Below are 72,089 nucleotides of genomic sequence, written 5' to 3'. Positions count from 1 at the left end.
TAATATATCAATGGCCTTAATAAGCCTCTTAATTGTCAGCAGGTGCGCTGTCGACTCTCATGTGAGACCGCCGAACCGAAATACAGCGCGAGTGCGTGATGACGTCAGGACGCTCACCTGATATCATCGCACGTGAGTTTATGCCCGATCGCATCGGAGCACACCCGCCCGCGAAATGTAAAATTCTGCCCTTAGAGTTTTTTGAGGATGTAACTAGTAGGGTGTATGAAGAGGAGCTAGTACACATAGTATGCCTAAACTTCCAAAAGGCATTTGATAAGGTGCCACAGGAAAATTTAATAGGCAAGTTAAGAGCTCAGGGAGTTGGGGGTAATATATTAGCAAGACAGAGGATTGGTTAATAGATAGAAACCAGAAAGTGGGCATAAATGGGGCTTTTTCAAGTTGGCAGGTAGTGAATATTAGAGTGTCACAAGGATCAGGGCTGGGCCTCAGCTATTTACAATCTATATTAATGAATTAGATGAAGAGAGAGTGTGATGTATCAAAGTTTGCTAATGAATCCAAGCTAGGTGGAAGTGGGCTATGGGGTTGACAGGAAGCGGTTGCAAAGAGATATAGACAGGTTACGGGAATGGGCAATAAGATGGCAGATGGAGTATGATGTAGGCAAGCGTGAAGTAATTCACTTTGGTCATAAGCATAGAAAAGCAGAATATTTCTTAAAAGGTGTGAAACTTGCTTTTGATAAAGTCCTTCATAAGAGGTTAGTGTGCAAACTTAAAGCACATGGGATTGGGGTAATATATTGGCATGGATTGAGAAATGGTTAGCAGACAGGAAACAGAGAGTAGGAATAAATGGGTCTTTTTCGGAGTGGCAGGCGGTGACTGGTGTAGTACTGCAGAAATCCATGCTTGGGCCCCAGCGATTCACAATATATATTAATGATTGAGATGAGGGAACCAAATGTAATATTTCCAAGTTTGCCGACAACACGAAACTTGGTAGGAATGTTAGTGGTGAGGAGGATGTTAAGAGGCTTCAAGACAATTTAGACAAGTATAGTGAGTGAGCAAATACATGGCAAATACAGCATAACGTGGATAAGTATGAAGTTATCTACTTCAGTAGCAAAAAACAGAATGGCAGAATATTATTTCAATGGTGATAGATTGGGAAATGTTGATGTACAAAGGGACCTGGGCACCTTGTACACCAATCACTGAAAGCAAACATACAGGCGCAGCAAGCAATTAAGAAGGCAAATGGTATGTTGGCCTTCATTGCGAAAGGACTTGAGTACAGGTGCAAGGATGTCTTACTGCAGCTGTACAGGGCCTTGATGAGACCTCACCTGGAGTATTGTGTGCAGTTTTGGTCTCCTCACCTAAGAAAGGATATACTTGCCATAGAGGGAGTGCAGCGAAGGTTTACCAGACTGATTCCTGAGCTGGCAGGTTTGTCGTATGATGAGAGACTGGGTTGACTAAGTCTGCATTCACTGGAGTTTAGAAGAATGAGAGGGAATCTCATTGAAATAAATCAAATTCTGACAGGGCTGGACAGGCTGGATGCAGGGATGATTCCTCTGGCCGGGGGGTCGAGAACAAGGGGTCACAGTGTCAGACCATTTAGAATTGAGATGAGGAGGAACTTCTTCACTCAGAGGGTAGTGAACCTGTGGAATTCTCTACCACAGAGGGCTGTCACTGAATGTATTTAAGAAGGAGGTAGGTTTCTAGACTCTAAAGGCATCAAAGGCAGAGAGCAGGAGTATGGCAGGAGATAGAGGATCAACCATGATCACATTAAATGGCGGAGCAGGCTTGAAGGGCTGAATGACCTACTCCTGCTCCTATTTTCTATGTTTTTATGTAAGTGTTGACGTTCAGAGAGGTTTGGGTGTGCTGGTACAAGGAATGCAGAAATTTAGCATGCAAATGCAGCAAGCAATTAGAAATGCGAATGGCACATCAGCCTTTAGTGCAAGAAGATTGGAGTACAAGAATAAATAAGCTTGGCTACAGTTGTACAGGGTTTTGGTGAGACCACATCTGGTATACTGTGTGCACTTTTAGTCCCCGTTTTAAGGAGATTATAGTTGCTTTGGAGGAGGTAAAGCAAAGGTTCACTGGATCGGCCCCTGGGATGAGGGGGTTATCTTATGTTATGGACAGAGAGAGAAAGGCAAACTGAACTTCTTTATCCTCTCACCAACTGTCCGTAAGCAGAAGGTGTTTTGAATTATTTTTAAAGTAGGCTGTTGTGTGTTTTCCCAAACCCTCAGTTTATGTGATCCAATTTACTAAGAACTTGCATGAGGAGAAATTTCTTCACTCAGAGGGTTATGAACTTTGGGAATTCTCTACCCCAGAGGATTGTGCATGCTCCATCGTTGAAAACATTTAAGGTTGGGATAGACAGATTTTTGGTTTCTTAGGGAATTGAAGGATATGGGGAGCAGGCAGAAAAGTGGAGCTAAGCCCCAAGATCAACCATGATCAAATTGAATGGTGGAGCAGGCTCAATGGGCCATATGGTCTACTCTTACTCTTATTTCTTGTGCTCTTGTGTTTTCAAGTGTGATGCAATACTCTCCACTTGCCTGGATGAGTACATCTCCAACAACCCTCAAGAAGCTCGACACCATCCAGGAAAAAGAAGCGTGCATGATTGGTGCCCCATCCACCACCTCAACATTCACTCCCTCCACCACTGACGCACAATAGCAGTGGTGTGTACATCTACAAGGTGCACTGCAGCAACTCACCAAGGCTCCTTCCAAACCTGCAACCTCTACCACCTAGAAGGACAAGGGCAGAAGATGCATGGGAACATCACCACCTGCAAGTACTCCCCCAAGCCACACACCACCATTGGAAATATATCGTCGTTCTCATTATCGCTGGGTCAAAATCCTGAAACTCCCTTCCTACCAGTGCTGCAAGTGTACCTACACCACATGGACTGCAGCGGTTCAAGAAGGCAGTTCAGCACCACCTTCTCAAGGGCAATTAGAGATGGGCAATAAATGCTGGCCTAGCTAACAACTCCCACATCCCATAAAAGAATTTAAAAAAAGATTGATAGATTTTTGGACTCTAAGGGAATCAGGGGATATGGGGTCCAGGCAGGAAAGAGGAGCTGAATTCAAAGGTCAACCATGAGTCAGAGAGAGGCTCCATTTTGAAGCCCTCTCTCCCTCATTTATCTTCCTTTGCATCCTGCTGTTGCTTGATTGGATAGCGAACCCCCCTTCTTGACTGTTACGGGGGAATATCACATTCAGTGACTGTTTCCCACAAAGTGCGGTCTTCTGAACCATATTTGAGCCTGACAGCAGGATTCAGAAGCCCACAAGGAAAATATTGCCTGAAAACTCAACATAACTGCGTGGGCATGTCGTTGGTGATGCCGGAATATCATATAGGCACAACCACATGTCCTCACAGCCAGTAACACAGCAGCTATGCACAATACAGCATTAACAAAAATAGTAACAGCTCTTTCAGCAGCAGAATACGTACACTTCTAATTTGAAAATATAAATTAAAAAAGCAGAATTTAAAGATTTAGTGGCTTATCCTTAATACCAAATATACTGCCTCTTCACTTAGCTGCTACATTTTAAAAAAATCAAAAACTAGCATTGTTATAAATATAATTTATTGAAGACATATTAGCTGAGGGAATTGTTTCTTAATGCTCTTCTGCAACATCTTCTAACACTAGGATTCATTTTTTAAGCAGCTTTATAAACTGCTTTTTAAAAAATAAAAATAAAGAGTATAAAATATTCTCACAGCCTAACAATGGTATACATTTGTCATTGGGAAAATGTTAAAGCCTATTATAAAGGCTGTAATAGCAGAGCAGTTAGAAATACATAATCTAATGAAGCAGAATCAGCATGGCTTCATGAAGGCGAAATTTATTAGAATTCTTTGAGGAGGTAACAAGCAGGATAGATAAGGGGGGACCAGTAGATGTAATATATTTGGATTTCCAAAAGGCGTTCAATAAAGTACCGCACATAAAGCTACTTAATATGATAAGAGCCCATGGCGTTGGTGGTAGTATATTAGCATGGATAGGGGATTGGCTAACTAATAGAAAACAGAGTTGGGATAAGGGGGGCATTTTCAGGATGGCATCTTGTAACTAGTGGAGTGCCACAGGGATCAGTGCTAGGGCCTCAATTATTGACAATATATATTAATGACTTAGATCAGGGAAATGAATGTACTATCACCAAGTTTGCGGGCTGTAGAGGTTGGGTCATTAAGTATATTCAAGGCTGAGATAGACAAATTTTTAATCAGTAAGGGAATCAAGGGTTATGGGGAAAAGGCAGGAAAGTGGAGTTGAGGATTATCAGATCAACAATGATCTCATTGAATGGCGGAGCAAACTTGATGGGCCGAATGACCTACTTCTGCTCATGTGTCCTACGGTCTTATATGGGAAACTGGCTGACTAGGTTCCAAACGCCTGCAGTAGAGGGATCCGGTACTGGAGCTTAGGTCAGCAGTGTAGAGGTAGGTAGCAACATGTAAGGATATGTCATGCAGTCTTCTCCATAGCTGCACCCGCTACTGTAAATACGTACATAGTTCAGTAATGTTAATAAAGACTTCTTGGTTACGTCTACAAGACTTCTTCATGATGTCTAAGCAGTACACACCAGAGTTAATGACAACCCAGCAAAGCAGCGGGCAGAATTTTCTCTGCCGGCTGGCGTCAGGCAAGCTTGGCGGTGTGAGTGGACAATACAGTGAGAAGACCAAAAATCAGTTTCACTGTGTCGTGAAACCAGTTTGCGATCATCTGCTTAGCCCATCGATGGCGGATCACATTTCCCACCATCGGACATCAGGAACCTCATTGTAATACATCTGCATATCATTACAAGGCTAGCCTGCCAGATTCATCCCCCACGCTGGATCGTCTGTCCATAGCAACATGACTGCACACCAACGTGTTTCACAACTGCACATAAGTGATGAACATCTGGCGAGCTGCACTTTGCTCAGGACTTCGAGGTTTGTTTGCCTATCTTGCTTCAGGCAGCACTCATGGTCATCATTGCCAGGCTTCACAGGCAGCACCACATCACTTTTGGGGGGCTCACAGGCAGGTCTCTATCTACCAGACCAGCCGTAAGGCGGGGGTGGCTTTTCAATGGCTGCAGGGCTAGGGCTTGCTTGGGGAAGGGGAAGAAATGGCCTCAACAAGAGAAGATGCTGCAGGGTGAGGGCTGTACTGGGGAAAGGGGGTATCCCAGAGTTTGTGTGGGGGCACATGTTGATCTGTGCAAGTGGCCTCAAGATGGTGAGGGCTGAGGAGACAGTCTCCAGAGGAGATGAGGTCAGATGGAGAAGTGAAGTTGTGTGAAAGAGTGCGTGGTGATCTCCCTTGAATTGGCAGTGAATGTTTGATGGGCTTGAGTGTGTGAGTTTAGAGTGATGAGACGGTTGCCTTACCCTGGCAGCACGGATGAGATCATTCATCCTCTATCTGCATTGGATGGTCAACCTCTTCTGTGCAGCATTGACACTGATCATCACTGTCATCGCCTACCAAGCCGGAGTGGTAATGTTGCTGCCCCTCCTGCGGCCAGGGCGGGGGTAGAAGACATCATAGGGGGGCCTCCACAACGTCCAAAAGGCGCTCGAAGGACATGTCACTGAACCTGGAGGCTGCAGTCTTCTTGTCTTTCGGGGCCATATCTTATTTGCAGCAGTCCTGGGCTGGAAACACTGAGAGATGCATGTGCAGCTTTACTTTAAATGTGGCGCCCGGTGTGATGCAGCGGTGAGGTGATGGCGTGACAGGCGAATCCAAGCCCACCCACCATCGAAACAGCGTGTTTCCCGGGAATGCATAATAAATGCAGCGGGTTTGGGATGATGCGGTGGAGAAGCCGCCTTGTGGTCAGCGGGTAAAATACTGTGATTCTATCCTTGAGGAAAGGACTTTCCAGGCTGACAACAGCCCCGAATATTTTGGTAAAGTTCATAGGAGCCGTCCTGCATTTCCTGGCCTCACAAAAATAATTGAAAACTTAATTTTGCTGGCCAGTTTGTGGCTTCATCAGGTGTTAGCCTTGATTCTGTTGGGACCATACTCATCTGTTCAAGTCCTACATCAGAAACCTGAGCATAAAATCTAGGCTGACACTCCAGAGCAGTACTGAGGAAATGCTGCCTTTCAGATTAACTCGAGGCCCCACCTGCCCTCTCACTCAGTTGGATGTAAAAAATTCCACAGCACTATTTTGAAGAGGAGCAGGAGATTTTTCCTGGTGTTCTGGCCATCATTTATCACTCAAACAAAGTCTAAAACAGATTATCTGGTTGCTATCTCGTTGTTGTCTCCGGGAGCTTTGTGTGTTTAAACTGGCAGCTCTGTCTCCTCTAGTATAACGATGAATACATTTCAAAACTACTTCATTGCCTTTAAAGCATCCCGAGGTTTTGAAAGGCACTATATAAAAATGTAAAAGCATTTCCTTCATCTATAAACTAACCAGAGTGCACCGTTTCCTTCTTAAAATCACAATTGGAGTCTTATACAAAGTGTAGGAGCCTGATTTCCATATTACAAGAAGCCTATCACTGAAATTAGGCAAGTTCTTTGGCCTCCTCACGATCGGGTCCTGTGAAAGTGCCTGTGGGGCAAATCATGATCCATTTTGGCAGCATCGCCCACTTGTTATTCCCAATTTCAGGAAGTGAAAATTGACCCCATCATGTCTCTGCCAATTCTTCCCTTGAGCCGTCCAAAATTCATCTCACTGCCCTGCTGCCTTCCTGCGTTTTGCTCTTCATCAAATATTTATCCGCTTTCCCTTAAAAGATGCACTGGTAATTGCCTCAAATATTTGTTGTTGCAAAGCATTCAACTGCTCTGACATTTCTCTGCACAAAGTGCTTTTTTTTTCCCTAACCTTTCTCTTCATCCTTTTAGTGAATCATATTTAAATTGATGACCCTTCATCACTGACTCCTCAACTGCAGGAAATGGTTTTCACTTGTCTATTATTTTGATGAAAGAATTCATCAAATTTAAAAACACTTTTCTTGGAACTAAACCAATGGCAGAAGAGTGAAAATCAAGATGGACAATGATGTTATGTCAAATGTCAAAAATTTCACTGTTTCATCAGCACTGCCAGGTAGGGCTTAAAAGGTGCTCAATGTGGGAAGAGAATACAATCAACAGACCAAGGCCAGGATTTTACATTTGGCGTGTGGGGGCAGGCCCAATACGCAGCAACGTAAAATGACACGCGATGATGTCGGGTGTGCGCCTCAATGTCATCACGCTGTCTCTCATGATATTTCCTTCGATGGGTGCGTGTCGGAGTCGGCTGCATGCCCGCCGATAATTGAAAGGCCTATAAATGAAGTAACTAATTTCAAGTTTATGCTGCCTGTCCAACCTTACGGTTGGTGGGCAGACGAAAAGGCCAAGAGGCCTTTATACTTTTAGGAAACCTCATCCACGAGTGGGACGAGGTTTCCTAAAGCTTTAACTAATTAAATAAAATCTTTTTAATGAAAAATAAAAACATGTCTCATCTCATGTGACACAGTCATTGCATTTATTTATTTTTTTCAAAAGCACTTCAGTCTCCCTGAGGGAGCTCTGTGCCGCAGGGAGATTGAAGCGCTCTTTCGTGAGCATGTGCGAAAGAGCACTGGACCCGACTCTCCCCCCTCCCCCTGCCCGCACAGGTAGCGCTACCGCTCGCGTATTACGCTGGGCGGGCCTTAATTGGCCCACCCGCATAAAATGGCGGTGCAGGGCTGAGGGCAGGTGGCAAGTGGCTCCACAACCGCCCCCACCCACTCCCACCGAGCCCGCCCAATGCAGGAAAAATTCAGGCCCAAGTAATATTTCTATCATTGCAATGACAAGGCAACGCAAAAGAAATTGCAGCATCGTTCATCTTACTTTGCTATTCTAGTTATTCCAGAATGATGGAAACATCTGGGATAACATTCCTATGCCCATTCAGTACCAGTGTAACATTCACAAAGGATGGCATTTCAGTCACTGCATCAGTTCCACTTTATGTCAACATGAGAGGATGCTCTCTGAAGGGCAGTCCCATGACATTTTCTTGATTTAAGGGTGCGTCTCTTCAAATTGTTCAAAATCACAATTCTTTACAGAGCCGACTATATGTGAGAAATACAGAATGTTTCTTAAACCCTTGGACATTCTTAATGGTGTCAAGAATAAATGTTCCTTTAACACTTTTTTGAATTCCTGATTTTGGGATCTAGAAAACAACAGACTGTCCTTAAAGCTCTGAATTCTAGAACACTCATGGTCCAGTTTCTTGCTAACATAAAAATGTCATCTGTATTTAGTTCTTAGCTAACTGAGTGTCAGCAAAGCATAAGAAATCATATGCAGATTTCTGCTCTTTGCCAATGTGCAATGTTGAACAAATGGAAGAACATAGCCTTCAGGATCACATATCTCAAATTCAGAAGCAAAGGAAACCAGAACAATTTTGCCATAGGACGGCACCTTATCCAGCATTGCTCCCAATTTAAATGTGTGAGGGGCAGCCAGATAATCTATTGCAGGAGGTGAGAAGCACCCAAACAGTTGCTAGTGTGGGTAGGAAGAGGCAATGTTGGGACAGGAGAGGCCTGAGGATTTATTTGTGTTCCTAATTCTGCCTTACAAGGATTCCAACTAAAAATTAAAGATGTCTTAATTAATTTGCTCTCTTCAGCAAACTCTGCTATACCTGCCAAGTTCCCATGATGGATGGGTTTGATACTGGATGGCTCTCCTCTTGAACCATCATAAAAATCACATTGTGGCACCAATTAAGTCATTAGGGCCACGACTTTTACATTTAAATTAGATTATCGCCTGCAGCAAGAGCCTTGGCGAACTTTGAAGTCGCTGAAGAGAAGATATTGGCAGCCAGGAACTGAATGGCCTAAGGCTGCCAATTAGTCTCGGCCAGATTTTAACTGCTCTCACACTACTCCCACTGGGTGAAGGGGGGTTAAAATTGACTCAATTTTTTCACATTTTGTTACAGACTCAAGATCACATTGAAATTTTTGTATTATGTGTAAACACGTGGAAAAGAAGGATAGATGGGATTAAATATTTGAGTGTGGGAATGGGGGAGGAGAATTAAATTAAAAATGTTTAATGAATGAAGCAAACTGGTAAAGTCAGCTAAGAGCATATCTGTACGGTACAGTCGGTAGCATCAAATTGGAAGCACAATCTATATTAGGTTTTGCTAGAACCTGGATGGTGATACATTTCTCTACATTTATCGTAGAAAGCTTTATTTCATTCTGAGAAATAACTGCTAGAGTTTCTCCAACTGAATCATTTCCAAAATTAAAAGCAGAGCCACCTGCCCCTCACCCAAAAAAATGTTGCATTCATAGAAATTTGAGTGCACTCTGAAGTATACTGTCCATCGCCTGTGAAAATTATATTTTAATTCAATCCAGATGCCATCAAAGCAATTGGTTAGCATTCTGATCCTCCCAGATTGATCTACAAATTCTTGTATCCGGACCTGCAGTTCTTCATTCTCAATTACTTTCAATTGCTGCAAGAGGGAATGGCCAAAAGCTTGCTGGTTTATTATTTTTATCATTGTATTTGTCAGCAACTTGCTGCAACCCAAACTAAATTATTCTACACTTAAAACCAACTCCATGCTGACTAAGCGATCTTAATAGAATGACTGAATGGTAAGTGTAATTGGTTAATATAATTTCAGGCAACTGACCATTTTTTTGAAAATTGTCTTCTATGATGAAGAATTAGGCAAAACAAGCAGAAAATGTGTCATGCCCTATAAAATTGGAAATGAATTAATAAAATACAATAAAACAAATTGTAAACATTGCTGTATTTTATGGAAATGCGTCTGCCAGTAATTTTCCCTGAGGAGAAATTTGGAAAAAAAAACAGCTTGTTAGTTAATGAAAGTATAATAGTCTGATTGGCAGAATACTCTGCACCTGAACAGTACTAGAGAAGGGAGTGCAAACACAGCACATTTCCCAGATTCCTAGAAATTTTCCAATATATTTGAGTATTTTTTTTTAAATTATACAATCATTAGTCCCTTAGCTATCACACCCTAGCTAACATCTAATCAGGAGTATAGTGTGAGAAAATAACTGCCTAGGAATTTGAATGTACCAGACACGGTCATGAAGGGGGTCACTTTGACGAACTGGTAAGCTGTGGGCATCTGAAGAGCATCCACAGGCAGCTAGCCAGAGAAGAGGACTCAAAAATTGTCCGCCTTGGCCCTCAGTTAGATTGTTAAAGGAGAACACGCCAGCTGTGATGGGCTGAGTGGTGGGCAGTGATCAGGAGAAGGTCAGTTTGAAAGAGGGGTCAGCATAAAACAGGTTGCAGGGCAACTCTCTCTATCTCTCATTTTGCATTATTACACCAAATCAAGATCTATCCCAGGCAGTTTTCAAAAGTGGAAATCCAATGGCAGTGAGAAAAACAAAGCCTGACTAATTTGTATGATGATGTTGCTATGAAATTAGATTTGGTTCACAAGGAGTTTACTTCCAGAGTCACACATCTCAGATGTTGTGGACAAATTAGTTGGAATATCAGATGAATTGGACATCTAAACAGTGTGTATTTTCACCTATCACATCAGTTTTGAGACCAAGTGTTTGCATCTTTAATGTTAAAGGGGCTCACTGCTGTCTCAGTGCCCCAACATAAATTTCCCTTCCTCAGTCCTCATCAGGGCTACTCCTGGGCACCCCTTCCCCACCCCACCACGTGCAAATGGTGGCGGAGAAGTTGGATCCCTTGTCCCTGGTAGATTTTCTCTACAGCTTACCATTTTTCTAATCAGCTCTGGGAAGCAGTGGTAAAAGACCAATTTTCCTGATGGAGGAACAGAACCTTATCACAGAATTTACTGCCTCCATTATGCCTCAGAGGCTTACTGCTAAAGGCCTTGGCGTCAGCTGAGGCCTTCAGCTGGTGTTTTCCTTTTCATTTTGGTGCTTCTTCCTTTTTGGTCTGCCACCATTTCTACTGTGAAGAAACTCACAAATCTAATGGGGAACCTAAGATGTTAAAGTGTTAATCCTAAATGAGAAGTATAAAATGGCAAGTTGGCACTACAAAATGGCAGAATTGACATAACAGCTACCTTAACATGAAAATGGCTGCTGACTTGAATTAGCGCCAATATGTAGAGAGTAAACAATGTTGTTCTGACTGTGAGAAATTGAGACACAGCTGGAATAATCAGGTGCATGTCTAGAATCTACAATTCATGAATGAGGCTTTAATGAACCAAGGTTACTCTCAGATAAGATAATATAATACTTTTCACCAACACGAATACAATGAACAATTGCAGATGCTGAAAATACAGCTGAACACATTTCTTAAAAACAGCTCGACATTTAGTTAGAAGCAGTCAGTCAACAATTTTTTATCTCAGCTGAACTGACATTAAAAATACACAATATTAGCTGAGAAAGGTCAGTCAGCATTCAGCCATCTTGGGACACAAAGGGGTCGAGTTCCTTTATCAAATTCCCCTTCCCTGGGTTTTGAGACAGAGGCCTGAATTTTCTGGTCGGCATGCGGGGGTGGGCCCCACTCACCGACACGTAAAATGACGCGCGGTGACGCCAGGCATGCGTCCCAACGTCACCGTGCGTCATTCCGATCTTCAGTTCAGCGGGCGCGCATCAGAGTCGGCTGCGCGCCCGTCGATCTGTCAAAGGCCTATTATGGCCATTTAAAAACTAATTAAAAGGATTAACAGAGCTGTCCGTCCAACCTTAAGGTTGGCGGCTAGGCGAAGAGCCCAGGCGGCCTTCACATTTATCATGAAATCTCATCCACGGGCGGGATGAGGTTTCACGAAGGATTTATAAATCAAATAGATTTTTTAATTAAAATTAATTGACATGTCCCAGCTCATGTGACACTGTCACGTGAGGGAACATGTCTGAATTTTGTTTTTTCCTTTATTTAAATTTTTCATAATGCAATTAGACCCCCGAGGCAGCGCCGCACCTCAGGGAGATTTCTACGCTCTTTCGCGCACATGTACGAAAGAACGCAGGCCCCGACTCAGCCTCCTTGCCCCGCCCACACGGGAGGGCTCGGCACTTCCGGGTGCGCGTCACGCTGGGCGAGCCTTAATTGGCCCACCCACGTAAAACGGCGCGCGCAGCAATCGCGGGTAGCGATCGACAGCGCACCCGCCCGCGCCCGTCCGTGCCCGCTCCCATTCAGCCCCCCCCCCAGACGGGGAGAAAATTCTCCCCAGATATACTTCGAAAACTGATATTTGATTTTGTCAGTATAATTTACTTGCAATTTTTTTTGAAGATCCAAACTTTGCTGATAAGGTGGAATCAAAATTGTATGTATCTTTACTACGTTATTGGCATGTTATGAGTATTTTTAGTTGCTACCTTTCACCTCATTTATAAACTGCAATCTACGATTGGCTTCAATAAAAGGCATGCATTTTTGAAGCATGTAAGAGGTGTAGTCAAAGGTATCATCTCGAGAATCCACACATAAACACATTACTTTAGAAGTCTTGGTTAGATTCCTAAGAGCTGCTATTGGTAAGCTTTCAAAGAAGCTGATTTACTAAGACATGCCCGAATGTATGTCCAATCCTAAGATAACTTTGCTGGCTTTCAGACTTCTGGAAAAGAGGGCTTTTCCTTGAAGGCCCAGTCTGTTCCTTTGATGCTTAGAAATCTCTTCTAGTTGAAACTCTAAGCAAGCAACGAGTTCGAGGGAATTGACTTTCCTTGCCAGGGGGGGATACAGATAGTAGAACCATTAACACTACAGGCACTGTTACAGCGTCTTTAATACAGCGCCATCAGGATTCTTCACTGGGATCTTGCCAAATGGTCATGTGCATATCTCCAATCCAGGAACATAGGTCAGGGATAATGTGGATATGGAGGGCAGGTAAAAGCCCCAACCTGCTGGAACATTGTTTCAAAGAGGGTAAATCGTCGCAGAATATACCTTCCACACCAAAGAGAGGAAATGTTCTTGTGCGTTGCTGCAGCTTTGATCCTCCTCTCAGTGAGAAAACTCACAATACACAGGACTAAAAGAGGGATGAGGGTTCCTAGATCAACCTTGTGAGTCCACCTGGCTCTGGATAAGCCAGTCTGAGTCACTTAGATTGTGGAATGATCAAAGTGAGATAGGAAAATCTTGCTTGCTAAGGTTAGTGCCAGTCATTTCGGGGGCTGCTGACTTAAAGTGATGCGCTGCAGCAACTCAACTAGACTCATTCAACAGACCCTTCCAAACGCACAACCTCTGCCACCTAGGAGGACAAGGGCACCAGACACATGGGAACACCACCACCTGGCTTCCCCTGCAAGCCACACACCATCATTACTTGGAACTATATTGCCATCCGTTCAGTGTCACTGGATTAAAAACCTGGGCCTCCCTTTGTTACAGGACTGTGGGTGTACCTACACCACATGGGCTCCATCAGTTCAAGAGCACCACCTTCTCAAAGGCAATTAGGAATGGGCAACAAATGCTGGCATTGCTGGCGATGCTCACATACCATGAAAGAATAAAAAAAATGCTGCAAAGTTTCTTACATTACATGAGTAACTATGCTTCAGAAGTGCTTCACTGACTTCAAGACTCTTTGGTGTGTTCTAAGGGCACAAATATAAATTTAAGCCTTTCTTTTCCTTAAAGAAAATTATGCTCATTTCACTGATATATTTCATGTACAATTAAGCAATGTGTTGCCTTACAGTTGTGCTTTGTCTTACTAGGGCATGCAGAGATGTCCAGAGATGCTGAATTCAAAAGAATATGTAGTGCAGATGCCAATTTCCAACTCGCTCCAAGTTCCTATTGGTGCAAAATATATTAGCTAACTCATCATAGATCAGGAATCAGCTGGCACTATCTTGATCTGCACAGCTCAGTACCATTCCTGACTTCATTTATGCTTGGGAAGGAGTGCATTAGCAGCAGCCAAGACAGTACAGTCATTTCTCAAGAGTTAAAATTGGTCGCTTCCTATAATTGGTGATCTTTGTTGTTTCTCATTCATGGCTGTGATGTTTCCTGTAGCTGTGCCAAGCCGTGCCAGAGCAAAACCATTCATTCAAACTGTAGCTCTGGATTCTAGCAGTCCTAGCACAGTATATCTCTGACTGCACCCACATGAACACTGAATCTGCTTCTGCTGAGGCAAACAATTCAAGGCTTTTCACGCCTTTTCTTCAATAGTTGTTGAATTGATACCCTAACAATGTACATCTGGAACTTCTTATGCAAAGACTGTAAGGCACGCAACAGTTTTCCTTCAATCTCACAATACCTAATGAGATGTGTTCAGAAAAATGAACTGGCTTGAAATTAGATGTTTGGACTTAACCATCCTTGAAGATTTTTTAAACTCATTACATTTCACTGTACATTACTTATTTCATCTGATGGTAGATTTTGTCTTCAGTTATGTACTGTTTTAACAGCGCAATAAATCATAGTATGTTGTGAGATCAGCATTGGACATTTATTTAAAAAAAGATATTCTACCTTGTACTGAGAAAATGAAATATAATGGACCGAAGTAATTGACTGCATCTTCTGTAATGGTTTATGAGAAAGAAAGAGTGAGAAGTTATATTAAGCTTAATGATTGTTGGTACCTGTAATCAATTAGGATTAGATTTGCACTATTATTTGAATAAATAAAAAGTTAGATTGGCAATTAAGTCTTCCAAGGCAGCAATTAAATTGACCTTTGTCAGGCTGCGATGCATTTATAACATGCATGATACGTATTTGGTAATGCAGAAAACAGTCTCAAAAAGTTGACAATTCAAAAATGTGATTTTTAACATGACATGTAGTTATGCTGAAGAATGGAATGAGGCATCATACATTAAAGGCTGAATTTTACGTCCTGTGGGCGAGTGCGTGCTTGCCCCGATCGGGAATAAAATCGCACGAGAATACGTCTGGCAAGCATCCCAAAGTCATCACGCGCTTGCGCGTTATTTCGCTCGGCAGGCACGCGCAAAAGTCAGAAGGGCGCCCGCCGACAGTTAGGAGGGCAATTAAGCCAACAGCGAGAATGTCTCTGACTGTTCGTGGCCCATCCAACATTACAGTCGGCGGACGGGCGAATCAGCCAGGCGGCCTTTACATTTTTCATCAGACCTCATCCAAGGGCGGGATGAAACTTCCGTCAGGAAATTATAATAAAAATAAATATCCGTGGACGGCAGTTTTATCAGCTATATTTTCAGGTGCATGAAATCGTGGTCGGGGGCCAATCGCAGTTGGGGGCCCATTTCTCGACCGCTCCCGGGCCCGCTGATCATGCTCACCTGCCAAAGGTAAAATTCAGGCCTAAGTTGCAGGAATTCCTAACATTCCATTGCTTGTATAGTGGATGGATGGCAGAAATTGTGGACTCATTGTATTCTTGTTCTCCATTGAATAATCCAATTGTTTTTATAAACGTTTCTGGTGCTCTTACAGTGACAGAAATGTCACTCTTCCCTTCCTCCATTTTGGCTTGTGCTGCTATTTTTTCCTCCCCAGTTCAGACAGAATCTCCCCTAAGTTTACACCAGCCTTTTCCTCTGCCCAATCAATCATGCTGATTCCCTAACCCCTTCAATTAAAGCCGGCACTTTGCCTCTTCCCCCCAGCCCCGCACCCCCGCCTCCCCTACCAAATCGATGTTGGCACTCTCTTCCACAGATGGCAGTGGAGGCTGGGTCATTGAACATATTCAGGGTTGAGTTGGACAGGTTTTTGTCAAGAGTTGTGAGGGGAAGGGGTCAGGCAGGGAAGTGGAGTTAAAGCCACAATCAGATCAGCCATGGTCTTAATGAATGGCGGATTGGCTCAATGGGTTGAATGATCTACTCTCCCCGCTATTGCTTACGATCTTATGATCTTTCCCCCTTACTAGTTGGTGATTGTTCTCTCTGCCACCATTCCCCAATTCACAATCATGACATGGGTGATAACAATGTGGATTGACTTGATTGATCATAGTCTTCTCTCTCAATTCATGCACCCATCGTTTGGGAAACGTCTCACTGATGTTTAGTGGTTTCTGCAGGTTGTTATTCGGAACTCACCTTCCATGATATTATTGCTGCCCTGCCTCTACCTGACACTGATACTGCATTCCCAAGAATGGAGTTAGACTACAAGTAAGAATGGCTCAGCTTGCAAAATTATTTCAAGGACTGCCACCCCGCAGAACGGCCAGGGGGTGGGGAACAATGCTAAAGTGTGGAGTCAGGAGTGGCACAGAGGGATGGAGCTGGGAGTGACACTGATTTCCATCCACAAATATGGGCGAACTGGCATTGATCTCAAAACGCTGAGTCTGCGTGTGAAGTAGATGATGAACAGACATGATTATGAAAAAATATGCAAAGCATAAATAATCCACGCTGAGCTATTTTGTCGCTTTATACTATCCAACAGTGATTAATAATTTATAGATTAATGGGTAACTGTGAATGATGACAAGACACTTGTCAATAAAGGTAACTTAATCTGTGAAAGCAAGGCCTAAATAATAAATAAATGACATTTGGACCCTCAGATAAGATTACAGCCAACTACTGTTGAATTTGTGGAGAATTTTAGTGTTTAACGGGTTCTGAACCAATAATATTTGGCACTTCTGGGCTGACAGTTGATTAATTAGACATTGTAACATTTTATCATAATATTTATTGCGACAGGGAAATACCTAGCAAAATAATTTTTGATCCAGCTAATACAGGCAGGAAGTCCTCTTCTAATATGTCTCTATCCGCTCATGTACATTTTGGCAGCCATGCCAAGCCCCAGCTATTTGTCTTTCCCCACAACCCCACCCCCTTCTCTTAGCTTCTTCAGGCCTTGCTCTTCAGTCTTTTGTCCTTTCAAGTGATATCTCCCCTCTCTAGGATTTTGCCTCCTCAATTCCCCGACCCGTCATGACTCCTGTTATGTTTTCTGGTTTTCATAAGGTCGAAGTATTCACACTTTTAGGATCAAAATACTGGACTATCATCGAGTGTGTGGCCAGAGTTTTCCAGCCCCTCCTGCCGGTGGGATCTTCCGGTCCCCCCAAAGTCAATGGACTTTTGGCTGGCTCGCCACATCTGCCGTGGCAGGACCCACTGCACCAGGGCTGGAAAATCCCGGCCTATGTCTTGCTGCTCTCCATGTGGCTGGTGGACTGATACATCCATACCTAGCACATGGCTGCAGTGCAACATTGTACGTGACACCCTGGGATATATAGTTACATAACGATTAGTTCCTAGCTCTTTACGTATAATATTACAATATAACAACTCTTCTGCGTCATTTCAGGCTTCAATCCCTGCAGCTTACCCTTCAGATGTATGTTTCGCCGACTGCCCTATCCATCACGAAGAAGTGGTCTCATACCACGTCACACTTGATGTGTTATCCAGCATTGCGAAAGAGAGCGTCTGTTCCCTGGGTGATGCACCAGTGTGCAGCCTGCCTGTGAGATGCCGTAGAGGTCCGCACTGATGAGTGCGCAGATGTCTGTGATCCTCCACCAACAGAGTCACAATCTCCTTTGACACTGGTTCTTGATCACCTCCAAGTATCTCCGTCTCTGGCTGTGGATCCTGTGCTCATGGCAGTGGCTCCTTCTCCTTTGTACCCCCACGTCTCCTCTGACCCTCCTATTGCCCAGAGCCTTGCCCTCCCTGTGCAGGTTAATACTGCCTCATCTCCAATGGCCACAATTACTGAGGGTGCAGCACTAGTTTCCAGCTGCAGCCTTTCTGGTGCTCAGGTAGAGTCCAAACAGCCTCGCCCACTACTCCGAGCCAACGCGATGCAAGAGGGTGACGACCCCCCTGAACTGGCAAATTTTTTAATGCTGTTCCTCCTATGACCTGTAAAGGGCTGCTGAACTTTAGCTTCAAAGGAGTAAGCCTTTCAACCTATGAGAAGTATGAACACTTACCTTTGTAAACGATCCTTGCTTCCATGACTCACCACTGACATTGTCGTTTCCTGCATTTGGTCCCATTCGGGAAGATTCCAAAAGGCTGCAGAGATGGACTCTTAACAAGCCTTTAACAACTTTAATTGGCCCATTTGGGGGCACAGGCAAGTTCAGAGATCCATGCAAACCTGCCCTGGAGGAAATTGGTGATGTCAGAAATGTAGGCAGGAAGTCTGGCTGCAAGCTGTAGCCACCATTTTCTCAGGCTACCCATCTCCATTCCAGCCTCAATCCGGCTGTGAAAATCCAGCCTTCAATTTTGGCTGAGCCACTATTTCCTCCATCTAACCATCAGGAAGACCAAAGCCATTGTCTTCAGCCACCATAAATACTTGATGCCAATTCCAGCCCCAGCCAAGCTCTCAAGCTGAACCACAACGTTTGCAACCTTGGCACCTTTATACCACTGCAAGTTGAGCTTCTGACTCCATATCCTCTCTGACACAAACGCCACCTAATTCTACTGCCGTTACACCGGTCACCTCTGCCCCTACCTATCTGCTGCAGAAACCCATATCTATGCCTATGTCACCTCCAGTAGTGACAATTCCAAAGCTCCCCTGGGCAGCCTCCCATCTTCCACCTGACATAAATTTCAGCTCATTCAAAACTCCTGTATCCCATTCTGCACTTCCATCCCGCTCCCATCACCACTGTGCTCACAAATCTACATTTTTTCACAGTTCCATCACACTTCCAATTTAAAATTATAATTATCGTGCTTGAAATTCTTCATGGCCTGAGCCCACCTTTCTTCTGTAATCTTCTCCACCGATAGAACCCCAGAGATCACCATTCATCTGACTGGCATCTTGGGCAACACTCTTCCCTTTGGACCAATATTAGCTGCCATGCCATGGTCCCCTGGCCACCATACTTCCTTCCTAAACCCCTCCCACCATTCCTCTCTGGCCAAGTCTTTCACCACCCCGGGTATCTCTTTTGTTGGCTCAGCAATTGCTTGTTTTATTTTTGATTAAGCTTCCCTGGAGCACCTTGGAATGTTTTTCTATGTTAAATGTGTTAATTAAATTAAAGTTGCTGTTGTCGCAGTTGTAGTAATTCACATATCAGTTACTCAATAAGTGATCTGATGAAGGATTCACATCCAAAGCATCAACTCTTTTGGTTCTCTCCACAGATGATGCCTGAGTAGCTGGATGTTTCCAACATTTTCTATTTTATTTCAGTTTCTTGAGCCTGGGGTCACTATTATTCCATTCCTTATGACGTGTCCCTTTCCTTACTGGCCAACGTGGATCTCGTGGTCATCAGGGACACCCAACAAATTTTTATAATCAAGTTAAATTGTCTTACGCCAAACATTTTGCTAACTTTCTTTGTGTCTCAATTACAATAGGCCAGGGTTTTTCAGTCGGCGTGTGGGGGCGGGCCCGACATGCCAGCGCGTAACATGATGAGCGATGACGTTGGTCGTGAGTCCTGACGTCACCGCGCTGTCTCACGATGTTTTGTTCAGCGGGAGCATGCCGGAGTCGGCTGCACGCCCGCCAATATTTAGGAAGCCTATTAAGGCCATTAAGAAAGTAATTAAGTCAATTTTATGCTGCCCGTCCAACCTTACAGCTGGCAGACAGGCAAAAAGGCCAAGCGGCCTTAACGTTTTTATTAGGAAATCTCATCCACGAGTGGGATGAGGTTTCCTAAAGATTTAGTGAATTAAATGTTAAAAATTTCTGAAATATAAAACATGTCCCATCTCATGTGGGCCTGTGCGCGAAAGAGCGCTGGCCCCAACTTTCCCTCCTTCCCCCCCGCCCACACAGGTAGCGCTGAACGCTACCGGTCGCGTCTGACGCTGGGCGGGCCTTAATTGGCCTGCCCGTGTAAAATGGCGGCGTGGAGCTGTTCGGGGGCGGCAGTCGGCTCCACGACCACCCCCGCCTGCTCCCGCCAAGCCTGCCCAACGTGGGAAAAATTCAGGCCATAAGGAGGATGTGTCAATATAAAACACGTTGCTTCATCAAGCAAGACATCATCTCGTCATTTGTGTGTGAATTTGTCAGGGCAAAAATAATGCATGATTCATCTATTCGCTGTCCAGTAATAAAGACAATCCTTCATTACAGCCATAATATGTAAAGCAGCTTATGGATCTTTTTTTAAACACATTGCTGACTTTTCCTTGGCATCAGGGCAAGAGATACTGGAACTGTGAAAAGGAATAGATTTCCACATCTGATGTACATTTTAGCATCAAGCATTCGTAGGCTGTGTACAGAAAAGGTACAAAATTCCCTTCATTCTTCCTCAACATGTGTGTCAACGTCAACCTTAGATATTCAGTGTCTCCTACACTGGTGCGGATCTTTATATTTTGCACAACCATCACTTTTATGGCCTTCCTGACAGCAATTTGTGTTAAATAGGAGACATATTTGTGCTCTACATACTTTGACATAACTGGAGATTTGCGAAGAATACAAAGATTCCCTTCACATAGAACCTGTAAATTGAGCAAGATTTTCAATCCCACCAGTCTGTAGCCAGAGGTGAAAGGACACATCATTTCAATTTATTGCACCAGTCTGTGTTCCAGGGAGATTCTTCAATGATCAGGAATATTGGACAAGACGACCAAGCAGCTCAAAAAGATGGGAAGAAAGGCATTTTTGACCATGAAGGAAAATAGTTTGGGATTAAGATGTTCAGTTTCAAAAGATGTGCCAACACTGTAAAAAACGACAGTAGGATAGTAAAGAATAGCTTTGACTTGGACACGGAAAATTAACTTGAAGGAAAGTAATAAAAAGATGTTTTGTTATATCAAGAGAAAGATAAAAATAAAAACAATAATGTGGAATGGCTTAGGGCCATTGGATTGGCTGAGGATCTGATACCTGATGCTATCCAGGCTGATGAAGCGTTAGGTAAGTTTTATTCCCCTCAGTTTTTTTACAAATAACTTAACTGAACCGCAAAAGAAATGAGAGAACATTGCAAGGTTAAGCTGTGAGACGATTCACATTACTATCAGCTTTGTTGCCAAACAGCTGTGCAAACGTAAGGTGTGGTTCTGATGAAGAGTCACACGGACTCAAAACGTTAACTGTGTTCCTCTCCGCAGATGCTGTCAGACCTGCTGAGTTTTTCCAGCTATTTTTGTTTTTGTTTCAGATTTCCAGCATCCGCAGTATTTTGCTTTTACCTAAGGTGTGGAATACTGTTCCATTCCATCGTTCTAACATCTCTCACCTTGATGTCCAGAGAAAGTCAGCAATATATAAAAATAATCCCTAAAAAGACTCTGATATATTATAGCTAAGATGAGGGATTGTTGTAATTGCTGGAGAGAGAATAGTTCAGATAAGCATTATTTTTGTCCTGAATAAATCTCGGGGGTCAAATAAGATTCTTCCATGTGTTTATTAAAATGGAGAAACTGAGGGATGAAATTACAGGAACTCTGACACAACTATTCCAGAAATCATTGTGTGCCGGAGGGGAGCCTGGAGACCAGAAGAAGGGCATTGTTACTCTTATTTTATTAAAAGATAAGTGACCAAGGGAACTACAGACCAGGGAATTTAATCTCCTTTGTAGTCAAAATTATGGCGACCCTTATTAAAGTTAAGGTCCTGCAACACCTGAACAGAAATAAAATCATAAATGGTAGGCATTACAGGTCTTGTCAATCAAATGTACTGGTTTCTGGAAGTGTGGGATAGGACCCCAGTAAGAGCATGACCCCATTGTTAGAAACGACAAGCACATACAAACTTCTGCCTAGCGTCAAATCTCCAGGAGCTGGTGCTCTCCCAGCTGAGATCCACAAGGCTGGAGGTCAATTCCTGGTTAAGAACCTCACTGAACTCTTTCAGTCTCAAGGAACCATCCCGCAAGAATACAAAGATCCCTCCACTGAGCACCTGTACAAGTGGAAAGGAACTCGCTAATCTTGCGCCAATCAAAGAGCGATCTCATTCCTTTCCATCACTGGCAAATCTTCACCAGAATCCTTCTGAATTGCTTGGTGCAACATCTCAACCAGGATCTGCTGTCAGAGAGTTAGTGTGGCTTCAGGAAAAGTCGAGGAACCACAGATATTGTGTTTGCAGATAGACACCACCAGGAAAAATGCCAAGAACAGATCATGGATCTTTACATTGCTTTTGTTGACCTGACTAAGGCCTTTGACACAGTCAGCCATGAAGGCCTTTGGAAGGTAATAGAGAAATCAGGCTGCCCTGAGAAATTTGTCACAATTCCATGACCACCGATACATTAGGTGGCAGTAGTATACCAAAGAGGTGTGAATTTGCCAGAAACCAAAAAGAAAAGAAAAGGAAAATCCCATGACCATATGCTAACCTGTGTCCTGGATGATGGTGAGTCTTCTGACGAATTCTCAGTCACTAATGGAATTATATAGTGCTGCAGGCTATCACCATCCCTCGTCAGCATGTTTTTCTCCACCATGCTCTGTGATGCCTTCCATGTTGGTGATCCTGGCATCAAAATCAAATGTCTCAATCTGAGGTGACTCCAAGCAAAGTCCAGGGTCTCCAAGGACATACTTTGTGATTTCCTATCTGCCTGTGACTATGCACTAGCTGCCAGTTCAGAGCTGGACATGTTTTGCAACATGGCCTTGTTCTCCACTGCTTGCAACAACTTCGGCCTTATGATCAACATAAAGAAAGCCGAAGTAATGTACCAGCCTGCTCCAAGAAAGCCCTGTCTCAAGCCCAAGGTTTCAGCCCATGACCAGAGCCTGTTAACAGTGGACATGCTCACTTATCTTGGCAGCACACTCTCCAGGGCTGTCTATATTGACAGAGACACATGCAAGAATTGCCAAAGCAAGTGCAGCCCTCAGCAGTCTTCATACATCAGCCTGGGAATGAAGAGGAGCATGTATGCCTACCGAACTGAAAGTCTATAGAGAGTAGTCCTGCCACTCGACTCCATGTGTGTGAAACTTGGACTGTGTACCATCGTCAGGCCAAGAAGCTCAACCACTTTCACTTGAGCTGCCTTCAAAAGCTTCTGAAGATCAGATGGCAGGACAAAGTATCAGGCACTGAGATGCTCACCCCAGCTGGCATGCCAAGCAGCTACACCATATTGAGGCAGTCACAACTGAGAGGGGCTGGCCATGTAGCCAAAATGCCTAACACTTGCTTACCAATCTTCCCTGAACATAACAGGTAAATTCAGTCACTATGCATTGACAGGGCGGTCAGTCTGGGGTGTGCTCTCATGACGGTCAAAGGAGGCATTACAAGAAACCCACCCAACATCCCAAATGATGAACATAGTTATCTTTGCCTCAAAAGACGAACAACACATTTTTAAAGTTTGCAATATCAGGTTTTAATGCTCACATGCAAGAGAAGCATGAGGCTCAGTCCAGAATGTTATCAGTTTATTGCTCAGATGGTGTCTCAGCTCCAGACTATCTGATTGAGATAACAGAACATTAATAAACCGCAAGCATGCCACCTGACCAAAAATAACACATACCGGCAGTCTCATTATCAATAGCAGTTAAGAACGTACAGCGCTGTCAAAACAGTTATGTACAGCGACATGACTAATAACTTTACACAGTGCATTTTACACCAGCAGTGTATACCAATGGGATGTTTCAGGCTCCAGGGTACTGCTGTATTTGTTTCATTAGCTCAAATGTAATTAGTCTGCACTTCAGTCATCTAGAAGTAGCTTACCGTTTTTGAAAATTAGTCAAGATTTTTAGGTGGTGCTGACACTTAGTTATTTAAATGATTTATTCTTTACTGTTGGATACTGCGTAAAGATGATTGCAAAACACAGAGATTGCCTCATATAACACCTACAAGGTAAAGCAATGAGAAAGCTTCAAACCTCTTCACTATGTGCCATCAGTTTCTATTACAGTAATAACCTGTTTTACTAGAAAATTGTACTCACATCTCTAGAGCATTCCGCATAACTATTAATAAGATTTGTCTTTTTGTCAAGCAGTTGCCTTTAATGGTAAAGTCAAGATATTGCAAGCATAAATTCCTTCACACAGTTAATGTGATCAGCCTGAGTGAGCTTAGTAAAGCTGTATAAATAATAAATTGCTGTAAGCAACTACACTGCTTACACTGATGGAAGCCATTTGTACCTCAGATTTGCGGAGGTATTTGGGGAGACTTTGTGATCTTCTACACTTATTTCTGGACTAGTCTAGTGTGAAGATATTGGAGCATGATCCTCAGACAGCTGGCCCCTGACAGTGTATTTTGAAATTACTAGCACCAGTTCCCCTAATCTGTGCATGGACAGCTCTATCTTCTCGAGTATGCCACCAGGTATTTGCATTATGCAGCCCTGTCAATGCATGCTGACTGAACATTGTTATGAAATCTGCTTTGAGCAAATGATACAGTCACTTCAGCTGCAGCAGGAATGCTTCCTTGCCAGTGGTGCTTGACAGGATGACCAGGTTTTGTAGTCTCCTTCAACAGGGAGAAAATAATTGTCTAGCCAGGCTCCAATGCTCAACTCCTTCTACATACCCAAGTCCAATTCTGTGCTTATCACCTTGCATCTCTCCCAGCTTTTACTGGTTGTTCAACCCTTTAAGTGATTCAAGGAGAGGTCAACTTGTAAGTGTTATTTACATCCTGTTTAGTTGTGTGCAATTGTGTCTTATATTGTTCCTTTAGAATATTAATATTCTACAGCATCTTGTTAACAGCATTTCTTTCTAAAGGACATTGTTCTAAAAAATAAAATTTGAAAACGTAACTATTGTACACACCAGAAAATTGATTTTTCTGTAATTCACTATAAAATATAAAATCAGTAATAATGCAATACTGTAAATCCAATACCTAACAACATTAGGAATGTTCTTTGCATGACATCTTGTAGCACTGCATTCATCTCCCAGCAGTAACATAAATACAGCTCTACAATGTGGAAAAACATTTTTTCTAATTTTAGCTTCTTTCTTTCATTTATTGTTCCCTTATACCACTTATCACCTACCATCAATAACCAAGAAGCATCCCATGCACTCTCCTCTATGAATAGGCTGTCATTAACTGTTTAGAAGTTAGAAGTGTTTGTCCTCCACTTATTGTCATAGATCAGACCAGGAAATCTATGCAGGAAACTGAGTGTAACTCTTCTCTCTTCCAATTGCCGCATTAGCGCATTGCAACCAAGCCACCACGAAGATCCACACAGGGAACAACTGACAGTGAGAAACTTCAGGGCCAATATTTTCTCCCCATCGGGCAGGTTGGGCGGGAGTGGGCGCGCACATAGCCGATCGCCGTCCCTGATCGGCTGCGCGCCGCCACTTTATGTGGGTGGGCCAATTAAGGCCCACCCAGCGTGATGCGCACCCGGAAGTGCTGAGTTCTCCCTGTGTGAGCGGGGGGAGGAGGGAGAGTCAGGGCTTTGCTTTTTCGCGCATTCGTGCGAAAGAGCGCAGGAATCTCCCTGAGGCATGGAGCTGCCTCAGGGAGATTACTTTGCTTATGAAAAATTGAAATAAAGGAAAAAAAATTATTCAGACATGTCCCATCATGATAACGTCACATGAGCGGGGACATGTTAATGAATTTTAATAAACATTTTTATTACATTTACGAACACTTCATGAAACCATCCCACCTGTGGATGAGGTTCCATGAAAAATGCAAAGGCTCTTCGCCTGCCCACTAACCTTAAGGTTGGACGGGCAGCCCTGTTAATTATTCCAATTACTATTTAAATGGCCTTAATAGGCCTTTGACAGTTCAGCGGGGGCAGCTGACTCCGGTGCAGGCCTGCTGAACTGAAGATTGGAATGATGAGCGGTGACGTCGGGACACACGCCCAACATCACCGCGCGTCATCTTACGCGTTGGTGAGCGGGGCCCGCCCCTGCACGCTGACCAGAAGATTCAGGCCCTAGTCTTACTTGTAGTTGGATGCCTCTCATAGTCAGGAAATGAGTTGCGTATTCAGCTAAGGTACAAGTGAGTATGGGTCCAAAATACAAAGCTATCGTGGGTCTGATACAAATTGACTCGCAACGGGTAAAATTTTCGTAAACCTGTGTGCATTTTCTTCACATGGGGCAATTTTAACCACACCTGCTCAACAGAAGCTTAGTAGGTGGGCATGCAATTAAAATTGCCTTTGGCCCTCACTCACCGAGGTAACCCACCCATCCCTCAAGCTCTGATTTTAGTTCGCTCTTCTGAGCAGGAGGGAGGGTCAGTTGGTGGACACTGATAAGGGCCTTCGTTAAATATGCAGATCAGGCTTTAACGATGTCATCGAGGCCTGTCTACTACCTTAACCAAAGGCCTGGGTGGTAAAGCTGCTGTGGCTTCCCCATCAGGCCAATCTCGTGGGAAGAGATGCCGAAATAACAGGTGGTTCCAGTATTGTGTATTACACTGAGAAAAGATTAACAGGCTCAATTGCAAGCAGCCATTATTGAATTAACTTCGCTTGCAACTCTCCAACAGTTGTTGGAATGGGCAGCAGAGAAGCAGCTGTACAATATACTATACCCAAAAGTAAATGAGTTTACATTTATTGACTTTGTTTTCGGGGTCCAAGAGGAGCAGGAGCACTTCTCTAGGCTGCACAAAGCAAGTTTAAGCCTCCCTTGGATTAGGTTATCCACCCTTCCCTCCCCCAATCATGCCCTTACAGCACTCCCTTTTCATGACTTACCTGAGTGCTGAGGACCAGTTCTTCTGCCACCCTGACATTGCACTCACCTGCACTATATAAATGAGACCCCACAAGTTCAAATCCCCTGAGGTCAGGTTGGTTTACGGTCTGCCCAGCTCCCGTTCTGAGTTAAAATCAGGATAATAATGCAGAAAAGAAATGTTGCCCCTAAATTGGCAGCATTAAATGGGGAGGCTTAAGGAGGGTTTGCATGCATGGGAAAAGGAAACATTAACACTGATGTTAAAGGGGTCTGCACCTGATATTGGGGGTTATATTAAGGCACACAGTTCGAACTAAACAGGAGCCTGCATGATCCTTGCTAGACCTAACCAGAAAGCATTTAATGTTGCTGGGTATGCAATGTCCAGGGGCAGCTTTTTCTGTTCAGTGAGTGTGGCTGGGACCCGCTCGCCGATGCATCAAGTGACGCAGGGTGACATCAGGCGTGCATCCCGACATCTCCCTGCATCATTTAGATTTTCAGTTCGGCGGGCACGCAGCCGACTTGGCTGTGCGTCCGCCAACCTGTCAACAGCCTATTAAAACCATTAAAAAAGTAATTGAAATCATTAATGGACCTGCCCGTCCAACCTTAAGGTTGACAGGCAGGCGAAGAGCCCAGGCGGCCTTCAGAAAAAGCATAAAGCCTCATCCACGGGCGGGAATGAGGTTTCATGAGGGACTTAAAAATTTCAGAATATTGTTAAATAGAAGTAATGGACATGTGCCAACTCATGTGACAGTGTCACATGAGATGACATGTCAGGAAAAATTTTTTGGTACCCTTTGAAAAATTTCTAATACTAACAACGACCTCCCTGAGGTGGCACTTTGCCTCAGGGAGGTGAATGCGCTCCTTCGTGCGCATCCGCAAAAGAGCGCACTCCCGGCTCAGGTAATCACCCCCCACCCCGCCCGCACAGGGAGTGCACAGCGTTTCAGAGAGGACGTCACGCTGGGTTGGCCTTAATTGGCCCGCCCACGTAAAATGGCGCCGCGCCCCCAATTGGGGGCGCCGGTCAGGAACCTGCTCCCGCTCCCGCACAACCCCTCCAACGTGGGGGGGGGGGGGAGGAATGCTTCCCCAGGGGTGTTTAATTTCTAAAGGTTGATTTTGTGGATAAGCACAAAATGTCATCCAAAAGTACGCATTTTAAAAACTTCTGAAGGACTCTTCTATGAGATTGCCGACTTGAAATAAGAAAGTCCACAATGAGAAATAAATATTTATATGCAGACATACATAATAGCAGGCATCTCTCATTGAATTTAAAGCAATAATCCAATCAAGAGGTTCAGATGACAAAACAAACCACTCAGAGCTTTGATCTTCAGTTTATGACATCTAAATCCCTTGATTGGATTACTGCCTTGTAATTCACCAAGAAGTATCCATTAGCCTCCATGTAATTGGGGACATAAACGTAGTGATATTTAATCTGGACTAAACAAATAAAAAAAAAACATACATCAAGAAATTACAGCTGGAATCAGGGCACAATATGTTGATCAGGCGAAGCACGTTTCCAGGCAGCCATAAGGACTTGGGCTCACACCACTAATTCTCCTCGGTCAGAATTTTACGCCGATCGGGCAGGCGCGTGCCCGACCGGATCGGGCGTAAAATCGCGCGAGGTGGCGACAGGCGAGCGCCCCGACGTCATCCTGTTCTCGCGCGATATTTCGGTCAGCGGGCACAATTCCGACTTTTGCCCGCCGACAATTAAGAGGGCAATTAAGCCTATTAACGGAACAATCGATTCTAATTTTTCATGGTCCGTCCAAAACTTACGGTTGGCGGACGGGCGAATCGGCCAGGCGGCCTTTACATTTTTCATGACACCTCATCCAAGGGTGAGATGAGGTTTACGTTCTGAAATAAAATAAAAATAAAAATCTGTGGGCAGCGTTTTTATCATCCATATGTTCAGGTGCCTGACTCTGGTGCTTGGATACCTTTTTTTCCCGGCTTTTCGAAACTTTATTTGATGGCTTTCAGGCCTGCCGCTCCCTGAGGCAGCTCTCTGCCTTCAGGGAGCTTTCCCTCAGCGCCCGCGTTGACGTCATCGACCGGCCTCTTCCCACTGCCAGCCCGGCAGCGCTGAGCTTTTCAGCGCGTGTTTCACGCTGGCTGGCTGTTAATTGGCCAGCCAGCATGATTGAGCGGTCAGGAGCCGATCGCAGTCCCGCCAATCACGCCCGCCCGTCCACCGAGCTAAAAATTCAGGCCCTCATTACAAATTCCCATTCCTCATCAATATCAGCTGCACTGCCTGGCCTTTATCCTGTTGGGCGAATGAACGAAGAACCATACGGTTGTTGATTCTTGTCGTTTTAGTAGAGGAGGATTTAAGGGGAAGCTAGATAAGGGGGAAAGGAATAAAAGGTCATACTGATAAAGTTAAGAACAATGGAAGGAGGGTTCACGTGGCACGTATACCAGCTGGGTCGAACAATATGTTTCTGTGCTGTACGTTCTTTCTAATTCTATGTCATCTCCTCTTGTGCTGCTCACCAGAAAACTGGAGGTTATAATGCTTGACCAGCATATAAGGGTTGTTATAATAACATTGAAAATGTAATTCTGGGCCACATTGAAACAATAATGGAATGAAAGCAACCAATTGGAAATTATTGAAAGGTTTTTAAATTATAGCAGAAGTTTGAAAAACAAAGAATGAGGATAAAAGTAAATTAGAACAAATAAAGTAATATTTCCAAATTTAATCCGTTACATTGGGGTGTTTGATCATTTTATTTTTCATGGAAAGGAGGCTGGAATTGAACTATGTTTAAATCATGTGTTTTAAATCAACATTAATGGTTAAGTACCTGCCATGGGCTGCAGTTATTGAAAATAAAACAACTCGCAAAGCATCCCAAAAGTCTTAATTCCAATTGAGTGCCAGTTTGCAACGGTTGAGTTCCGGGTGGAAGGGTGGGGGTGTAAATTTAACTCTGAAAGATGGGCGGGGTTGAGTTGAGTGGGATGTTAAACATGTTAAGAATTTCAAATCTCACACTAACCCATCCTCATCCGGTTTTAACAGAGGTGGAAAGGAGGATGGGCAACCTTCTCTGTTAAAGGGATATTGGCAGGTTTCTTAGCCTGAGCAGAAGAAATATCAGCCTTTGTCAAGCCAGACAGTCTTTTCCAAAGCTGAGTGATGCCATTCGGGCTAAAAAAACGCCCAAGCAATTTTTCAGAGGCTGATGAATCACATGGTGGCCAGTGTTCCTAACTGTATGGTTTATTTGATGATGTACTGATATATAGTGGCATTAGGAAGCACAACCTGAAACAGCTAGAAGCTGGTTTAAAAAACTACTGTCAGCTGATTTGATAATAACCTTGCCAGAAGTGATCGCAAAAGAGCGAGTAACTTACCTGGGGCATATCATAGGGCAAGGACAAGTGTTGCCAATAACAGCAAAAATCCAGGCGTTGGTGGAGTTCCCTGCCCCGAACACTAAACAGGAGATCATGAGGTCTTGGGGATGTGTGGGGTTTTACCACAAATTTGTACCAAATTTCAGTACTATAGCTGATCCACTGACAGACTTGCTACAAAAGAAAGCCAAAGTAGTGTGGACGGGAGAGTGCTAAGCATCTTTTGAAATTCTTAAAGCAATATTGACTAACCAGTTTTGAATGCCCCAACTTTCACTAAACCCTTCAAAGTTGCAATTGATAGATTGGCCTGGGAGTAGGTACATTCCTAGTGCAAGAAGATGAATTAGGCATAGAAAGGCCAGTGGGATACTTATCCAAAAAGCTGAATCAACACAAAAAAATGATGTCCTACAGTGGAAAAGGAAACCCTGGGCTTGCTATTGGCTCTTAAACTTTTTGACGTATAAGTCCGCCATGGATACAGGGAGACACTGGTGTATACTGATCACAACCCCATAGCCTATGTGGACAAATTTAAAAACCAGAATGCCAGCCTATTTCAAAGGAGTTTATTATTACAGCCTTATCACTTAAAGATTGTCCACGTTGTGGGAGAAAAGAAAGTAATTGCTGATGCTTTGTTCAGAATTTTATCTTTGCTTTAAATTTACTAAAGGCCAAAATGACACAGAGAATAACTGTGTCAGCTTTGCATAAAAAGTGAATGAATGAGTGTGTGAGTGTGTTTTCGTATTTTTGTTTCTGTTTTAATATGGTGTTTCATTTCTCCAAGGTGGGGAGTGTGATGAACACTTTAATCACAGGAAATGGTTCATCTTCAAGCACTGGGAACATTCTGGAAGAGTCTGTGTTTCAAAAGACACTGTTCCTTAAAGGGTTATTGCAAGAACTCTGATTGTTTTTCTCGAAAGAGACATCCATTTACAAGAAAAGGTAATTAAGCTGTTGTAAAGAACCTGGAAACCTCTTGACCCTGGTGGACTGTGTACAAAGCGGGTCACATGGTAGTTTATGGCGCTGGGCAAAATAAACCATGCCTGGAACTGTGTTTAAAAGTTGGTTTTGGTTTTTCTTTGAGAAGAGAAAGGGCCAAATTGCTTGTGAAAGGAAGACAGCAGCATTTTTTTTCAGTCCAGAGCCATTCCCACAGGTGGAAGTGAATATAAGCTGCTTCTAAGTTGCTCTACTTGCTGGATTTGAGTAACTGCAGGAGTTCCTCAAGTCTACTGAAAAGCAGTGAAAAGAATCATTGATTGTTTCACAGATCAGCGCTGAGAGACAGCAGCATAACCTGGGTTCCACTTCAAGAACTCCATCATCTTTCCTATTTCCTTGAACCATTGACTTTTAGCTTTTGGCAGAATTCCTCTATTTTTATTTTTTGGGTTGTGTATGTGTGTGTGACTTAGGGTATCTTGAAAGAGTAATTGGTATACTTTCATCTTTCATACTCTATGTTAATAAGCTTTGCCTTTCTACTTGACAAGACTGGTTTTATAATAACCTAATCAAATTTGTTTGGTTATTGAAAAAAGCCTGGTTAAAGTCTCGGTTATTGTGGGTAACAATAGCGAGGGTAAACAATCGGCCATTTTGGTGAGTGAATCAAACTTTTAAACTAATGGTGTGACCTGTGGAGTAGTAGGCTAGTCAACCTGTGCGCCCCTCCCATCCTGGCTGTAACTTTATAATGAGACTGCATGTCTCAGATTTAATCCCCATTTGAGATTTAATGTGGCCGGCAGGATTTCCTAGGCCTCCCTCAGTGCACTGGAGTATCAGGAGTGATTTTTACACTCAAGTGCTGGAGTGAGACTTGAACCCAGAAATTTACGACTTACAGCAAGAGTGCTGCCAACTAAGCCACAGCTGACATTAAGTTGTGACCAATTTACCAGGACCTTTCAGGCCATTCTCTATTTTTAGGGTGAAGATGATCAGCCAGGGTAGCCACCACCTGTGAAGAGAACTGGCCTGGAGGTTAGTCATTTGCAAGTCAGATTTGTGTTTTTTGTTTAATGTATCTGTTAATACTTGTATCACTTGGAACTGAATGACACCAAATTTGCCTCTACACCACTCTAGTCTGTTGCCATAATATAAAAGCAAAAATCTGTGGATGCTGGAAATCCAAAACAAAAACAAAAATACCTGGAAAAACTCAGCAGGTCTGGCAGCATCTGCGGAGAGGAACACAGTTAACGTTTTGAGTCCGAATGACTGGGATTGCTCTCTTTAGAGCTGAGAAAGTTAAGGGGAGGCCGAATAGATGTATTCCATATATGAGGGACATTGATAGAGCAAGTAGGAAGAAACTGTTTCCTCTGGCAATTGTTTGATAACCAGGGGTCATAGATTTTAAATAATTGACAAACTAGAGGGGAAATGAGGAGATTTATTATTTCACATAGGATTCTTATGATCTGGTACACACTTCCTGAAAGGGTGATGGAATCAGATTCCGTAGGAACTTTCAAAAGGCAATTAGATATGGATTTGAAGAGGATTTATTTATGGGATTATGGGAAAATATGTCATAGACAAAAGGACAAAGAGGTGTTGAAGGTGGTGATATTATCTAAGGAACGTGCTATTAGGTGACATTAGGGGTGGAAAGCAGGCCAAGCAAGGTACAGATAGCCCTAGTGGGGTGGGGTGAAGGAATCAAAAAAGGCTAAAAGGTAGAGATAAAACAATGAATGGAAATACATTTAAAAATAATGGAAATAGGTGGGAAAAGAAAAATCTATATAAATTATTGGGAAAAAAAGGGGGGAATCGGAAAGGGGGTGGGGATGGAGGAGAGAGTTCATGATCTAAAGTTGTTGAACTCAATATTCAGTCCGGAAGGCTGTAAAGTGCCTAGTTGGAAGATGAGGTGCTGTTCCTCCAGTTTGCGTTGAGCTTCACTGGAACAATGCAGCAGGCCAAGGACAGACACGTGGGCATGAGAACAGGGTGGAGTGTTGAAATGGCAAGTGACAGGGAGGACTGGGTAATGCTTGCGGACAAACCGAAGGTGTTCTGCAAAGCAGTCACCCAGTCTGCATTTGGTCTCACCAATGTAGAGGAAACTGCATTGGGAGCAATGAATGCAGTAAACTAAATTGAGGGAAGTGCAAGTGAAATGCTGCTTCACTTGAAAGGAGTGTTTGGGCCCTTGGACGGTGAGGAGAGGGGAAGTAAAGGAGCAGGTGTTGCACCTTCTGCGGTTGCATGGGAAGGTGTCGTGGGAGAGGGTTGAGGTGTAGGAGGTGATGGAGGAGTGGACCAGGGTGTCCCAGAGGGAATGATCCCTGCAGAATGCCGCCAGGGGGGGTGAAGGGAAGATGTGTTTGGTGGTGGCATCATGCTGGAGTTGGCGGAAATGGCGGAGGATGATCCTTTGAATGCGGAGGCTGGTGGGGTGATAAGTGAGGACAAGGGAGACCCTAACATGTTTCTGGGAGGGAGAGGAAGGTGTGAGGGTGGATGCGCGGGAGATGGGCCAGACACGGTTGAGGGCCCTGTCAACCACCATGGGTGGAAAGCCTCAGTTAAGGAAGAAGGAAGACATGTCAGAGGAACTGTTTTTGAAAGTGGCATCATCAGAACAGATGCGACAGAGGTGAAGGAACTGAGAGAATGGGATGGAGTCCTTACAGGAAGCAGGGGTGTGAGGAGCTGTAGTCAAGGCTATCTGTGGGAGTCGGTAGGTTTTCCACCCACGGTGGTTGACAGGGCCCTCAACCATGTCCGGCCCATCTCCTGCGCATCCGCCCTCACACCTTCCTCTCCCTCCCAGAAACATGATAGGGTCCCCCTTGTCCTCACTTATCACCCCACCAGCCTCCACATTCAAAGGATCATCCTCCGCCATTTCTGCCAACTCCAGCATGATGCCACCACCAAACACATCTTCCATTCACCCCCCCGGCGGCATTCTGCAGGGATCATTCCCTCCGGGACACCCTGGTCCACTCCTCCATCACCCCCTACACCTCAACCCCCTCACACGGCATCTTCCCATGCAACCGCAGAAGGTGCAACACCTGCCCCTTTACTTCCCCTCTCCTCACCGTCCATGGGCCCAAACACTCCTTTCAAGTGAAGCAGCATTTCACTTGCACTTCCCTCAATTTAGTCTACTGCATTCGTTGATCCCAATGCGGTTTCCTCTACATTGGAGAGACCAAATGCAGACTGGGTGACCGCTTTGCAGAACACCTTCGGTTTGTCCGCAAGCATAACCCAGACCTCCCTGTCGCTTGCCATTTCAACACTCCACCCTGCTCTCATGCCCATATATCTGTCCTTGGCCTGCTGCATTGTTTCAGTGAAGCTCAACGCAAACTGGAGGAACAGCACCTCATCTTCTGACTAGGCACTTTACAGCCTTCCGGACTGAATATTGAGTTCAACAATTTTAGATCATGAACTCTCTCCTCCATCCCCACCCCCTTTCCGATTCCCCCCTATTTTTCCCAATAATTTATATAGATTTTTCCTTTCCCACCTATTTCCATTATTTTTAAATGTATTTCCATCCATTGTTTTATCTCTACCTTTTAGCCTTTTTCGATTCCTTCACCCCACCCCACCCCCACTAGGGCTAACTGTACCTTGCTTGTCCTGCTTTCTACCCTTAATTAGCACATTCCTTAAATAATATCACCACCTTCAACACCTCTTTGTTCTTTTGTCTGTGACATCTTTTGGTTATCTCCACCTATCACTGGCCCTCTATCCAGCTCTACTTGTCTCACCGCCGCCCCCCCCACCGCACCCCCACCCCCAAACCAGTTTATATTTCACCTCTCTTCTATTTTTACTTAGTTCTGTTGAAGGGTCATTCGGACTCGAAACGTTAACTGTGTTCCTCTCCGCAGATGCTGCCAGACCTGCTGAGTTTTTCCAGGTATTTAGGTTTTAGACTGCTGCCATCCTGTTTTCTGCCACCACCGAGGGAGACCCATGCTCCACAGAATCAACCCTCCCAGGAATGCTTCGGACCTCTTCAGTGTGTTCCTTCTCTTGGGCCTTTAGATAGAATTGGCTTCAAACAGCTAAATCTTTTGCATATTATGTGCCATCCCTCAGCATCCTTCCACCACCAGAACATTCATTAAATTTCAGGCAAGGTTCTTCAAATTTGACAATTTAGATAATGTTGGAACTACCCACTAGCTATTGACATTTATCTAAATTGAGCCTCCCTTTTTCCTTTGTCGTGGGAATTCTAAGTCCAAGCAATCCATTGATTTCTTCTGCATCTGTAGAGTTTAATCCTTTTAAAGGATTGGTAAAAATTCCAGAATACCGTTTGATAAAAATGGTATTTGACTTATTTGGTCATTGTAAATCAGTGGCTTTAGTGTTATGGCCCGGAAGGCATAACCATCCCGATTTCAACACAGTCACCTTGGAGGTCTTTTAATTCAAGTAGGCAACACAATTACTTCCTGGCATATTTTAGTCATCAGATGCCAGAGCTTAGCATGTCCTCTGACTCAGGATAAACAGTGCTTCAGATGGGTTGCTGTATTCATTTGATCAAGCATGTAGCTAACTAGGATTAATTGCAATCAGTATTTAAATAAGTCAAATCATTGCATAAACACAGTTAAGGAGAGCAAAACACCTTTTGGTCGATTGAAGTTCCATTTTCTTGAAAATTTATGTACTTTCATGCGATATAACCATTTACAGAGAAGATGCAGTGGCAGTTCTAATGCCTTGAGGCAATGAATTAACGTTACTCAAGGTTGCTTTCTTTGAAAAGCCATGAGTTGAACAAATAGAATTCCCATTGTTGTCAATTTATTTTCTTCCAACCAAACAGCATGACAATAAGTGCGAAGTGACAGCAATCCAATAGTATGTCACCACCTCAGAGAAACGTTCCAAGATAGGCCATTTTTGCAAATCTCTACAATACAAAGCAGTCACTTTATTTTGCATTGACTGCCACTTCCATTTTGTTGCAATTTTTGATTGCGTCGTGAATTTAAAGGCAGGCAGAGGCTCAATTTTGCGTGTTGTGACAAGAGAATGATCAAGGTTATATATCTGCATGAATATTTTATTTATTTAAGTGACAGTAGGTGTAGCTGACAATAAAAGAACACTGATCTAATCAGCTAATAAAAGGAATGAGGATATGTGGGAAAAATGGATCATTAGGGAATATTAGCACTAAGTGTTAAGTAGTGTAAAAAGGCAACCATAAGTATTTTGCACTTTACTAAGCAGTTTGGCATGTTGCTGTGTTCTTATACTATTCCAAAATGTCAGTGTAATTAGGCCACATCACTTAGAATATGTTCCTACAAGACAGACTGAGAGTATCTTTGGACTAGGATTACATTTAATTATTGAAGATTGAAACATTTTGAGATTTTTTACTTAATTGGCTTGGAAGAGATTTTAACTTCTAAATAACACCATTATATAAATGAAAGTAAGTCCCAATTTGAAGTCCTAGCGTATTCGGTATGGGAATTCCTCACATAAAACTCCGTGTGAGGCTAAGGCTTTTTTGCTCCTAGCTTCATTTGCATCCCATACAAATGGCAGTATGGGTAGGGATAGAGTGGCATCATAGCTGGCAGACACGAGCAGGATTTGTAACAGAAACCTGAAGCTATTCGTGAACCAAGGAATTGGCCCTTGGAATAAGTTAGCGTTGGAAGGGGTTTTTCCAAGGAATTGATGCCACGGGGAGAAAAGGCAAGACTGAGGCTGGAGAGGTCCAAGGACTGTCTCTGGGAGCCAAGGGAGCACACCTGTTACTCCTGACCAACAAGGATTAGAAACAAAATAAAAGGAAAAAGAAACTTAGGAGAGGTAACCAGGAGAGGCAAAATACATCTTGGCGATGCAGCCTCTGAAAGTGCAGTGATCCAAATGCAGCACGAAGGTGATAAGGGAGAATCAATTTGGTAGAAATTCTACCAGGCCGAACTCTACTCACTCCCCCGAGCACAACAGTTTGGTCATCAGTATTTTGAACTATATTCCGGGCGGAATCGCCCCAGATTTGCACAAAGTGTGGGAGCTGGCGGGAAAAGTGACGTTTTGCCCACCAGCCGCAATGACGGCTTTTCACGCTGTATTGTCCCAATCCCACCTCATTAATTATGCATTCCTGGGTTACACGCTCTTTCAATGGCAGGCGGGGTCTGATTCACCTGCCATGCCCTTACCTTGCCCCTGCATCACACCAGGCACCACATTTAAGTACAGCATTCCTCAGTGCTTCCCGCCCAGGACTGCTGCAAAGAAGACATGAGGCTGAATTTTGCGCTCGTCAGGCGCGTGTGATCGGCGTGCCCAGGAGCTGTTGGTAAACGGGCCCCTGACCGTGATCAGCAACCAACCGTGACTTCACGCTGGCTGGCCAATAAACGGCCAGCCAGCATGAAACAGGCACTGGAAAACTCAGCGCTGCTGGGGTGGGAGTGAGAAGACGGCGGGTGCCAACATCACTGCGGGCGCAGGTGAGCGCTTCCACTGAGCTCCCTGAAAGCAGACAGCTGTCTCAGGGAGCTGCAGACCTCCAAATAATAAAAGAAAGCACAAAAATGCTGCAAGAAATGGTCACGCAGCACAATCCAACACCTGAGAGCGTACCTCATAAAAATGCTCTCCCCGGATATTTATTTTTATTTTATATCCTAATGGAGATTTCGTCCCGCCCTTGGACTAAGTTTCATCAAAAATGTAAAGTCTGCCTGGCTGATTGGCCAGGCCACCAACCGTAAGGTTGGACAGGCCATGAAAAATAGCTTACAACAAGCCCTCATGGTCCCGAAAGGCAAGAAGACTGCAGCCCCTTGAGCACCTTTTGGATGCTATGGAGGTCAACTGTGATGTCCTCTACCCCATCTCTGGCCACAGGAAGGGCAGCAACATTACCACTCTGGGTTGGTTGGTGGTGCCAGTGGTGATCAATGCCAATGCTGCACAGAAGAGGTAGCCATCTGATGCAGATAGATGATGAATTATCTCATCCGTGCAGTCAGGGTATGGCAACCATCTCAACACACCAAACTCACACACTCAAGCTCATCACACATTCACTGGCATCTCACTTATTGCCAGCTCAAGGGACATCACCACCCATTCTCACACACATACCCTCACATATCCATCTGGCATCACCTCCTCTGGAGACTGCCTCCTCAGCTCTCACCATCTTGCGGCCACTTGCACAGATCAACATTTGCCCCCACACACACCCTGGGTTACCCTCCTTCCCCAGTAAAGCCCACATCCTGCAGCCTCTTGCCTTGCCTGAGGCCACTTCTCCCCCTTCCCCAAGCAAGCCCTAGCCCTGGAGCCGTTGAAAAGCCACCCAGGAAGGCTGATCTGGTAGGTAGAGGCCTGCCTGTGAGTCCTCCCTAAAAGTGATGTGGTGCTCTCTGTGATGCCTGTCACTGATGACTGCGAGTGCTGACCGAAGCAAGGTAGGCAAACAAACCTTGAAGTCCCAAGCCAAGTGCCACCCGCAAAGTGCATGCCTTGTATATACTGTTGTGGATGTGTTTGGCAGTCTGGCCTTATAATGATATGCTGATGTATTACAATGAGGTTCCAGAAGTCCGATGGCAAAAATGAAAAAAAAAATAACAGCCACTTGGACAAGCATGGACCAGAGAGCCAACACAATATTGTTAAGGGAATTATGTTTGACTAAGATTGAATTTTTTGATGAGGTAACAGAGAGGGTGGATGAAGGCAGTGCAATTGATGTTGTGGAAATGGACTTTCAAACTGCATCTGATATTGTACCACATATTATGCTTGTTAGCAAAATTCAAATAAATAAGATAAAAAGGTTAGTAGCAGCATGGATACAATATTGGCTAAGGCTGGAAAACAGAGTTGAATGGCTGGTTTCCGGACTGGAGGTTAACAAAACAGTAAATAATAAGCGATTGATTTAATCTCTTTGACACTTTTTGAATTCTGTTGCATTCCCTCCCCTAAGGGCATTTGCACAATGCCTAAATTTCTCAATAAAAGAGCTAAAGGCCACATTTTATTTGCCATATAGTCTCCTTTTGGTCACCTGAGACAGATATTGTAGTTTAGTGGTCCTTTCACAATAGCTACCTGAATGGAATAGCACTCCCAAAGTTAAGATTTATTTATGATGACAATCCGTGGATTATACAGCTGAGCCCCGCACTTCAGTGGGGGTCCAGTGGAACCTATTGGAAAAAGCTACAGACCTGATTGTGCCTGATTGACTCTGAATGTTTCCAATTGGCCTCAAAAGGCTTAGCAACCACCTGTCTCATCCAAGGCCTATGTTGCCAAGGGAGCAGAGCTGGGACAGAGGTTCCTCTGCATTACAAAGTCCTGATTCCCTAGCTCAGCAGGGATCCAGTGTTTTGCTGGAGGCGATTGCATAACAAGAGATCAGACACACCAGTCTGCAAATTGGAGACGAGGTATCTCAAGGGAATTGGCCTATAGCCCCAAAAGAAAGTTAGTGCTTTCTTTAAATTTGGATCAAAATCCTTACATTGGGGGCTGGGGAGTTGATAATTGGGATTTCGGATAGGGCTGGGTATCTGGCATCAAACCCCGATAGGATCAACACTGGATATCAGTGGTGGATCTGATCCTGGAATGACTGCTGGGGATTTTTGAGACCCTCGACGGATACTCTATTTAAATATTTTACACCATTACAGCCTCTTACCACTGTACTTTCTCATAGTTTGAACATATCAGCCTAGATCTTCCGCCCTCTGGATCATAGGAGGCTGGACGTATGACCAAAGATGTGCATCGGGACCCCACAGAAGTCCCAAAACAATGACATCAATGGAATTGCCTGGGTGGGGTTTGAACTTCTGATGCGTAATTACCCAGCCACCTGGGACCCTCTGAAAAAGTCTCAGATTCTGAGTTAGAGTTAGAGTCAGAGACTTGGGACAATTGCAAATTATTTTCCTGGATAGTTACCCAGAAAATGTTAGATAGACAATTCCCCGTCTAACTCCTGGGTAACTATGCAACTGACCCCCCAATTACTCACACTGACCAACCCCCAATCCTCAACCCACCCCCTGATTACCCTCAACCCACCTACCCACTCACCCACGCTATCCACCTCACCCAGCTTTCACCCTACCCAGCCGCCACCCTACTCACTTACCTCACCCACCTAACCACTAACACACTCATTCATGTGCTCACCCATTCACTCATGCATTCACTCATGCACTCATTCATTGACACACTGTGAAGATTAAGGACGTTTAATCATTTACCAGAATAAGGCAGCTAGTGCCGTAAAAAGGGGGTTTGACTTCTGTGCAGATTCATGTTGCTGCGCTCTCTGTAGATTACTATGCTGAGGGAGTTCTGCAGGATCCTCCATCGGAAGTTTCAAAAGAAAAATCATCTGCAGGTAAGTGAGTCGTTTCCTGTCTGATCAGTGTAGGATACAAGAGTTCCGACACTGACCAGGAAGTTAGGCCCGCCATCTCAACCCATAAAGTATTACTGCCTCCTTTACCAGATATCTTCTCCAGTACCTAGGCTGCCTAGTTCCACCTCCGTACTATCACCCATGCTAATAGCTCCCTCCTTCAGCTCATGCAAGAGCAAAATACCCTGGATGCTGGAAATCTGAAATAAAGCATAAAATTCTGAAAATACTCAGCACATCAGGCAGCACCTGTGCAGAGAGAAACAGGGTTCACATTTCGGGTCGGTCATTTGTCAAATGTTGCCAGACTTACCGAGTATTTCCAGCATTTTCTGCGATTGCAGTAAGTCCTCGCTTTAAGCTACCCTGGGGTAAAACGTCGTTCGTTTTAAAGTCCTTCATTCTTTAAGGCCTGTTTCTCTGATTTGCATCCCAGATACGGTTTGTGCTTCATCATCGTCGACACCACCATCATCGCATGTCGACTCGTTTAACGTTGACGTGGCACTGGGTCCCGTAGCCTGGCCAATGCCATTTGAAGAAAGTGAGGTGTCCGTCTGCACTCGAGGGAACTTTGATTTTTTTTTCAAATGCCGAAGCTGCATTTTGAAGAAAGAATATCCAAACCAACAGTTTTATTTTTTTTACAAGCAAAAGGTTGAAGCTTGGGTTCTTATTTCTATGGAGAAAAGGCACATTTCTTGACTCTACCAGCTGATTTCAGTTTTGGAGCTTCAGGAATGCCTGCTGTGGGTGAAGCACAGGAGCCATTTTGAAGTCTGTGAGAGAGAGGCATTTGCTACTGCACACAGGTAAAATTGCTTTCCGTGTCCCAGGGCTTCTTTGGGTGAAGAATAAAAGGTGCACAGTACAGCACCTACCCTTCAGGAGGCTGACTCTGCAATCTTCTGAATAATTTTGGAGACCAGAAGTCTGGCCCTTGTTCAAGTCTGCAGCAGGTAAGGCACCTAGCAGCCATTTTAAAGCCAGCGAGAGTGTCATTTGCAGCAGGTTAAGTAAAGGAGCCATTTTGATCCTCCAAATGTAGTGGCAAGAACGGCAGTGTAACAGCAAAGTGTTCCCCCAAGCCAACATGCCCAGCATCAAGGCTCTAAACCACTCAAAGCCACCTTTAGGGAATGAAATGCTTTAGGGATGTCATCAAAGCATCCCTGAAGAGGTCAAACATCTCCACCAACTCATGGTGACTGACCAAAATGGGAGAAGGTTCATCTGGGAAGGCACCCAACATAGAGATGCTTCGTTAGGAAAATGCAGCAGCTAAGTTAAGGAGGCAGAGAGAGTGCAAAAATCCCTGAGGAACTTATCTAACTGACCCTCCAAGACACACCTGCCGACATGTGTCAGATTCTGGAGATTGTGCATTGGACTTAGCAGCCACTCCAGAACCCATCGATCTGGAGTGGAAGCAAGTCACCCTTGGTCCTGAGGTACTGCTGAAGAGAGGTTGGTGAGTGTTATTTAATTTGAAATTATTCAGCATTTCTTTTATATTTAATGATTTATTTTATTTCAGCTAGAAATAGGCAGTGCTGTACATGTATGGTACAATATTTCAACTTGTACATTGGTTTCTCTGGGTCAGACATGTCTGAAGCAACCCAGCTCCAGCCTTAACATCGAATCTATGGGAAGCTATGATTCACTTAAAGTTGTTTCACTTAAAGTGGTGATTTTCAGGAAGGCAGCCATTACTTTAAGTAAGGACTTATTTTATGCCTGCTTCACCTCATCTGCTTTAGAAACCTGAATCCATGGGTGGAATTTCCCGTGCCCGCTGGCATCGGGCATGTTCGATGGCGTGAGCAGACAATATGGCGCAATCGGTTTGACGACGGCATGAAACCAGTTCGCGATTGCCCACTGCGTTTCCTGCCGTCGGACATTGGAAACCTATTTGTAATATATCAGCATATCATTATTACGCCTGCCTGCCGGAATCGTGCCTCCCCACCCCCCTGCTGGATCATCCATCCACATCGACGGGAAAACACACCGACATGTTTCAGAACAGCACATAAGCAACGTACTTGGCTGGCTGCACGCAGAGGTGAGCACACAGGTGTACAGTTCTCTCCAGGGTCACCTGTTGGACTTCAAGCTCGAGATGTGTTGCAGGGTCGGGGTTAAGGGCAGCACTGCCGTTGAGGCAACTTGTGGGGCGGGGGGTGCAAGTTGACTGCCGTTGAATATAGAAGGTGGGGTGGACAAGGGAAGTGGCCACCTATTTGGGAAATCTGTATAAAGTGACCATTCCTCTGCAACTCTGACAGTTCAGGTGAAGCCACATTGATATGATTGGAGTCAGGCTTCCAGCTTCTCTGTTCCACTCAAGCAATGCAGAGGCATCAAAGTGCCACCAAGCACTCCAAAGCTTTTCACCCCTCCACCACCACTCCCTCCCACCCTAACACCCCCCACCCCAGGCACAGACTGCAAAGTCATGAGCTTCTTAGTGGAAGGCAGAACAGTTGGACAACCGCGCACACTGTACAATCTCCTTGCTAAAGCTGACCGTGGAGCAGTCACTGGTGGTGGTGCTCACAGCCCCTTGCAATGTCAGCATCCCAGTTTGGGCCAGTCTCCCCCATGGTTCAAGCTAACTGTGCAGCCTTGCAGCGCATGTCAGGAGAATGCCAGAGCTGAGAGCAAAGCTGCTGCCAATTGGCAGGGTGGACTGGGGCGGAGGTGGTGGGGTTTCGGGCAGCCATGCAGCGCACTAAACACTGGCCATCCAAGTGGTGGCCAGCACTATCCAAGAATCGTTAAGGGGCCTTCACACTTAACCAGGACAGATTCTTAATATGCCCTTGCTAACCACGTGTCTCGTTTTTCCATCCTGCAGGAGGATTTCATCAGGATTGTGGAGCCTGGTGAACTAGCTGTGTGCCTGATGGCCTACAGAGAGTGAAGGCGGTGGAAGAGAGAGCAAATGAGGCTCCTGGCTGTGCAGAGGCAGGAGCAGCAGCCTCAGGAAGAAGTAGCAGCTGGGGCTCCCGCACATGCTGCTAAAGAGCCACAACAAGCCATCGCTGGTTGGTGCCCGGAGACACACAGAGTCTATAGGCACCACCTGAAATTCTTGCAGATGACCGAGAACCAGTGTCGCTGAAGACTGCACATGCCTAGGGAACTGGTCGCTCATATCTGCCAGCTACTACAGCATTTGGCGCCACGGGGACATGGAGGGCATCCACTGCCAGTGGCCGTGAAAGTGACTGTGCTCAATTTCTATGCCAGTGCTCCTTTCAGGGGACCCCAGGTGATCTCTATGGGATCTCACAAGCCTCCACCCACAAATGAATCCATGAGGTCACGGATGCCATCTTTGCAAGGGCACACAACTTTGTGCATTTCACCCGGGACCAGGGCAGCAGGATGCAAGAGCGATTGGATTTGCCCAGATCTCAGGTTTTCCACAAGCAGAGGGTGCTATCGACTGTACTCACGTGATGTTCAGATCTCCATCTCAACACGCGGTGGACTACATCAACTTCAAGGGATTCCATTCGCTGAATGTGCAGCTGCTGTGCAACCACCAGAAATGCATCCTGCAGGTGTGCGCACGGTTTCCAGAGAGTGTGCATGACACCTACATCCTCAGTTGGTCACAGATCCCTAAAATCTTACAGGGTCCATAGAGGCTGCAGGGTTGGCTCCTCAGGGACAAGGGCTACTCGCAGAGGACATGGCTGATGACACCCGTGCAGTGGCTTCAGACTGCAGCAGAGCAACGCTATAATGAGGTTCATGCTGCAACTCGTACCTTGGTGGAGCAGACCATCGGAGTGCTGCAGGTGAGGTTCCGGTGCCTGGACCAGTCTGGTGGAGCCCTGCAGTACAGTCCACAGAGGGTATCACGCATTGTGATTGTCTGCTGCGTCCTTTACAACCTGGTGCTCCAATGGGGAGACGAGCTGGCTGAGGAGGAGATGGAGGAGCTGGAGGTCTCCTCCAATGCAGAGGACACCAACGAGGATGAGGGTGAGGAGGTCCTCAGAGACAATCATGGGGACGAGGCTCTCGCACTGGCTAGATGAGGCAGATGCATTCAGGAGGCCCTCATAGCTACTAGATTTGTGGAGGATGATGACAACATGCAGAAGGTGACCCCATAGTTCCCCACATTGCATTTGTGAATGTTTGATTTCAGTCTGGCTTATGGCAGCGCAAATACCCTATGTGAGAATGCTCCTGTCATGGAGATGCAGTGGAGGTCCTAATACAGGTCCGATTGCAGGAGGGTGATGACAACATGCAGTGAGGACACTCCATAGATCTTCACATAGCCTCTGAGAATGTCTGACCCCTGTCTGGCCGAGGGCAGCTTGCTTGCACTCCGTGATCAGGATCATATCATAGAGACACAGCCATGAAACATTAGAAGCATCTGATGCTTTGTCCGCCTTCAGCACCTGAGCCCTTCAGGAGCTGGAGCACAGGTAAAGGTGCTGAGAGCACACCGAGAGTATTAGAGAACTCTGTGGCGCCTGCCCACTACATTCTGGCAGCACCACTGAGGTGCAGGCATCAGTAACATCTCCAGGGAGTGTGAGGCTGGACCATCACTGTGGTCTGAAGGCTGCACAGAGCACAGGGAAGAGGCCCCGGACTGAGACACCGGTATTTATCTCGTGAGAAAAGTTTCACATCTGGGTAACAAGACCACTGCTCATCAGAACAAGGAGCCATAGGCAGGGAGACATTCTTGGAAGTTTTTTGACAATAGTGAACAGTATAAACAAGTGACTAACACCCGTGCCCAGGCTGTGCAACTACATCTTCTTAACTTTCCTAACCCTGCCACTATGTATTGGTGCTCCCCAAATATCCACAGTGGAGGTGGAGGCAGCCTGCTGACTGCAACGGCCTGTCTGTGGTGACCTTGGCGGGTGTCCTCTAGAGGGCCGAGACTTGGACGGCCGTGGCCTGCTTTCAGGGTCCTGCTGTGTGGCAGTGGCACCCTCCTCGGCCTGTGGAGCTGGAGCTGCTGAGGTCACAGGAAGGGAGGTTTCGGATGTGCTGGATATTCTCGGAGTCACCTGGGTAGATGGCCCCAGAGTGTGCACCTGCTGACCCTCCTCCCTATGGGTGCCAGAGGGCCCCTGGCTGACTCCTTGAGGAGAAGAGGTAGATGGAGTGAGATCGAGCTGCCCCGCATCCCTCTCATGTACATACTGTTGGAGGTGAACTATGGCGTCAGCGATGGAGTTCAGCCCACACAACAGTGCCGGTGTGACGTCCGGACCAAGGTCTCCATGGTGGCCGCCATCCTACCAATGTTGACCTCGGTGGGTTGGCATTCTGGTGCTATCACCTCAGTCTGAAGGCAGGTGGACTCCTCCATTGTGCCTTGCAATCATGCAGCGGACATCCCTTCTTGATGCTCCCGAGCTTGCCTTTGCAGCTCCAGCAACTGTGACATGACTGAGTCCAGAGGCTCGTCATTAGACTCAGACTAAAGCAACTTTCTGGCCTCCAGCAGTCCTCTGAGTACTGGACACCTGGGAAGTCCCTAGGGCCATCTGCTGTGTGAACAGACAGTGTGATGTGCTCACCAGGTTGTGATCCCGAGGCTACTCTAAAGGTAGGTCCCACTGAGGCGTGTGTCTCTGCGCTGGTGGAGGATGTGGGTGAGCGCTGTGATGGGGCTTCAAGGAGGATAACTTCAGATTCCTCTTCCGAGGTGTCCTCGGGGCTTGACTGGAGGCTGTTGGCTGTTTCCTAGATGTGCCTCCATGCAATTAATGCATGGCAGTGGCCTGTGAAACAGGACGCATTACTCACAGCATGGTTGTCTCATGTATGTTGCACTGCTGTATCCTCACTTGGTAGAGCACCGCCGACCTCACTGTCAGCACAGGAATGGTCCAGATCCTCGCCGGCCATCTGGATGGCTCTATTTTCAAAGTTGGTGAGGACCTTGATCTCAGGCATTCCTCCACCCGTCTGCAACCTTTCCCTCTTGTTGTGTGCCAGCTTTTCCTTCATGAATAGAGATGGAGATGCCTGCCAGACCAGATGATAAGTATGCCTGATGTGTGTGTGTGTGGTGAGTGGTGCCATGGACAAGAGAAGGACAATGAAGGTGTGTGTGAGAAATTAAATGATGTTGTTCCTTGAGTTGACTGTGAGTGGGGGGCCCTGTGGATGTGTGATGGGATTGTGAGTGTGTGAGTTGAGAGTGACGAGAAGAGTGACTTACCCTGGCGGAATGAAGGAGATCATTTATCCTCTTGTGACACTGTGTGGCTGTCCTCTCTTGAAGGGTGTTGGCGCTGACCACAATTGCCACTGCCTCCCAAGGCTGGTTGGTGACGCCGCTGCCCATCCTGCGGCCAGAGCAAGAATAGACGGTATCCCGGTGGGACTCTACTGTGTCCAAAAGATGTTCCATGGGCATGTCGCGGAGGCAGAGGCTGTGGTCCGGAAGCAGTGAGATGTGTGCTTGCGGCTGGACTTTAAATTTTGTGCCCGGCGTGACGAATTGGTGACATGATGACGGGCGGGCTCGCCCACCATGGAAATGGTGTGTTTCCCGGGAGTGCATAAATAATTTGGTTTTAGACAAAGCAGCGTAAAAACCCGCCATCGCGGCCAGCAGGTAAAACATACCCGCCCGCTACCACACTTGGTGCAAATCAGGACAGTTCCCCCCTATGACTTTGCTACATCTGGACTCAATTGTCCCAATCCTTTCCTGGTTGGTATCCCATCCTCCATAAGCTTGAGCTCATCCAAAGCCCTAATGTCCGTATCCTGACTTGCATCATGTCTGATTTACCCATTACCCCTGTGCATGCTGAGTCATATCGGTTCCCAATTAGGTCATGCTGCGATTTTGAGATTCTGATCCTTATTTTCAAATCCTTCAAGGCCTTCCCCTCCCTATCTCAGTAACTTCATTCAGCCTTTGAGATCTCTGCACTCTGCCAAATTTGACCTCTAGTCTGGTTGCTGATTTTCATTGTTCCATCATTGGTGGCTGTGCTTTGAGCTGCCAATGTCCTCAGCTGTGGAATTCCTTCCCTGACCCTCTCCACGTCTTTACCTCCGTCTACTCCTTAAAACCTGCCTCTTTAACCACGTAGATAAAAACAAAAAACTGCGGATGCTGGAAATCCAAAACAAAAGCTGAATTACCGGGAAAAACTCAGCAGGTCTGGCAGCATCAGCGGAGAAGAAAAGAGTTGACGTTTCGAGTCCTCATGACCCTTCAACAGAACTGAGTAATATTAGGAGAGGGGTAAAATATAAGCTGGGTTAAGGTGGGGGGGTGGGGGGAGAGAGGTTGGGGGGTAGGTGGTTGTAGGGACAAGTAAGCAGTGACAGGAGCAGATAATCAAAAGATGTCACAGACAAAGGAACAAAGAGGTGTTGAAGGTGGTGATATTATCCGGGACACCCTGGTCCACTCCTCCATCACCCCCTACTCCTCAACACCCACCTATGGCACCTCCCCATGCCCACACAAAAGATGCAACACCTGCCCCTTCACTTCCTCTCTCCTCACCGTCCAAGGGCCCAAACACTCCTTTCAAGTGAAGCAGCATTTCACTTGCATTTCCCCTAACTTAGTCTACTGCGTTCGTTGCTCCCAATGTGGTCTCCTCTACATTGGAGAGACCAAACGTAAACTGGGCGACCGCTTTGCAGAACACCTGCGGTCTGTCCGCAAGAAAGACCCAAACCTCCCTGTCGCTTGCCATTTTAACACTCCACCCTGCTCTCTTGCCCACATGTCTGTCCTTGGCTTGCTGCATTGTTCCAGTGAAGCCCAACGCAAACTGGAGGAACAGCACCTCATCTTCCGACTAGGCACTTTACAGCCTTCCGGACTGAATATTGAATTCAACAACTTTAGATCTTGAACTCCCTCCTCTATCCCTGCCCCCTTTCCGTTTCTTCCCCCTCCCTTTTGTTTTTTTTCCAATAATTTATATAGATTTTTCTTTTCCCACCTATTTCCATTATTTTTAAATCTATACTTTTAATGCCCTGTTAGTCTTTCCACCGCACCCCCACTAGAGCTGTACCTTGAGTGTCCTGCCATCCATTCTTAATTAGCACATTCTCTTAGATAATATCACCACCTTCAACACCTCCTTGTTCCTTTGTCTGTGACATCTTTTGATTATCTGCTCCTATCAGTGCTTGCTTGTCCCTACAAGCAACCCCCCCAACTTCTCTCCCCCACCCCCCACCTTAAACCAGCTTGTATTTCACCCCTCTCCTAATATTACTCAGTTCTGTTGAAGGGTCATGAGGACTCGAAATGTCAACTCTTTTCTTCTCCGCCGATGCTGCCAGACCTGCTGAGTTTTTCCAGGTAATTCTGTTTTTGTCTTTAACCACGTGCTTGGTTAACTGTATCTCCCTATGTGATTCAGTGTCAGGTTTTGTCTAATAACACTCCCATAGAGAACCTTGAGACATATATATTAAAAGTATTATAGATTTGCAAATTGTTGTTGTTGTCGAAGCTTCGAGACTTTGTGGCATCTTACGTATAAACTATAACAGATCACAGAGTCTGATTTCATTTAAGTTTCATTGCAGCGTCCAACGGTTTCTGCTCGGAGTCGTTCCTGGCAATATGTGTGTAAAGTTCTTTGAGCTCTAGGCCAACGTTGGAAAAAATAGCCTCTCTAAGGGAATGTGAATGTTTTATTCCCCAAGACATGCATCCTGGTGGCCTCCCTCAGATTGCCAATTATAGAATCATTAAATGGTTACAGCACAGAAGACGACCATTCGGCACATTGTTTCCGTGCCGCCTGTCTCAAGTGCAACTTAACTAGTCCCACTCCCCCGACTGTTCCCCAGAGCCGTGCAGTAGTTTTTTTTTCTCTTCAGTTATGATGAATTGTTCAGTCTTGTGTTGAGGGCCAATGTAAAAATGAGTTGAAAATGCTCAAACTCATTTCACGTATGACCCTTACAGCCATGAAAGCACATTTCATCGTGTCATTTAAATTGAGGATTCACAAACTGTCCTGCTCCACTGCATCAGCCAATCCATTCACTCTGACTGGACATCAGGACTATTCGGTGGAAGAGCTAGTAAATCAGTTGAACAACCAACAATTTCATTAGTCAGTTTCTTTGCTCAGAGAGACATCAGCTTTTGCCGCCAGGGCAGTATTCTGATTAATTGACAAAAATGACTTGTAATTACTTATAAATATTATATCCATTAGGGTTAAGGTTTATTAACCTTTGTTAAGGATTTACCAATATTCTTTTGCCTTTCCTCAATCCTTCCACTGCTGCATGAATTGTTGCCAACAAGTCGTCCCAATGCCAACATTAAAGCTCAGATATATGTATTCTGATTTTTGTGAAACTGGATTGCCATTTCTAAATGCACAGCACATGAAAACAGCATTGAGCTTTATTCAGAAATATAGAAAGTTGTAACCCTAAAGCATCCCTGAAACAGATTATCTGGTCATTATCTCATTGCTGTTTCCCTTTAACTACTCTGAGGAGTGCCTTTTTATTCACCCTCTTCCTTACTAGAACCAGACTTCATTTCCCCTTATCTCTCCAATGTCTCTGTGAGTTTCCAAATGTGAGCCTGCTACTAACATGCTTGTGGGTCAATTCATGATCATCTGCCACTACTGCAGTATCCTTTATTTTATGAACGTAATGTTTATCCAATGGCAATTTATTCCCAAAGGGACACTATTTTTAAATTCTACCACTAGATTCACTTCCCTAATGTTCACAAAGTCTTGTTCAATCTATACCACCTCTATCAAACACCATTTCCTTCTCACTAGCAAGTTGCATAAAGGTCTGTCTTAGCTTTCTTTGCAAATTTCTAAAATTTCTGTCAGCCGGCCTCTGATGCCAACTCATAGGCACTGGGCACAGCATTCCTTACTCTGTCATAGTCACCTGATTGTTTTTCTGAAAGAAATGAGTACACCTCCAAAGCTTTCCCTATGAAAACACTCTGCAGGAGCACAGTTCAATCTTCTTTAGGACACTTCAGTTATGTGGCAACTTGCTAAAATAACACTAAGTACATTTCTTCTTCAAAGTACTTCTTCCTCAGGAAATTTATGTGTCAAGTGAATATTCTTTGCCAAATCAAAAGTACGAGCTGTTGGCTATGGGTCATCCTTGCCTTTCCCATCCAATGCATATGCTCCGAGTTTTTCATTTTCCAATTCTAATTCTCGATTGCTTTCCTTATCCTTTCCTTGAATTGAAGTTTTAATTTATTTCCATTTCTTTTTTTGTTTCCTCCCATTTCAAGCTTTCTCATTTCTAATTTCTAAGTTCCTCCCATCCAGTTCAAATTGCCTCACTTCTCTATCACTATTACAATCCATTTGATCACTATTAGGAATACTCTTTTCCTACTTAACCTCCAAGTGCTGAGTCAATTCTTCAACAATCTCTGCCTTCCTAGCTCCTCATTTCAGGTTGTCCGCAAATTCCTCTGCTACAGTCTTCAAATTATCCTTTGTTTATCAGTTCTAAGCCACTAACAGGCAATTGTTCTCTCTCTCCAAAAACATCTGAGCATTAAAGATAGTCGTGTTGATTCCCAATGAATACAGCAAAAAGTAAACATGAAATCTTGGTTGCTTATATTCTGGAAACTTTCAGTGAACCCACTTCCGCCTATGGTTCCGAGATTCTTGACAATTTGTTATGATCTCTGTAGGAACCAATAGCCTAAAAAGAAAGGAATCTCCAACCAACCCCTGACTAATGGAGTCGATGGGCAAGGTTTCATTTTTAAAAACTTTTACTATAACAGTCAAACCTAAAATCAACATAAAATCAAATATGCATTTATAGACCAATGGTGTTTCATTCGATAAGACAAATTTCACTTTAAATAGTCGATACAATAAAGATACACCTTACAAAACTACAAGCACTCGCATCACTCCCTGCACACGTGACACCACATGCAATTCCAGAATGTTCTCACTCAGCCTCTGATATGCAGGATCGCTCATTTTTCCACTCAATTCCACCCAGCCCTTGAATCATGTTCAACAGCAGCTATATTCCATCCAGGTCCCAGACGTAGGTAATACCAACAGGGTGCATGTCTAAGAACCCTCACTCACTCAGGCCATGTCAGTCCTGATGGTGCAGCTTTCCAGGACTTCATTTCAACTGACCAACCAACAATACCAGCTTCGTAATCTGGTCCACTGATATAAACTCTCAGCTCTTTAGCATGTCTGAGGTATTCACTCTGCTTCATTTTTATCATGCTTAAACATTACTTCCCCAGGAGATTCTGGAGTTCTATTTTCCTTCTAACTGCTAAACAGAAAGTAGACATTTTTGTGGAGAGCTTTGCTTGTTTCTACTCACATGAATTCTGTGTTCTGCAACTGCCCTGCTGAAGTAGAACAGACTGAAACATGACACCATCTCAAACAGCTTTAATTAGCTTTTGTTTTAGCTTCCATCCCCATAATAATCTCAGGCAGAGTTTAACTTCTCAGAAGTGGTGTCACACCCAAGAAATCCAATTGTCCCCCTTTCCAGGATGCTCTTTAGTCTCACTTTGGAACATCTCACAAATGCATTTTCTCTGTCAAGAACGAAACTTGTTGCACAATGCAGTTACTTTACTGTCTGACAGTCCTGACACTCACATATGTTATGGGTCAAGATGGGAGGAGTGCACAGTTAATTCTAGCCCCACATCTCCACAGGTTGTAATAATAGTTTAAATGTTTCATTCACCCCCAAAACTGAGATGTTTCTAAGGATAGTTTAACACCAAGGTGGAGCAGAGAGAGGGAAAGAGAGAGTCGTTTTCTTGCCACCTGCTTCTAAACGCACACCCCTCACATTAAAACTCTCAGTCAGAGAGAGTGAAAGACTAAGATGTTCAAAGAATACTTCTCTCAGGCTAGGTGTTTTCAACCAATCAGCAACCTTAAGCCTGGCAACAGCAGTTCTTTGGTAACTTAGATATAAAAAGTATCTCTTCCCTTTCCAGGTGTTCCCCGCTGGACATCTATCTTGACCCGTGCGTTCTTGGAGAATGGCATAGTCACAGCCCCGAATTAATATTGCAAACTTTTAAAAATAACTCAGGGAGAAGAATATCCAATATCCTTCAAATTTTCCAAAAAAAGGTTCCTCCCACACCAAAGCAAATCTTCCATGGATACCTTGAGTCCGGGGTGTGCTGTCATGGCGTCAAAGGAAGCGCTACAAGGACACTCTTGAAGCATTCACTTAGAAGTTTCAACATTGACTTTGAGTCCTGGGAGAAGCTTGCCCAGAATCACCCCACTTGGCGCAACCAAGATAAAGGCAGTGTGGCCTCCTTCGAGAGCAAGTGCATATCAAAGGTAGCAAGAAAACTCAAGGAGAGGAACTCCAGAGCCAGCAACTCATCCAAAACTCAGTTGCCTGTGGTATCCTGTCCTATTTCAAACCTTCTGGGTGCAGTTTGACCTTAGTGGTCACCAGAACCCTAACCAACCACCCCAGCTGATAAACATGGTCACCTTCGGCTTGAAGGGTGAACAAGCAAGACCGAGCTATGTTTACAAGATATAAGCCAACTTTTGTTTCAGATTAAAACTCTTAAGAAAGCAGCCACCAAAATCTCCACATCCTACTTGTAGACTTCTTGAGGTAATTTGTTTTCTTGTTGCTTAATAGCAACAGTAATGTAGATGTGTTTAATTTGGCAAAAGCCAAAGAAATGAGCCACTTCCTTTTGCTGCACTATTGCGTGCTCATCTCTGAAAAGAGCGATCGAAATTCATAGCGAAACATTTTTGAAAAATATGGAATTGCTGGTTAAAGTTTCAAATTCTTTTCGGGAAGGTGTGGAAGTTAAAATGAGAAGGTAAGCACTGTCTCACCTACTCATCTCAAGTTAATTCAAGGTTAGAATAGTTAAGCTCCTTTATTGGTTCAGCATGGATGTCCTTACTATTGCTCCATTAATTGGTTCAGTGCCACCACTGATAAGAGACTTATTAAGAGGCTTCATTGCAAGTTGGGAACCAGCCGAACCAACTATGATCAGACTTCCACACAGGCTGTTAAGTTCACGAGCACTTGAATCAACTGAGTACTGCTCAGCTTTGAACACTTAATGCGGATGAGCAATGAATTGTTGAGAAGCCCAGATGTGCTATTCAGCTGCATGTTTTATTACTCTCTCAAAGGAAATCAAGATTCCCTAGGTTTGAATGTTTAAATGAATCAAAGGGCTGTAACTTCCGATGGAGTGGCAATTGAGTTGGATTGCCACTCTGCTCGAAAGTACTTACCTGGAAATCCAGGCGATCCTATCCCGCCTGACTCAGGCTGGGAGAGATCTGTGTAGTGCAGCGTGCTCCCGGGGTCTACCGTCGAGGGCAGCTAAGCTGCGGCTAAGCAAGCCATGCCTCCTTTTTACAGCACGAGCTGCTGTAAACCAGCTAAGTTTAAAGGCCCAGCCAGGTCTATTGGCCTTTGACGAGGCAAGGACAAGGTAAGTGTATAAGGGAAGTGGGTAAGATTTAGGAGGGGTCGGCGGGGGGGGGGTTGGATCGGGTCAGGCCTAGGTGGGTTTGGGAAGTCAGTATTCGGGCCTTGTGAGCGGGAAGAGTCATCGGACCTGGTTGAGGAAGGTGGTGGGGGGCGAAGGGAGGGGAATTGGCCTGGCTGGTGGGAGAGACAGGGAAGTCTGGTTGGGAGTGAGGGAAGGGGACTCAGGTCTGGCTGGGGGGTGTGAGAGGGTGGAGAGAGGGGAGAGGGAGTTCAGCAGCTGGGCCTTGCTGTGGAATGGTGGGGGTTGGGAGTGCGGTTGGCAATTAGAGTCAGGCCTTTGTGATGGGTGAGACGGGAGTTGGGCCTGGCCAGGGAGCGGGTGGGGGGAAGAGTTGGCTGTCGGGTCTTAGGGGAGGGAGTATCCCTGGGGCTGAGGACTTTGTGTGGGGGGGTGTGTAGACGGGAGTGGGACAGTTCCCTGGGGGGGTGGAGTTTCCATGGAGGGGGGGCTGCAGAGTCCCGTGGGAGGGGGAGCGTCCGTGGGGGGGATTTGGGGGGAGTCCCGTGGGGAAGAGTGGAGACCTGGGATGGGGGGGTGGGGGTGATAAGCGGGGAGGGGGGTGGGGGGGCTAGTCCTCTAGGTGTTTTATTGGGGGTGTGGGTGGTGGCAGGACCCTCATGGAGGGTCAGTGCAGGTCTGTATTATAGTTATACAGTAGCCAGAAGTGGTTTTAATTCTTCTAACTTTTTCTGGGCGTCACTTGATGGATGACGGTCAGAACCATCAGTAGTTGGCGATTTAAGTTGCATTTTCTGATGTTTCCCAGTGCAGGGCAATTGCCCATCAAGGGGTGGGGGTTGCCCAGTGCATTGTTGAGGTACCCCTCCCCCTGGTTACACTGCCCTGGAGCCCATAAATTCTGGCCCAATAGCAGAAAGACAGCTGAAGCGAATCAAGAAATGATTTTCAATATAACTTTCAATTACATCTATATAAACAGAAAAACCACACAACTTTTCAAAACTTTAATTCTTGATTTCAAAATTCAGATGCAATAAAGCAAGTATATCTGATACCTCCTGATCTACAGATCCATCCTTAAGAATCTGGAGATGGCCCTACCGATGAATGAGGCTGTACAAATCCACTGCTTTGCTGCATTTCTGACAGGTCCCCACCCCCTGATGGAATAATGCCCTTTGCTATTACTCGATTAGCTAAGTGGCTGTTGAGGCACAAAATAAGCAGTATTGGGGGTGAGTCCTGGTTGGCCATATTTCTAGCACTAAAGACAACAAAATCATGTAGAAACCCAATACCTCCTAATGCAAAATCTAAAATGGCAGGGATTTCTACTTATTGCAACTAAAAGAAAGAGTGGTGCAATTAATATCTCTGTTTCTAAAAATGGAAGAACATTTTTCTGAATTTTATATGAATTTAGCAAATCCCGGGGTCAATTTTAACTGCCTTCTTTCGCTGTAATGGCCTCAAACTGAGGTCGGTGGCATTACCGTTCCATTAACAGCATTGTTACAGAAAGGGAGGAGAGACATGGGATAATTCCTCCCTTTTCCCACCTCTCGACTGACTGAAACGACGGACAGGATTTTACATCCTATGGGCGGGCGGGCGCCCGACTGATTGGGTGTGAAATAGCGCGCGATGATGGGCGAACGTCCCAACATCATCTCGCACTCACGTGATATTTCATTTGGCGCGAGAGTCAGCAGCATGCCCGCCCACAATTAAGAAGCCCATTAAGGCCATTAATGTGTTTATTAAAATATGATTTTTCACTGCCCATCCAACATAACGGATGGTGGGTGGATGAATCGGCCAAGCGGCCTTTGGATTTTTGAGGAAACCTCATCCACGGGTGGGATGAGGTTTCTGACATTAATTTAAAAAAGAATAAAAATGTTTTGACAGAATTTTTGGAATCTATATGTTCATGTGAGGGAGTCTGATGTGTAGACATTTTTTCCTGCATTTCTAAATCTTAATTTCATGGTTTAAAACTCTTCAGCTCCCTAAGGCAGCTCTCTGCCTTCAGGGAGCTTTCAATGCGCGCTCCTCTGCGCCCGTGCATACTTCAGTGCTTGCTCTCCTCCCGACCCCACCTCGGCAGCGCTGAGCTTTTCAGTGCACATTTCATGCTGGCTGGCCGTTAATTGACCAGCCAGTGTGAAATCGCGGTTGGGGGCCAATCGTGGGCAGCGGCCCATTTCCCGGCCACTCCCGGACCCGACCACCGCGCCTGCCTGACGACCGGAAAATTTTGCCCAACATGTATTTTTAGGAAGAAGTGTTTTAATTCCTTGAGTGCTGTGAATTTAAAGAACAGGCATGAAATAGGCTTTCCTCTTAAGTTTAAATCAAAAGAAAGATACACGTTTATTTTTTGCAACACCCAAAATGTAAATGCAACAAACAACCTCTCCCCAAATACAGGTGTACACACACACACACACACACATACACACACACACACACACACACACACACAAGAAAAGATGATTACTAAAGAGGTAGCGTGCACTTAGATTATTCAAATGGTGAAAAAGAAAAAAGGCCACTTCTTTAAACAGCCCTTAAGATGATGTTTGAAACAGTACCGGCTTGAATGATTCCCTCTTCATTCACTGAAGATAAAGGAATTTTGAAGTTTCTGTTTTTTTCAGTCAAAATTGTGTTAAGGCTCCTGGAGTGAAGGTCATAATCTTTCTGGTAAAACAAATCAGTCTAGCTTCACTGCCTGAGATGACTTTCTTTTTGAGGCAGTATTCTTACATTTTCATGGGCAAAATTTCTCCCTCTGAGGTATTAGTCCAAGACTAACACACTGGACCGCCCCTATGGACTAATAAGGCATTTCATTGCATAAGCTAGTTTCTGTCATGTGACAACAGTATCAATGTTTTTCATTGTCCACACAATAGGTTGATGGCTAAGAAATTCATCACACAATGGAGGATGTTTGCTATCTCATCAACATTCCAGCTATGGTTAGCTTCTGAAATGTCTTTATTTGGAATTCCATCTTCATGGAGCCAGCTTGTCTGTCAGCCATTGTCATTTTAAAACTCTTCCATTGAAATGGTGAGGGGTAGTCAATCAGCACCTGGGAAGGCTATTTGCATTTTTAATAACTTCCCAGAGATATGTTCAGACATGTCTGTCCATGTCTACACATAAACCACAAAAAAAGTCACCTGACTCACCTGGTGTCCATTTTATTAAGGTAAGTTGTCCATTCCATGGGTGGAATCATCCCAGATTTGCGCTAAGTACAGCAGCGGGCGGGAAAAAGGATGTTTTACTCATTGGCCACAATGGCGGATTTCTCACTCACTGCCAGCTGAAGGAACATCTCCATTCACTCTCTCACACACACCCTCACATCTCCATCTGGGCTCATCTCCTCTGGAGACTGCCTCCTTGGCCCTTGCCATCTTGAGGCCACTTGCACAGCTCAACATGTGTCTCCAAACACATCCTGGGATACACCCCTTCCCCATTAATGCCGTAGCCTTGTAGCCTCTTCCCTTGCCTGAGGCCACTTCCTTCCCTTCCTCAAGCAAGCCATAGCCCTGCAGCCAGTGAAATGCCACCCCTGCCTAGTGGCTGGTCTCTTATCTGCCCATGAGCCCCCCTAAAAGTGATGTGGAGCTGCCTGTGAAGTCTGGCGCTGATGACCGCAAGAGCTAAAGCAAGGTAGGCAAAGAAGCCTCAAAGTCCTGAGTGAAGTGCAGCTTGCCAGGTCCACGTCGCTAATGTTCAGTTGTGAAATATGTCAGCATGATGCCTGGATAATCCAGGATAGGGGGATGATTCCGGCAAGCTGGGCTTATAATGATATAAAGGTTTATTAAAATGAAGTTCCTGATGTCCAGCGGTGGGAAAGGTGGCCTGCCATTGATGGGTGGAGCAGACAATCGCAAACTGATTTCACAAAAGTGTGAAACCGATTTTTAGCCTTCCCGCCATATTGTCCACTCACACCCACTGTGCCAACGGGCACAGAAAATTCCACCCCTTGGCTTTTAAAAAAAAGATAATGGGCAGAATTTTCTGCCTACCGGGCGGGCGGGCGGGCCCGATCCAATCTCCGGCGGGCAGGGAGCCGATCCCCGCTGGAGAAGCGGGCCCTGCTGCCATTTTAAGTGGGTGGGCCAATTAAGGCTCACCCAGCGTGATGCCCAGCGGAAAGCACTATGCGCCCCCTGTGCAGGTTGGGGGGGGTTCCCCAAAAGCGAGGGTGCGTTCTTTTGCACATGCGCACAAAAGAGCGCACATCTCCCTGAGGCTAAGTGTTGCCTCGGGGAGATCGCTGAAAGCTGTTCAAACATTAAAAATAGAAAAATTTAAAAATCCTTAGCATGTCCCCCTCATGTGACAATGTCACATGCGATGGGACATGTTAAGAAATTTCACTAAAACTTTATTAAAGTTTTTTAAACCCTAGATAAAACCTCATCCCGCCAGTGGATGAGGTTTCATGTTTTTTCTATTGTCCGCCGGGGCTCCTGGCCTGCCCACCAACCTTAAGGTTGGACGGGCAGGTCCTTTAATTGTTTTAATTATCCTGTCAATGGCCTCAATTGGCCATTGACAGGTCGGCGGGCGCACAGCTGATTTCACTGTGCCCCCGCCTTCCTGAAGATTTAAATGGGCCGGGATGACCTCGGGGAATCCCGCATCATTTTGCGTGTCTGCAAGCGGGCCCCGCCCCCTGCTCACCGACAGCAAAATTCAGCCCAATGTGTCCATCTTCCTGCAAATGACGTGACCATGACATTGGCAATGCAGCTGGCTTCATTTTGAAATGAACTTACCGGTGGATGCCCAAGGTGCCCACCTGTTTCAGGTGATAGACCCCCATTAATACAGAAATTAATTCCCATTATGTAAAGAGGACCCCATTTCTTATTTTGGCTTGGAATGAGTTGAAGCTTGGATCAGATCCATGGGCAGTGGAACAGTAGATGTCTGCTAAACGTTAAATGTTTATTTATTTTTGTGGGTACCACAGCATCCATGAAAATAATTTGGGTCGCTGCCACTCTGAGGCACTTACCTCCAGCAAGTTACCTTGCTGGGAGCTACCCTCATATTGAAGCCTGGCAAGGTGCCTGTGAGATTTAAACAAGTTTGGGACTTCAAAATCGTGAGGGTGTTTCACCATTGGACTGGACAACCAAACAGTGCACTCTGCCAGTTGGTCAGCCAAAAGTCAAAATAGATTCCATGCAGCTAAAAATTTGTTTGTCACATGTCAGATATAATAGGATTCATTCTAAATGTGATATCTTTATTAGCACTGATATACATGTCTAGGAACCACAAATTTTTCTAACAAGTCACAGGACCTAGTAATGCTTCAGGCAGCAATATTTGGCTCTCATGCCTTTCTGTTTGGAGCCAATAGCATTGTGTTGAATCAAATTGACACCTATAGTGCACATGCGCATACTCATGGTACCTTTTTAATAAGAACATCAACATGCATGCAGGACCAAGTTGCAAGTATGCAGGTTTGGCAGACTGTGACGTAAATTAGTATGTAATGATATTTTTACATCAGCGCTATTATTTTGGAGTTCAAAACTCTAGCTTATGCCATCTGTTAAACACACAGCTGAACAGACATTCACCAATGGGATAGGAACCAAACATCACCTCCACCACCAGCGCTAATTCAAAAGATCATCAAATATTTTCAGCCAAGTTGCTAATTGATTTCTATTAGTGTTATGACGATTGTAGAAATGTTTTTTGGTTTCTCGAGTTCTTTAAGGCTACAAAAGCATACAGAGAGTGGCGTAGCACATGCTGAATGCCTTTTTCTGGCTTCAAGTACTCTGCACAAACAACTTACTCCCAGGCACAGAGGCAGTCATATGGAGTGCAGCATGAAGGGCAGGATAAGTAAAGGCAACACACAGCATGGCAAGTTTTTGGAAGAGGGAGGAGGAAGAGAGGGTAAAGTAATCTTAGCAGGAAGCCATATCCACCCAGGGTATTCAGGAAGCAATTCTCAGCAAGGAACAGTATGCCAGACCTCCCCATTTCACTAAGGAAGGCCTCATTGAAATCTACTACCTGCTGCAGCCACAACTACAACCTCCGAGCAGGAGAAAGACAGCATTATTAGTGGTTGTGAAGGTGACCATTCTTCTGTTTATCACAAACATACCAATCATACAACAAGGATTGGTAAAACAATAATTTGTTTGAAGATTAAACTACATGCAGACAATGGTAAGTGGAAGGCTATGTAGACATGTCTAACCTGTAAGACTGATGCTGTTTTGTATAAGAGTCATGGGGTTATATACCACATCCTGTCTCAAAGTGGGTATTGGTAGACAGCAGTCTAAGCAACTTTAAAAGGTACATGCACATCACATCAACCATGACCATAATTTTTTTCAAGCATCTGGTTCCTTCCAGGCTGGAACAGGCAATATTTGAAAACTCTTCCAGTTAGCCATCCATTGTTGTACAAGTGAGGTCCCTGAGGTTCAATATTCCAAGAAAGCTGAATACGCTGAATACTCTCTTGCTAGAGGGAGGCAGGTGGAGCAGGCATGTGGCTTCACGAAGATTGCATATTCCCTCATGGTGCAGGAAACCTTTAACTACAAGCATTTCTTCTGTGTGCCGTTGTACTTGTGCTCCTCATCATGCTACCCCAGTGGCTGTGACATGGTTGGTGTAAGGCTTTTGAATTTCAGTAGGGGAGAGTGCAAATGGCCTCCCAAGATGATCTCAAGCAGCTCTAGCCCTAGAAGCCTAGCTTCAGATTACATCATCACAGCATAGGTGTCAGCGGTCTGGGAAGGCAATAACAAGCAAAGTGCAATGGCAGTGGTGGGAAGGTAATTGCCGACATCCTGAGAGAGGGCAGCAGATTGGTGCTCCATGGAACCATTGACATTCTCCCAGGGCAGCTTCTCAGTAATCCTAGTAATTTGTTTGAGGACAGATTTCTGAACAATGTGAACCGTGTAAGGCCCTTTGAACACTGGTATCTAGATCCATGATGGCTACAGTTTGAGCTTGTGGGGCAGTGAACTGACAATGCATTACAGAACAGCCTCTACTGCAGCATCCATACATTGCATGGTATCAATTGTGCTGCAATGGAAGGTGAATCATCAGCTACCAGATTCTGCATCATCCATCCACAAATCTGCTAATGCATTTGGCCACCATCTCCATGTTGGAAAAATAGGTTTCGAGTTCTACAAAAGCTCTATCCCAAGTTGGTAGCGGACTCTGCCATATTCCTTGATAATGAATGCAGCCTTTCTGGGAGGCTTTTCAATGCACCGATCATTTTATTGTGTGCATCGATCAACTTTCCTCTATAGTCTTTCCCCATCAAAGTGCTCACCTGAGTCCTCTGCAGCAGAACTCATGTGCATTTTCACCCACTGATGAGCTGGCATCTAGGCTATCCTTCCACCTGCCCTAGTTGCAGATCACTCATGCTCAGAGTCTCACCACATGCAGGTGCCATCTTTAAACTATTGTTGTGAAACCATGCTTTATGTCAAAAAATGATTTTTTCATTTATTGGCTGGAAACCCTAATTGATATTTTAAAATAAAAGCTACATTCCAGTGACTTGAGATCACAGTCAAAGATGACTACACATTTGCATCACTGTACCTCCTACATTCCAAACTTATCGAAATTGAGACAACCTATCAGCAAGGCTGCACCAGGAACAATGGCCTTGAAAGAGATAAAAGGGGGCCACCACTTATCCCAATAGCAAATTATTCAGGCAATCACCTGGATACTAAACTGGGTGAAGACAAACCATTAGACATAACCACTTGGACAATGGGACACTAGCTGACAGAAATACAATGTCAGTATCTGAGTTGATGGCTGTGAGTGTGAAAGTGAGTGATGGTGCTTCTTCTCCATCACTGTTTTCCTGGTCTTCCATCTCTTTCTCTTCAAACACTGCCTGACCAGGTTAAAATTCTTGGGTATCATAAATGAGAACATTTCAAAGATTGGTTTGTGATGAGACAGAGGAAAGCAAGAAATGCATGCTAACACCAGCTTTACTTGTAAATCAGATGAAATAAGGAGTAAATGGGATGGTAGAAGGAGGATTAGGTATGAGGATGTCATCATCTTCAATGGCTTCTGGTCCGCTGCTGGTCATGGACACAGCATAGGTCGTTCCAACTACGGTGACCACAAACTCCTCTATTGGAGTAGGAGATATAGCTGTCAGCTGCTGATCACCTGCCCCTGCTCATGTTTCTAATGTCTTGCAAGAGAGAGAAAAATGTGTCAGTGAGTGTAGAGCAATGTGTTTGGGTAATGTGGCTGTCATGTTGAATAGCTAGCAATATGCGCAAGCTACAAAATGTGGGTATGAGGTTTGCAGCAGTACTAATTATGCGAGAGTGAAGTAAAGCCAAAAATATTAGGTATAAGTTGAAATTGATTAGTGAGTACTGGGGTGTTGTGGGGTTGCACTGGGAAATGTGAGGCTTGTGGTACAATCGGTGGGCTATTGCTTTTGAAGGTACTTTCATTGACTTTGAGCCCTCATGAGGCCATTGAAATTTATGCAATACTGCATCCAGGCCTTTGAGATGAGATTCCTGGCATTGACTGCCACAGCTATCTAGTCTAACTTTTAGAAAAGTTTATGTTTAATGACGTTTAGTTGTGTGTATATTAGTCAATTAACCCAATATGATATTCTGCTTAATTGTAGTCAATGCAGGATGCTAGTACAACACATAACAAGTGAGAAACACCGCACAGCCCTGAGCCATGTAGAGTTATACTTTTATGGTCTAATTACAAAGCAAATGCTGCAAAGCTGTTAAGGTTGAGCAGTCCGAGTCTGGGACCATCATATTCATGCTCCCTGGCAATTAAAACTTATCAATGGTACTTCATACCTGTGGCTCAAAGGGGAGTTAGAAAGGCCTATTGTGTAAAGAAAACAGCAATGAAGTATCAAACATTCAGCTTTATGTCCTAAATTAGTGTCGTTTTTAAACGTGTGATGTCTTAGAAGAGGAGCAGTCACTTTCCATCACAATATGTAACCATCTTTGGTTCTGTAAGCTTACAATTAAGTTCTGCAATCAGTTTTTGTAACTGTAGTTCTCTTGACATTTGTTGCTTAGGAATATGTATTAGTTGAATGTGTCACGCTGTATTTTTTAAGTGTATCTTGCTACCTCAACTTTCACAAACCAATCATCTTCATGTACTGATTTGATATATATTTTATATAGACAGTATGTAATTTCTGTAACTTTGTAATTTCTGTAAGGCTATGCACCACTCTACTCTTTCACTATTTTCAATTAACTTGTACCAAGCAGATACTACAAAAACATATAATAACAAAGCTATTCCCATAACCAAAACATATTGATTGTCACCTTCCATAATTAGAGTTCTACAGGACATACAATATTGATACCTATACATCAGTTAGGCACTTGGAACAATAATCCAAGCATTGAGTATTACTGACGTCATACCCTTTATCTCAAACAAGTATACACCAAACCTACCTTAAGGCCTGGGTTAAGAAAGTCATAAAATGTGATGAAATAACAGAAGAAGCTATAATGAGGTGGACAGTCCCAAAGTAACTGACACATTAGAGGCCAGTCAGGAGACAACAGGGAATGACATCAATAGACGACCGTCACCCTTAAGAAACCAATCATAAACTGATCATGCGCCACCTAACTCAAAGCAGGGACTGCGCAAGCGCTGCCCGAACCAATCAGTATTCAGGAACATGACTGATCATGCACATGGTTTATGGTTTGGAAAGAGTTAAAAAGCACCAGCTTTGAGCTGCCAGGCATGTTGAATTGCAAACTGAAGACAAGAGATTGCTTTCCAGCTGAGAGCAGAAGACCACAGAACTGACCAAGAGAAAGAAAGAGAAAGAGAGAAGACCACATGTCACCTCATAGCCTAGGCTGAATTGGGAAACAAGAACCATGTTAAGCCAGTGAAGTCACTGCCTAGCTTTGTTAAGTATCACTTTTGTTGGTCAATAAACATTTCCTGAGTTACATCATTATCTCCTATTGTCTATGCTTCCTATTGCCTGAATGGTTAAAATCTCAAAAGGACAAATTTATATGGAGTGATGAGTGTAGACTCACAGATTTTGAAGTTTAACACACCCCCAAAAAAACTTACACACTGCCTATGCAAAGTTTGTCTACAGGCCTCCTGTGGATAGAATACATCTCTCCTCCTCTTCACCTCCTCCAGCAAGGCATCGAGTGCAGCATCAGTGATCCTTAGAGCCCAATTGGTCCATTGTTGTGCCATAATTCACTCTTCTACCTGCTTGGACTCTTTTCCACAAACAGTTCATCACCTGCCAGAATGCAACCCTAGATCCTGATTATGAGGTGAAAAGAATACAGAGTGGCAAGCAAGTTGGACTGGGATGGCCATATAAAGGCCTGAATCTGTGTGACCCAGATACTCTTCTCTTTACTGCAATGCTATGCTTTTGTTTCCTTGCAGGCTTGGCATCAATCATGTTCTTTCTCATGTGTTGCACTACCTGCCAAAAACGAGCCCTCTGTCTTATATAAAAGCAGGTCACTAGCAACCAACACATGGGTATTAACCTCATCATTGCCACTGCAATACCACATTAAGTACTGCTGTCCGATTGCAAACACAATGAAACTTTCATTCTTATTTATAAACATGGTCCCCACTATTTAAGTGAGTGGTTTGGTATGAACATGATTTACCTGCAATGTGCCTTGACCATTGTCATACACAGAGTAGTGCTATAACAAAATCCTACTATACTGAAAAACTAAGCAATGTTTGAAAATATCAACCTTAACCTAAGAATTTCCTTCAGAAGCATTGATAATGTAGTTTCCATTGTTCTGCGTTTGATCATGTGAGTCTGTTTACTGTTGATGCTCACTGTGCTTGATTGATTAAGCCAGGTGTGGACTCAGAAAAGTAAACAAACTGTAGAAAGAGCTGGAAGCATGAAATAGACATTTTAAAGGATTGTGAATAAAACCTGTTACACACATAGAAGCTGGTATGTCATCTCTGCATAGATTCGATATGTATGAAATATACAATAGATAAGTCATAGGAGATCCATGCCTGTCTACAACAGAGGAAAAATCACATTCAGAATTGGGGAGATTAAAAGTAGATGAACATTACTTCCATTTGTTTGTGCATTCTCTGCACCTTAACAAAGAGCAAACTAATGCTGGAAATATAAAAAGCATTGCATGCTGTAAATGGCAACTTTCAAACTGACAGATATGGATATGGTAAATTCCTATTGCCTTTTGGCCAATATAAGTGAAGAGGAAAGTATGCAAGAAATGATTGGGAGCTCTCAAGTCAACACCGGGTATTTTGGTAGGCACAGAAGCCTGAATCCATTTCATAAATGTTGCACTGCAATAAGTATACAACCTTCAAACTCAATCAAATGTCTAATTGGACATGTCAAATTGAATGTATGGGAAGTAGTGGACACTTTTTAAAATAATAAATATTTTTGGCACAATGCAAACATAATTAAAACTCACTTTTAAATGATCACATTCCAGGACATAGCGTTGTTTTAAGGCTGTTACTGAGTAGGTTTAGATAAGCAAGAGAATTTTTTTTTAAAAAAGCATCAAGGAGCAAAGATTTGCCTGAGGTGATTGTGTATGAGCTGCCCATTGTATGGCTTCAATGGAACTGACTAGTAGGTGGGGAGTATAACAGACAGTTCGTGTGAAACCGTCCATTGTAGATCACCGAGTAAAATGCCATCATAGTAACAGAGTTGAAGCCAGTACTAGAATCAGCCATCTGGAGTTTCATTAAGGAGCTGATTGTCATTTTAAAATGCTTGGTAGAATCCATTTTAGAGGTGATATTTTGGTGGAGGGATTGTCTAAACGCCCTTTTCTAACAGTGATCATCTGTTTTAAGAAGAAAGCTGTTATTGATGTCAATTTCAAGCACTACTTAAAGCATACTTACCATTTCAGGATCGTTGTTGCTGGAGCTATGACGATTAACTTCAGAAATACATCAGGAAACTTTCTGGGTCACTTTCTTAAGACTCCGCCTACACTCGTGCAACATTTATTCAGCAAATTCTCTGAGCACTTCAACTAAAAAGAGCAACCAGGTGAAAGGGGCTGCTTGGTCATGGGCATCTTGCTGGGTGTCACCCTAGGTCTGGACAAAAAGTAGAAAGAGGACATGAGGTCAGAAAGAGCAGCAGGAGAGAAGGACAGGGGGACAAAAAGGGTAAAGTAGCATCTTCTCTTCCCACATCACCATACCGGTCACTCCTCTTCTGGACCTCCTCCAACAGGACCTCTAGTGCTGCATCCTAGAACCTGTGAGCTCTTCTCTGAGCCATCCTGTAATATACCAGCCAGCATACTCCATACCTTTTGTGGAATTGAGTGCGAGAAGCTAACATATACTACAAACTCGTTGGCAACTGGGGGGTCCTGTAAAAATCCCCAAATGGTCTTAACATCGACCTCCTGCATGCCCCTGATCCATCTGCAATTTTAAGTGGGGCGGGCAAGGACGAGGACAGCCAGCCCACCCTTGACCCAATTAAAATTAATAAAACAATTATTGGCCACTTATGGACCACTTTTCACCTTGGCTTGAACTTTAAGGTTGGCAGGAGTTCAGGGGCAGGGGAAGCCTGGCAGGTCACCCTACTTGGGCTTCGGGTTTGAAGGGGTGTGGGCACCTCTCTCAAGGGCCTCCTTTCCACACTGGGCACTTCTCCCTCAGGTATGCCCCTGCGGATGCTCCTTTTGCCCCACCATCAAGACCCTCACCCCCCCCCCCCTCTCCCCATCCCCACCTCGAGCCTCACATCCCCATCCCCACCGTGAGGACCCCACACTTACCTGCTCCTGGACTCCAGGGCTGCTGGTAGTCCCAGTCCTGGCTACTGCTGCCACTGGTGCTGCTAGGGCTATGGAACTACTGGCCAATCTGATTAGCTGGCAGCTCTCTGAGGCAGTCCTATCTCCAGCAAATTAATGGTCCTCGGGGTGTGAAATGGCTTGGGGACTGCTGCGATCAGCGGGGATGGGTTTTCTGCCGACTCTTTGGGTGGTGGGACGGGAAACCCCGCCACCTGAAAAATCCTGCCCTATGAATATTGCGTCCAGTCAGCACTCGAGTGCTAAACCTCTAGGTTTCCAGTGTAACAGCTCCAGGCAAGTTCAACCCATGGTAATCAGTAATTCTGGCCAAAATTGTGTGCTAAATCCAGAGTTTCAAACGGACGTGCCTTATTATCACTGCACTCATTTAGCGTCTGTTTTCACCCTGTGGTCAAAATAGCCCCCAAAGTGTTTTCAATCCTCCACTGAACAAGGGAAAAAGAGATCAACTATTCATTGTGTACCATTTGTGCTCTTTTACCTAAGGGTTTTTAATTATTCATGGGGGTTTCACGAAGCGTTAATTTTTTATATGATACAAGGTATGTTTATTGAACTATTTTAAATTATTTAATCCTCTTGGATTTGCTTCAGAGTTAAACAGTACATTCAAATACTAGTCTTTCTCACTTAGGTCAATTAAAATAAGATTCCGCTTAACTTAAAATGAAAGGTGTGGTAAAGGCTGGAAGCTGCACTCTCGAGGCCATTTTGCATCAATACATTTTTTTATGCACAAAAATCACATTCACATTCGTTCAGTTAGGATTTTGTAAGACTGAATCAAAAGCACATCTTTCAGAAACTTTGGGTTGAATTTTACGGTGGGTGGAGGGTTGGGGTGGTGGGGTGGGTGCCTATCCCTCCCACCAGGACAAAAAGTCAGTCAGAAGCTGACCAACTTTTAAAAAAAGGCTGTCCGCAATGATAATGTGCCCAGGGCAGCCTCAACAAGGTAATTGTGAGAATTCCATCCCTCAGGGGAGGGAAGTCCTGCCTTTGAGGAGTGCTGGCCAATCTGTTGCTGAGTAGCCCCAGCAGCGCCAGATCTTAGTAGTGGCCACTGCTGGGATTACAAGCAGTCCCAAAGGTCCATAACAACCAGACTTAGAGGTCAAGTCTGGGGCCGAGATTTTCCATCCCCATAGCAGCATGACCCGCTGTGGGAGATTCGGTGGCCCCAGCCAAAAGTCCATTGGCTTTCAGCGGGAGTGGACAATCCCGGCGGCGGGAGGGGGGCGGTGGTGGGGGGGGGGTGCGAAAAGTCCCCTCACCCCCCACCCCACCCCAAGTCAAGGAGGGAGTCTTCCCAGGCCTGCTTTCGATTCCTGTGGTTCAGCCATTCTGAGCCCTGCCGGGGACCTTTAACAAAAAAATTGTCCTTTGGCAGATTCGACACGTCATCGTCTGTCCTCTATGAATGCTCGTGAAACTCCGTAGTGGGATGCTAATGCTGTGGCTGAGTTAAAGAGACAATGCAATGCCCATTTCAATGACAAAGGAGCCCAGCCCCCCTGATACATGTGGATTTGTTTAGGTAAAATTCACCCTATGCCTCTATTCACTGCTATGCACAGGTTAGCAGTGTAATGATATTGGATAAAAAATCCTTTGTGTGCTCTTTTAAAACATTCATTCACTATTCAACATAGTGGATAAAGTACTTTTGCGTGAATACGTTGTTTGCTACTAAAGAAAATTAAACCACTAATGATTCTCTTATGAGGTATATACATTCTTAAGACATAGAATCAATAGGGTCCTTTGACGATAGTCCCATCATTCAAAGTGACTATTGTCGCTGCTGCTGTTGTTGTTTGTAGCTACTCCTACCAGGAGATCTGCTGCCATGGTATGTCACGCTCATCTGTTTTGCACAATCCTCACACATCCACTGTCGCTCATCGGCTGTTGTCACTGACTGGCATCACAATTTTAAAAAATTTATTCTCAGGACCTGGGCATCATTTCAAAGTCAGCATTTATTGCTCATTCCCGGAGAAGCTGCAGATGGACTTTCTCATTGAATGGACTTTTGTATGAACAGCTGTGGTTCATGTGGTAAAGGTGTTCCCGCAATGCTGTCAGGTAGGAAGCTGTACAAGGTGGACGGGTTGCGCCTGAACCGGAATGGGACCAATTTCTCCGGTACATCGATGATTACTTCGGTGCTGCTTCATGCTCTCGTCGGGACCTGGAAAAATTTATTAATTTTGCTTCCAATCTCCACCCCTCCATCATCTTCACATGGTCCATCTCTGACACTTCTCTTCCCTTCCTTGACCTCTCTGTCTCAATTTCTGATGATAGACTGTCCACCAATATCCATTACAAGCCTACCGACTCCCACAGCTACCTCGACTACAGCTCCTCACACCCCGCTTCCTGTAAAGACTCCATCCCATTCTCTCAGTTCCTTCGCCTCCGTCGCATCTGTTCTGATGACGCTACCTTCAAAAACAGCTCCTCGGACATGTCCTCCTTCTTCCTTAACCGAGGTTTTCCATCCACGGTCGTTGACAGGGCCCTCAACTGTGTCCGGCCCATATCCCGCGCATCCTCCCTCACGCCTTCTCCTCCTTCCCAGAAACATGAAAGGGTCCCCCTTGTCCTCACTTATCACCCCACCAGCCTCCGCATTCAAAGGATCATCCTCCGCCATTTCCGCCAACTCCAGCATGATGCCACCACCAAACACATCTTCCCTTCACCCCCCTTGACGGCATTCCGTAGGGATCGTTCCCTCCGGGACACCCTGGTCCACTCCTCCATCACCCCCTACTCCTCAACCCCCACTTATGGCACCTCCCCATGCCCACGCAGAAGATGCAACACCTGCCCCTTCACTTCCTCTCTCCTCACCGTCCAAGGGCCCAAACACTCCTTACAAGTGAAGCAGCATTTCACTTGCATTTCCCCTAACTTAGTCTACTGCATTCGTTGCTCCCAATGCGGTCTCCTCTACATTGGAGAGACCAAACGCAAACTGGGTGACCGTTTTGCGGAACACCTGCGGTCTGTCCGCAAGAAAGACCCAAACCTCCCTGTCGCTTGCCATTTTAACACTCCACCCTGTTCTCTTGCCCACATGTCTGTCCTTGGCTTGCTGCATTGTTCCAGTGAAGCCCAACGCAAACTGGAGGAACAGCACCTCATCTTCCTACTAGGCACTTTACAGCCTTCTGGGCTGAATATTGAATTCAACAACTTTAGATCTTAAACTCCCCCTCCCCCCATCCCCACCCCGTTTCTTTTCCCCCCCCACCCGCCTTTTTTTTTCAATAATTTATATAGATTCTTCTTTCCCCACCTATTTCCATTATTTTTAAATCTAAAACTAAAACCTTTAGTCTTTCCACCCCACCCCCACTAGAGCTGTACTTTGAATATCCTGTCTTCCATTCTTAATTAGCACTTTTCTCAGACAAAGACCACCACCTTCAACACCTCTTTGACCCTTTTGTCTCTGACATCTTTTGATTATCTGCTCACACCACACCCTCAATGTGTCTCTTCCCCCCCACCCACCTTAAACCAATTTATACTTCTCCCTTGTTGAAACTATGCTCCAGTTCTGCCGAAGGGCCATGAGGGCTCGAAACGTTGACTGATTTCTTCTCCGCCGATGCTGCCAGACTTGCTGAGTTTTTCCAGGTAATTCTGTTTTTATTTTGTTTTGGATTTCCAGCATCCACAGTAGCTTTTAGCTTTTTGTTTTTATCCTTGCGGGAAGGTTTGCTAGCGCTGTTGGGGGGGGTTTAAACTAACTTGGCAGGGGGATGGGATCCTGAGAGGAGGTTCAGCAGGGGGAGATGCACAGCCAAAATTAGAAGAGAGAGCAGGTGAGTCTGCAAGGCATAGAAATTATAGGCCAGTTAAAGCACAAGGGAGTTTGGCAAGGTTGTATGGTATTTATTTTAATGCAAGGAATCTGGTGAATAAGGCAGATGAATTGAGGGCACAAATTAATACAAGGAAGTATGATGTCATTGTTGTCACAAAGACATGGTTGAGAGAGGGGCAGGATTGGCAGCTCAACAGTCCAGGATATAGGGTCTTCAGGCAAGACAGGGAAGGGCATAAAAGAGGACTGGGTATCGCAATATTGATCAAGCAATCAATTACAGCAATAAGGAGCGATGACATCTTAGAAGGCTCCTTCAATGAAGCCATATGGGTAGAACTGAAAAACAAAAAGGAGCAATCACATTGCTGGGAGTGTACTATAGGCCCCCAGACAGTCAGAGAGAAATAGAAGAGCAGATATGTAGGCAAATTTCAGAGAAGTGTAAACATAATAGGATAGTAATAGTAGGGGATTTCAACTTCAATGGGTTAGTCACAGTGTAATAGGTTTAGAGGGAGCAGAATTCTTAAAATGCATCCAGGAGAGCTTCTTAAGCCAGTACGTAGAAGGTCCTACAAGAGAGGGGGTGGTCCTGGACTTAATTTTAGGGAATCAAGCCGGGCAAGTGGTAGAGGTATCAGTGGGGAAGCATTTTGCAGAGTGATTATAACTCCATTAGATTCAAGGTTGTTATGGAAAAGGACAAGGATGGGCCAGAAATCAGAGTTCTAAATTGGGGGAAGGCTGATTTTAATAAGATCAGCTATGATTTGGCCAGAGTGGACTGGGAGCAGCTACTTTTAGGTAAATCTGCGTCACAGCAGTGGGACTCATTCAAGAAGGAAATGGGGAGGGTACAGGGCCAACATATTCCAGTAAAGACAAAGGTTGGGACCAACAAATCCAGGGAACCCTGGATGTCAAGGGATATACAGGATTGGATAAAGAGAAAAAGGGAGGCTTATGGCAGATACCAAGGGCTCAAAACAGCGGAAGCCCTGGAGGAGTATAGAATATGTAGGGGGAATCTTAAAAAGGAAATTAGGAGAGCAAAAAGGGAGCATGAAAAAACATTGGCAGGTAAAATAAAAGAAAATCCAAAGTTATTTTACAAGTACATTAAGAGTAAGATAAGTACGGAAAGAGCAGAGCCCATTAAGGACCATAGTGGTAATTT

The sequence above is a fragment of the Cetorhinus maximus genome, chromosome 1 (assembly GCF_964194155.1).
Source record: "Cetorhinus maximus chromosome 1, sCetMax3.hap1.1, whole genome shotgun sequence".
Taxonomy (NCBI): domain Eukaryota; kingdom Metazoa; phylum Chordata; class Chondrichthyes; order Lamniformes; family Cetorhinidae; genus Cetorhinus; species Cetorhinus maximus.
Note: the sequence above shows the minus strand (reverse complement) of the source record.